Here is a 72,089-nt window from a genome sequence, read left to right as displayed (position 1 = left end):
CCAAATACTTTTATCTTAAATTTATGAAAAGTTATTACGTGAGGAATTCGAGAAGTCAGATTCTATACCGTATTCTCGCTTAATCGATTCGAGTTTTATGTGCATGACAATGAGTCCCATTTTAAAGTCAATTTGAAAGACATGAACTGCACTTGTAGGGTATTTGAAGTATCTAGTCTTCCTTATACGCATGCACTGGCTGCTGCCCATCAACGGAATTTGGTTTCTTATGACTTCTGCTCAATGTATTATTCAATTCACATGTTCAATCTATTTAACCAATTGTTTAATCATTCCATTTTCCTTGCTCACAGGTATTACACAACTGAATCTTGGTTGAATGCATATGCGGAGACATGTTATCCTATTGGTGATGAAGACAATTGGGATGTTCTCGAAATTATCAAACAACGTGTGTGTCTAAAACCACCTATTAAGGTTAAGAAAGGGCGTCCACAAACAAAGCGTAGGTCATCCAAAAGTGAGGTTAGTAAGGTCCCGAGACGATGTAGCTCATGTGCTGGACTAGGACATAATAAGGCAACATGCAAAGTAGTGATTCCTGCACCATCTACTGTAAGAGCATCATCATCTCAGCATCATGAGCCATCATCTCAGCAGTATAAGCCTTTAGCTTGAATTATCTATTGTAACTCATCTAGTTTACTATATTTTTAAGACTGTGGTGGTTTGGGATAGCTCATCTTATGTTGTTAATTGAATAGACTAAAGAGATCAAACTATAATCTCAAATTAGTGCATTTCTTAAACGCCAATCTTCAAACTAAAGTTAAAGTTACACTTTTTTTTATGTTTCTTTTCTTTATAAATAGAGGTAAAATTTCTATTACACATACACAAAATGGTTTTACATTGAAGGTTATCTTTAACTCTGAAGTGCAGGCATGGAAGGATACTCAATTTAGAATCCTTCCATACTGTACTTCATCCTTGAAGTTTCACTTACGCATACACAAAATGAAGGTTTTCACTTGAAAGTATCTTCCAATTCTTTGGTATGTTTTAGATTTAAAGTTCATGTTCATTTCTTTGGTATGTTTAAGATCTAAAGAAAACATAGGCTATCAATTCACGAGAAGGGACTTCCCATCGCCTCGATAAGGGACTTCCCATTCATCGCGATAACTATTAGTCCCATCGCGAAGTGCCATCGCAAGATGTGAAATCACTTCGCAATATGTGAAGTCCCTTCGCGAGACATGAAGTCCCTTCGCTAGACGTGAATTCCCTTCGCTAGACATGAATTCCCTTTGCTAGACGTTAAGTCCCTTCGCTAGATGTTAAGTCCCTTCGCGAGACGTGAAGTCCCTTCAAGTACAAATTATCCTATGTAATGAATACAAAATAAGCCAGAATACAAAATATACAAAATTCACTTCAAGTTCTCTCCAAAATTCACTTCAAATTCACTTTAAGTATAAAATATTAACATTACATCAACTTTACAAAATACAACAACTATGGTTCTATAATTTAATGGAATAACCTGACCGCAAACTTATTTTTCCAAAAATCCATTTCATCTCAGGTCACATTCTGTACACCTTGGTTAGCATTCAAGTATTTCATATACATTAACATGAAGAAACTACAGTCCTCGCTCTGAGTTGCTCTAGGGACTTCCCCTCTCTTAGCTGCATTGTTACCTTTCGGGTGTGGAAGTCTTTTGTATGTCATGGGCATTAAACTTATCTTAGGAAACCTTCTTTGCTCAGGAGCAGAGCTTCCCTTTACAAGCAAATATGGAATCATTTCACACAGTAGTTTCAAGTATGGATCAAGATTCTTAAAAAGATAAGAATCGCAGTCATAAACGCCAATGCACCACTATTGTAGAAGAGCAACACACAGTATCCAGTGCTTGTTAATAATGTTCACATGCACATATATATCGTATATTGATTTCCATTCAAGCATGTATCTATGTTCATCACCTCAGTAATACTCGACAAATTCTGAGATTTTATACTCTTCAGGATCTTTACGAAAAGTGTCATACTCTCGCCTAAGCTTATCTCCGAGTAAGCAATCCCCGATTGTTGCTTTATTCTTATAAGTCTTTGATATTTTGCAATCCTTTTTCTCAACAGGTGGCAGCATGCGTCGATTTCCTGCACAATGGGAAAATATTCAATATCAAAGAACCTTGTTAGAATAACATTAATGATGAATTCCACGAATTACCATATTTTGAAGCCAGGTGAACCTTGTTAGAATTCTATGAAAGATATCCTTTCCTGTTTCGCAAGTATGGAGATCCTTCTTTTCTATGGAATTGTCATCCATTTTTGTACTTCATCTAGTAGATAATCTTCAAATTTTTGAAAGGGATTGACTGTTTTTGGATCATTTGTCTTTCCCCATTTTCCCGAAGGGTTATCTTCGGCTTCCTTATCCACCTTATTCGCTCAAATGTTGATTTAGGGGAGTATTGTATACTTTGAAATCATCATCATATTCATCATTCTTCTTTTCTTCTTCTTAACCTCTTGTCACACAATTTCGTTGAGCACCATTTCATCTTCCTTCTTCTTCTTTACCTTCTCCTCATCCTCCATATTCTCCACATTCTCCTCATCCTCCACCTTCTCCTCATTCTCCTCATCTTCCTTCTCATTCTCCACCTTCTCCTCATTCTCCAAACTCTCTTCATCTTCCTTCTTCTTCTCCACATTCTCCTCATCTTCCTTCGTATTTTCCGCCTTCTCCTCATCCTCCACCATCTCCTCATCCTCCACCTTCACCTCATCCTCCTCATCTTCCATCTTCTTCTCCACATTCTCCTAATCTTCCTTCTTCTTCTCCACCTTCTCCTCATCCTTTTCCTCACCTTCACCTTCACCTCCTTCTTTTTCTCCATCTCCTCACCTTCATTCGTCTTCGTCTACAAAATGGAAAAATCTTTTGGTTAGTTACATTACTTCATCGCGAGACGTGAAGTCCTTTCTCGAAGGGTAAAATCGTATCGTGAAGGGACTTCACGTCTCGCGAAGGGACTCCCTTGTCAAATTTCAGTATCTAACCTCATTCTTCACCTCCTTCTTCTTCTTCTCATTTATCTTCTTCTTCTTCTCCTCCATATTATCTAATTTGGCTAATAATATGACCATCTTTTGGTTGGATTTGGCTAATAATTGTTCGGACATACTAATAACCAACTTTTTCGTATAAGCATGGTGAGTTTCTTGAGTTTCTTTGATGGTTATTTTCAGCTCTTTGATCTCCTCCTTTAGTTTTGTTTTCAGCTCTTTTAGCTCCTCCTTCAGCTCTATTTTTATCTCTTTCAGCTCCTCCTTCAACTCATCACATTTATATCCAACAGAAGGTGCTGAACTTGACGTCGCGGTGGGGGGACTAAGAATGTGTGTAGGTTTGGAATAATGTTTAAGGGACTACATTGTACATCATAAGAAAGCTTTCTCTTCAGATTGACTTCTTTTAGAGTAGCTTCAGCCTTTCTCTTCTTGGTGGCAGGTTTGGGAGTAGGCTCTTTAGGTTCTTCATCTTCATCTTCATCTTCACCTTTGGAACTCTTACCATCTGTAAGTCCCTCAAACAAATCATCAGCTGATTCGTCTATTTGTTCAAAGTTCACCCCACTATATAAGCTTTTCTACATTGAGTACTCTTCCATCTCAGTTAGATCCGTGGTCTGAAAGACATACTTTATCTCATGTAAGGTGTTCTTCCTGTTGGAATGATAACCTTGGGAATCGAGGATTATTAAGCTCATTCCTGTTGGCGAATTTAGAGACAAAGATTTTGATGACCTCATATGTCCGCACTTGAAATGCTAGTGCGAACCCATAAACGTTATAAGCAAAAGGATCAAAAGGATCAGTACTCAATTTCTCCTCCTTCTTGTTAAAATATAAAGAACTGAGACGTTTCATGTTCTTGTTTAGACCCTTCGGGGTGGCTCTAAAGGAGACCTTCCCCCATAGAAATCGGAGAAAAGTTTCCACGTCTTCCACCATGTGGAGGATTTTGACAAATTCAATCCTCCTTGGGTCAAATGCAAATAGGTACTAGCAAATTAGGCATACCAGCCCCATTTTCCATGCATCTTCCTTGTCAGTACATGACATAAAATGAGACTCAAACTCGTTCATTCGTATAGTCAATTTCTCTTTAAAATATTTCATCAAGAGAGGTAGACAACCTCGATATTCATCTTCTTCTTCGCTAACCATAGAAAATCTGTTAAAGTTAAGGCTTGTAACCAAGGAATACTCCTTCATACCAAATACAAGTTTCTGCCCATTGACCATGAATGTAATCTCCTTCGAGTTTGATCTTACCCTCCTAAGCAACATATGATGGACTATTGTTCTTGAGAACTACAAGCCTGGGGCTGTGAATAAATATTTGAATTGGGTATTCAAAATCCTCTCTAAAAGATCCATTGTATAGAACTTTTTAGTTATCTTCTTCAGGCAGTGGGCGCTTCTCTAAGAAATCCTACTAGCAAACTCAGGAACGGTGGTTTCATCCATCTACAAAAAGAACAACAACAAAAATTTAAAAAAAAAATACAAATACCATTGTGAAACCCTAAACATAAACCCTAAGCGAGAGGCCAATCGTGAAACCATAAATATAAACCCTAAACCCATAGCGGGAAAGGAAGGTCCATCGCGAAACCATAAACATAAAACCTTAACATAAACCATAAACAGTTTAAACCAAAAACTAAACTAACCTAATTAATGAAAACGATGAAGAAGACGAGCAAGAAGAATCGTCGAGGCAGGGAGCAGTGAAGTTAAGTAGAGGCTAGAGAGAAACGAGTCTTCGCGACGGAGTGAAGAAATGAAATGTTCATCGTGTCATGTCATTATTATAAATAGAGTATAGCGCGTGCAGAAATGCGCGCCACTTCAACTTCCCATCACGAAGGGACTTCTCATCATGAAGACTTCCCATTGCGAAGACTCTTCGACTTCCCTTTGCATGCCTCTTCGACTTCCCATCGTGCACCTCTTTGACTTCCCATCGCACTCCTTTTCGACTTCCCTTCGCGTGCCTCTTCGACTTCCCATCACGCGCCTCTTCAACTTTCCATCGCGAAATACATTTTGTCAAAATTATTTATAGGTAATCTCTCTTGTTTGACAAGGTATCAACATCAAAGTCATGGGTTTGAAGAGAATCTGTGTTAGAAAAATATATCTTATTAATATTACATGAAAACATTTAGATTCTTTAAAAAAGCCTTTGAATGAGAGATCATTGAGCTTAATGTAAAAGAAGATGGTTTGAAATCGATTCGTAAGTCCATTGAAGAAAAGTAAAGAAGAAGTTGAGTTGTTAAACAAAAGGATGACAATCCACTTCATTTTAAACCACAACATAATTGAAGTGGAATGTCATCCTTTTGTTTAATAACTCAACTTCTTATTTACTTTTCTTCAATTGACTTACGAATCGATTTCAAACCATCTTCTTTTACCTGAAACTCAACGATCGCTTCTTCAAAGGCCTTTTCTAAAGAAAATAAATGTTCTTCAAGATCCTTCCATGTAAGATTATTAAGGTTTATTTTGCTAACACAGATTCTCTTCAAACCCATGAGTGATTTTGATACATTCCTAAATGAAGTCATGATTAACTATAAAAAATAAGAAATCTTGGTCCATCACGAGACATGAAGTCCAACGTAATTATTAAGGATTATTTTGCTAACACAGATTCTCTTCAAATCCATGAGTGATGTTGATACCTTCCCAAATGAACTCATGATTAATTATAAAAAAATAAGAAATCTTGGCCCATCGCGAGACGTGAAGTCCCATCACGAACATGAATCTTCCCTAAAATAGAACTGATCTAGAGCATCTTCAAATCTTGGCCCTGAAACAGAACAGTCTCACGAAGTCCCATATGACCCGATTCCAATCGCGAGAAGACCCATTGAGAGAAGGGATGGCCCTTCGCGAAAAGCCCCATCGTGAACATGAATCTTCCTTAAAATAGAACCGATTTAGAGCATCATCTACAAATATCATCATCGACAAGATGAACAATTAATATGAACAAGATGAACAATCAATATGCACAAGATGAACAACCAATATGAACAAGATGAACAACCAATATGAACAGAATAAATAATAAGAACAACCTCATAGTTTAGGGTTTGAATATAAACATAATGGAAATAAGAACATAAATCAATTTGTTTGAGGAACAATAAGATGAACACGTGATATTAGAATGAGTTTTGGTTGTCGATCTGTATGATGTGTTGTGTTCGTTTAGGTTTCGTCGCCGTCACTGTCTAAGAGAGAACGCGGAGTAGAGAGAGAAATGAAAATAAAGAAATAAAAAAAATTGAGTATTTATATAAAGAAAATTTCCCTTTGCGTGACGATCCTCCCTATCGCGTAACGCGATGGGGGTATTTTCGTCAAAAAATATAAGGGGGTCACCAGCGCAATTAAAATTATGCGCTGATCAGCAGGTCATTTATGACCTTTTTAGGGTTATTTGGTAAAAAATTCCAACAAAATAAGTACAACCCTTTAACCAACTAGGCTAACAACACTTTATATTTTAAAATTCAGCACCAAATTTGATGAACACAGGACATTTTAACAGTATAAGTTCAAATTTTTAAATAACTAATATATATATATATAATGTTTAAAGTCAACAAGCACCACATTAATCCACGTCATCAAGATATTTTCTCTCTCCTCTCTCATACCCTCTATTTCTTAATTAAATTTTGTTTTCCATTACCATATATATTATATATATATTTCCTTACCATATATCATCAAAAAAATTATCTATAATAATATTAATTCAAGATATAAACAATTTTTTTTAATAAATGCACATACATTCATAATTTTTATATTTATTTTATTTATATATATATAATTTTTTTTGTTATAAATGCACATACCTTTAAAATTTTTGTTAGGATCGGGATGGCCGATAGGGAACCGGAGTCCGGCTAATCGGTAATCGCTTACAACACAACACACACTGGAACTAATCCGGTTAAAGACTAGAACCGTTCTTAACACTACACAGATTGTCACAGACTCCTGAACCAGGTTTAAGGGCGGAAATGTCTGTTTCAATCTGAAGCAACGTACACAATAAGGTTTAGAAGGTGTCTAGAAGGACTCAGTTTAAGAAGAGAACCGGTTCGGTTATGAACTAGTTCGGTTGAGATATTTAGGTGTTTCAGTTCGATTGAAAGTAGTAAGCCGGAAAAATAAAAGTAAAGAACACGTGACGGGATTTTTATGGATGTTCGGAGCAAACTCTCCTACGTCACCCCTTCTTCTCAAACAGTGAGAAGGATATTCACTAAGGAATATTCACCAACATAATACGATCGAGTCTTATTTACTGTTCGTCGTTCACTTTACAATACTCACATAGTATTTGTAATACACTTTTACAGATTTGTAAATACACAGAATACAAGACAATTTCGGAGATTTCAATCACTATTCAAGGTCGCGCGTAAGATTTCTTTTTCACTGTTGCACTATATGTTTTGGAGACGCTTCGACTTCCTTTTATAGTGAAAAGATGACAACAATCATCTTTTCTCTCTTTAGGAGATTGGTCGCTGGAAGCCGTTCCAGTTCAGAGAGATTGCGTGCACGCCTTGCTATTTTGGACATTTGGCAGACATGCATTAGGCCGGCCGCCTGAATCTGATGTTGCTTGCAAACTTAGATAAATAGTCATCATTGCTTTCGTTGCATGCTTCTAATCCGGATCTTTCTTCTTGTATGTTTCCAAGAGATATCATATTACGTCATCTTCAAAGATTTATCATTTGACATAGTTTTTCGTTTAGCTTTATGATCCTCGATATTTTGAGCCAGCCGGATAATGATGCTTTTGCTTTCAGTCGATTCGGTTAGAGGAGTTCAACCGGCCTTTCTTGATCATGACCGGATTTTTGAAGTAAGAGTTTCAACCGGTCTGTTGCGGTTTGAGCTGTACCTACACATGGAAGTTGAGACTGATTAAGTTCTTTGGCCGAGTTAAAATTAACTTACTTAATTTTTCTAACAATTTTATATTTATTTGTTAACTTATATATATATATATATTATTATTATTTTTCATCATTTATTTTATATAAATACATTTTATCTTTATCATACATTTTTCTCTTATTATATATATAATGTTTTCGTTATGAGTATAAATAAATTTTATGTTAATATAAAAATTAAATAATTGGTAATAAATATTAAATAAAAAATATATATACATACACAAAATAATAAAATTATTTCAACAATGATGAGTGGTCTAGCAGTTTAAGTGTCCTCATTTCATACATAAGACCAAGGTTCGATGCACATGCAAATTTATATTTTCAAAAATGTATTCTTGACTATAATATATAGTGGCACAATTTTTAAACAAATGATAAGCATCTGAAAGTGTGAAATCGGAATTAGTGGTTGGTTTGGCGATCATTTGAAAGTGTGAGGTCACAAGATGGAGGTCGGGTGGTGGATGGATTGTCGAGTGTGAAGTCGGAATAAGTGGTTGGTTTTGCGAGCATTTGAAAGTGTTAGGTTAAGAGATGGAGGTCGGGTGGTGGGTAGTTTGTGGAGTGTGATGTTAGAATTAGTAGTTGGTTTGGCGATCATTTGAAAGTGTGAGGTTAAGAGATGGAGGTCGGGTGGTGGTTAGTGGTTGGTTTGACGTTGGATAAGAGGTATGTGATCAATTATTATTGGTTGTTGATTTGTTGAAGTAGGAGTAAAAGAGAAGTTGACTAAAATTGGTGAGTAGTTTGTCGAGGGACAAAGGCATATGAAAAAGTATGAGTCACAAGATTAGGGTCAGTGAGTGGTTTGCCGAGTGGATAAATAGGCATATGAAAAGTATGAGTCACGAGAACGAGATAATGGTCAATTGGAGGGTTAGTGGTTGAGTTTGACGAGATATAAGAGGTGTGTCAGGTGCCAAAGGGATAAAATATATGATAATATTAAGTTTAAGATTAAACATAATTTTTAGAAACTAAAATTAATTTTAAATTAATTAGATTTGAATAATATTAATTTTATCTAAAATATTTATAGATAAATAATATTTTATATATATTCTTATCATGCTAGTATGTATTAATATATTATAAATAGCTACCTCCTTCGAAAGAAATGTAAAAGATTTGGAAGTTTAATAAAATAAATATTTTATTTACGTAACTACTACCTATGAACAGTAAAGTATCAAACGGTAAAATTTTGTTTGATTATTATGAAATATGGAAGATAATATTTCTTTTATGAAGGGTTTATTTGAAAAACTAAAGTTAATAACTTTTAAATTTTAATGAATATAATTAAGTTGGTTAGTTAATCACCAAAGTGGTCTCACCAAAAAGTTATATTCGTTATAAATTATGTTATTGGTTAATACAATATATATTATGAATAATTTGTTAGTCACCAAAGTAGCAAAATTAGAAGATTTATAGATATCAAATTAACCGTAAAAAGAAAGAATATTATATTTCTCTTCATTTTCAAATAGAAGACCCTTAAAAAGTTTTAAATCTTTCAATGAATATAATTAATGTGGTTTGTTAGTCACCAAAGTGACCGGACCGTAAGACTTATATATTCATTGTAAATCATGGTATTATTTTAATTTTGATATATGTAGTATGAATGATTTGTTGGTCGCCAAAATGAGCGAATTAAAAGGCTTATAGATATGAAATTAAAATAAAATCAATTACTCATGTTTATGTGATGCCAATAATGAAATGACATTAAAGTTTGTCATGATTATATTGACGTTCATATATAAAATATTATAGATCGACCAAGGTTGATAAATTATTTTATAATTATAAACATTATTGTGATAAATTAATAAACTTTATTTGGTATACTCAGTATATCTAAAGATTACAAGTATGTCTTATTAAAGTATTTTGTTGGGTCAAATTATTTTGATTAAACTAATTAAGAAAATAATTGTATTCTATGCCAACTTTATTTTGATGATATGTGATTAAAACTTAATTGTGATTAAAACTTAGTTAAGAATGAAACTAAGTTGTCTATTTGTTTTGTACAGGAGCATAAGACTATGCTAAATTAGACGTGGATTAAGAAGGCTAAATAAACGTGTTGCATAGTTAGACGTCGAAGTCTAAGAGATACGTAGTTAGACGTTGAAGTCTAACTCCATTAGACGTGGTAGTCTAATGCGAAACATAGTTAGACGTTGGCGTCTAACTCCTTTAGACAAGTCTGAAGTGATACGTATTTAGACGTTGAAGTCTAACAAATACGTAGTTAGACGTTGAAGTTTAACTCCATTAGACGTGGTAATCTAATGGAAAACGTAGTTAGACGTTGGCGTCTAACTCCTTCAGACAAATCTGAAGTGATACGTAGTTAGACATTGAAGTATAACAAATACGTAGTTAGACGTTGAAGTCTAACTCCATTAGACGTGGTAGTCTAATGGGAAACATAGTTAGACGTTAGCGTCTAACTCCTTTAGACAAATCTGAAGTGATACGTAGTTAGACGTTGAAGTCTAACAAATACGTAGTTAGACGTTGAAGTCTAACTCCATTAGATGTGGTAGTCTAATGGGAAACATAGTTAGACGTTGGCGTCTAACTCCTTCAGACAAGTCTGAAGTGATACGTAGTTAGACTTTGAAGTCTAACACATATATAGTTAGACGTTGAAGTCTAACTCCATTAGACATGGTAGTATAATGGGAAACGTGGTTAGACGTTGACGTCTAACTTCTTCAGACAAGTCTGAAGTGATACGTAGTTAGACGTCGAAGTCTAACTCCATTAGACTTGTTATTCTAATGGAACATGCAGTTAGACGTTAACGTCTAACTCCCTTAAACTTGGCAGTCTAATGGAGCACGTCTAATGCCTCACTTCAGTAGTCGTTTGAAGATAGCATACGTCTACCCACGATCATCTAGCTATCTGCTACTCTGCTCCACTCACTCTTGTGTAGTCTGACAAACCAGCTAATTGTATCAAATGAACGAACGCCACGTACACAAATTTCCTTCCAACGGTTTGTCTAGTACAAGACAATATCAGAGAGGATATTCGGTGCACTATCAGTTCGGTACGGCCACGATCCATTTGCTCAGAGTCTGTTGTACTCGTGTACTATGGGCGGCCTTCCAAAGGACTCTTGCCACGTGTACATGAAGAAGATTCGACCATTAGTGTCCTTCTACTACAAATAGATGCCCAAGGACAACAGACGAACAACTAGTGACTGGATCATTTCATCAACTGTATTCACAAGCTCACTCTTCCACTTACTAATTTCATACATCATTCAAGCTCGAGAGAAAAAGAATCAAAACACTGTCTAGCTGTGAGAATATTGTTGAGAATATTGTAAGTTGAATAGAGGTTGTTCTGTTCAACAGAGTGTTAGCTAATTTAGTAAACTGTATTTGATTCAAAATATATAGTGAAATCCTTCTAGTTGTGAAAGAAGGGGTGATGTAGGAGGATTTGCTACGAACATCCATAATCAACTCCCTGTGTTCTTACTTTCTGTCATTCATATTTCATTGGTTCAAAGCTTCAAATCCGATGAACACTTCCGTACTTGAAACCGTTTTAAGAGTTCGAAGGATTTGTGAAGAATAGAAACAGATTTTAACTTCTAACAGAGTTAAAATCGAATTGTTTGTCATAAGTTGTTATCAATAGCTAGACCTTAGTCTCTATTAGAGACACCGATCCTATCATATTTTAATTACTAATTATATGAAATTATGTTGGGAAACAATTATGTTGGTATATTGATGTATCACCCATATGAGAACATCAATATATACACCTTATGATGATATTTGAATTTGAATCAAAGTTAAGTTATTCAAAGTTAATGTGTGAGCATAAACTTTGCAGCATTTGTTCTTATTTCTCTTAATTCGCAGGCAATGATTATTATTAAGTTTAATAGACTAAATTTTTCAGAATGGAGCGAACAAAAAAATGGGACAACAAACACACTTAACCATTTAACTAAGTGCATAACTTACCGTCTGACGTGCTCGAACCCAAGAACTTAGGGTCAGTATCCATATCTTATTGCAGCTAGTCTAGAAGAGGGGATGTAAAAATGGGATAACAAATTAAGTATGTAGTCCACAAACACACTTAACCATTTAACCATGTGCAGAACTTGCCACGTGACAGACTCAAACCCATAAACTTAGGGTTAATATCCACCTCTTATTGCCGCTAGGCTAGAAAAGGGGATGGTGCAAACAAGTCCAAATTTATCTTGGGGTTTTGGATCTTGATTTAGCACTTTTAAGTGAGAAACCAACTGTTATTACTAATATAAGTAGTGTTGAGAGTATATATTTCCATAAAGCTTGGGAGAGATCTAATCGACTTAGCTTAAATTTTATGCGAATGAGCGTGGAAAATAACATCAAGTCCACAATAAAGAAAACTAAAAGTGCTAAGGAATACATGAAGTTTGTGGGATAGTGTTCTTAGTCTGATTCGAACGATAAATCAATTGGTGGGACACTAATGAGCACTTTAATCATGAATAAGTTTGAGGTTATCGTCCTATGCATGATCATATTATTGAAATGACGAATACATCACCAAGGCTAAATATCATGTGAATGGAAGTTAATGAGAATTTCCTGGAAATGTTCATTCTCAATTCCTTATCCTCAGAGTACGGTCCATTTCATAAGAACTATAATACTCTGAAAGATAAATGTAATGTTGATGAATTAAAAAGCGTACTCATTCAAGAGGAAGCGAGACTTAAGAAACTAGGAATTCATTTTGCACGTCTCATGAGTAAGGAATAAACTGAAAGAAAATCACTTAAGAAAGACTAGAAGGGAAAGAATACATTATTGATAAATGAATCTTCTGTGTAAATCCACAAGAAGGAACCAGGTAAAGATAAATAACATTTCTGCGGAAAGCAAGGGCATTATAAGAAATATTGCCTTAAACATAAAGCTTAGTTCGAAAAGAAAGGTATGTCTAAAGCTTATGTATCTTTCAAATCAAATTTAGTTGAAGTTCCTTATAATACTAGGTGGACTAATTCTGGTTGCACCACACATATTTCAAATATAATCCATAGATTTCTTATAACTCGGCCCATAAACAAAAATGAGAAACACATCTTTGTGGGAAACCATGTTAAAAGTTCTAGTTGAGGCTATTAGAACTTATCGTTTGATTTACCCACCACGGTAGCCTAGTGGTAAGAGCTGACTTAAGAGACCAAAAGGTCACGGGTTCAATTTCATTTAGAAGTGCTTTGAGTTTAAGCGGGGGGCATGGTTGTGGGGTGTCATGCTAGTTCTCTTTTAATTCCCAAAAAAACTTATCGTTTGATTTTGGACACGGGTTACCATTTAGATCTTTTTCAAATCTTTTATGGACATGGGTTTCTTGAAATTTGATATCTTTATCAAAACTTGATGGGGCTGGATACTCTTTTGAGTGTAAGAATGTATGTTTTAGTTTGTTTTAGTACAAACCTTTTTATAGGGTTGTGTATCCTTGAGAAAGGTTTATACAAATTAAAGTTAGATACCTTATTTGTTGAAACACTACTAACCGTGCATCATGATGTTAATGTTGGTACAAAACATGGATTTGTTAATGAATTGCCTGCTTCTTTGTGGTATAAACGATTAGGACATATGTCAGGAGAGGTACCAAGTTAGATTTCGTAAGATATCTAAAGAAAGAATTCAAATATTAGTATAGAATGGAATCCTAAATGATTTGGACTTTACGGATCTAGAAATTTGTGGAATTGTATTACAGGAAAACAAACAAGATACGCACTTAAGAAAACAATCACAAGAAGCACACAACTCCTTGAAATAATACACACCGATATTTGTCGGTCTTTTGATGTTTCATTTTTTAGTGGAGAAAACTATTTCATCACATTAATTGATGACTTATCACGTTATGGACATGTCTACTTGTTGCATGATAAGTCTCAATCGGTTATTACCTTTGATATTTTTATCACTGAAGTTGAAAGACGATTAAACAGAAATGTAAAAATTGTCAGATCTGATAGAGGTGGTGAATATTATGGTAAGTATAATGAAAGTGGACAATTCCCTGGTCCATTTGCTAAATTCCTAAAAATTCGTGCCATATGTGCTTAATACACAATGCCAGGAACACTATAATAGAATGGTGTTGCAGAAAGCGTAATTGTACATTATTTTTGGGGGGAAACCGGGTTAATTTCTTTTCATTAAAGAAACTCAAAAGTCGGGGAGAATCCAAAATGAGTCATGATCAAAGCTAGATAAACCTTAGCTTTGATTAAACCAAGTGAGTAGAAGATAGAAAGCATACAAAACCTACAACATTAATAGTCTGATTCAAATGAGAAATTTCATATTTGATTAAGCTTTATTGTCTTCAAACGTTGTTATTCCTTTTCTTCTATGTAATTTTCTCTTTCTTTTGTGAATATATTGTTCCTCAGAATCAGTGTTAACTTTCTCTTAATTATTTTGCCTTTAGGCAAGTGATGGGGACAATTCGAACATTTTTTTCTTCTATTTAACCCTTTTTTTCACAATTGGTGATTGGAATGTTTCATCCTCACTCTTCTCCTTTTTTATCTTTTTTCTTTCTTCTTTTTCTTGTTCCTTTTTCTTGTCTTCAAATTGAATTTCTTTAGCATCCTCTATTTCTTCAATTTCATTGCTTTCTTCCTTCTCTAATTCTTCTTTACTTTATTCCTCTACATTTTCCTCAATTTTGTCTTCTTATCACTGTCTTTGACTTCCATAATATGCTTTTCCATTCTTGAATCTTCTGTTTCATTTACATGTTTTTTCGCTTCCTAAGCTTTCATGATTTTTTGTTCTTCCTCAATTGTTTTTGCACATTTAGTACTAGCATGTTAGAAATGGTTAGGAGTATGTTAAATAATTCATCTTTACCTATATCATTGTGGATAAATACTTTTCTGACCATTGCATATCTTTTAAATAGGGTTCTTAGTAAGTCAGTTCAAAAGACACTTTTTTAACCGTAGACATGAAGGAAACCTAGTTTAAGGCATGTGCATATTTGGGCTTGCGCAACGGAAGTAAGTTTTTATAATCCACATGAAAAAAACTGGATTTAAGAACAGCTAGTGTCTTTTTCATTGGTTATCCAAAAAAAGTCTAAAGGGAATAGATTTTACTGTCCTAATTATATTACGAGAATTGTTGAAACTTGAAATGATAAGTTCATTGAGAATAATGAAATCATTAGGAGTTTAGAACCATGTAACGTGGGAATTCAAATTGTTGTTCTTGTACATGTTGAATATGTTAAAGATGGTGTTGACTATAAAGAGACATTTTTGCCTGTCTCTAAAAAGAATTCTTTTAGAATCATTATGGCGATGGTGGATTATTATGATTTGGAGCTACATCAAATGCATGTAAAAACTTTCTTTCTAAATGGGAATTTATATGATGGGTTCATGGATCATTTAGAAGGTTTTGTTGTTGAAGGAATGAAACACATGGTGTGTAAATTAAAGAAGTAAATATAGGGACTTAAAAAAGCGTCACGTCAATGGTATCTTAAGTTTAATAATATCATTACATCTTTTGGGTTTAAGGAAAACATTGTTGATCGATGTATATACCAAAAGATCAATGTGAGAAGTTTATAATGTTGATTATGTATGTTGGTTATCTTGCTTGCTACTAATGATTTTAGTTTGTTGCATCAAAATAAATATTTTCTCTCTAAAAACTATGAAATGATATATGAATGAGGCATACTATATGATTGAAATATAAATATTCTGTGACAGATCACATGGATTGTTGGGATTGTCTCAAAAAATATATATTAATAAAGTTTTTGAGATATTTAAGATGGAAAAATGCAATGCATGTGATGTTCCAATTCCGAAAAGAGATAAATTTAGTCTAATCAATGTCCCAAAAATGAATTGGAACGTACTAAAATAAAATGTATTCCTTATGTAACTATGGTTGGAAGCTTGATGTATATACTCATACTTGTACTAGAACAGACATCAGTTATACTGTAGGAATGTTGGCTAGATATCAAAATAATACAGGAACAGATCATTGGAAATCTAGAAAGAAAGTATTAAGGTATCTTCAAGGAACAAAAGAATTTATGCTCACTTATAGGAGGTCTGATCATCTCGAGGTGATTGGATACTCAAATTCAGATTTTGTCGGATGTGTTGATACGAGAAAATCCATATTTAGTTATTTGTTCCTGTTAGCTGGAGGAACAATCTCATGAAAGAGTGCGAAGCAATTTGTCATTATTGCATCCACTATAGAAGTTGAATTTGTGACATGTTTTGAGGCCACACTTCATGCTTTATGGTTGTAGAACTTTATTTATGGGCTCGGACTTATCGACACTATCGCCAAGCCTTTGAAAATTTATTATGATAATTCCGCAACAATCTTTTTTTCTAAAAACGACAAATATTCTAGAGGTGCTAAACATATGGAATTAAATTATCTATTCGTTAAGAAGAAGTTCAGAAACAAAGAGTGTTAATCGAACATATAAGCACCAAACTAATGATGATTGATCCTTTGACAAATGGATTGAACCTCAAGGCATATAATGAACATTTCGAAAGTAGGAAGATTATGAAATACTACTTATGATGTAGTATATGTTCAATTATGATGAATTTGACACTCTAAGCTCATGGTTTTGTTGTTTCTGATATAAATGTCATAAATTATGTTACTTATGTTTGTATATATACATAATGAATTATGTGAATTAAATATGATTTATTGTCTTTGACAAAGACATTATTGTTGGACCTTATGTATACCTTCATGATAGGTCTGATTATGTGAAGAGTTAGTATGTGATACATAGAAAGGAATATGTCAATAAATTAACATACAACCGCTATGATTCGTATTAGTTTCTTTGTTTAATTATGACATTATTATGTTACTATATAATTATGGATTTATATTATATTATGTGAGCATTATGATTATATTAATTACTAATGAGTAGTGGGAGAATGTAAGCCTAAAGCCCATTCAGTATTTAATATATAATAAGATAAATCGTTTATATGAGTTGGGCCATTAATGTTATGGGTTTTTTAATTAATGTCTGGCCCAATAATACTTTGATGGATGGTGTTTGATTTACTATAAAAGGAAGGTTGTTAGATTAAGTTAAAGAACGAAAAGGGGGGAAATTATTAAATTAAGATTAAAAAGGAAATCGTTGATTAAGTTGAATTATGAAAAACGTTTTAATTAATTAAAATGAATTTGGGAGAATTAAAATAGATACGACATAGTTTTGATGATGTTTTTATAAATGAATAAAACTAAGTTCAGTAAATGTTTTAATGCACAGGTAAATTTGAAGAGGCACTGGCAGTAAGGTTGCCAACAACAGACTTGATCAAGCAGCAAAGCTGAAAAAGCGCTGGCAACAGACTTGATCAAGTAGCAGAGCTGAAGAAGCGTTGACAACACACTTGATCAAGCAGCAGAGCTGTAGAAGCGCTGGCAGAAGACTTGTTTAAGAAGTAGAGATGAAGAAGCGCTGGTAGCAAACTTGTTCAAGTAGTAGAGTTAAAGAAGCGCTGGCAGCAGACTTGTTCAAGCAGCAGAGTTGAAGAGGCATTGAAAGCAGTCTTATTCCATCAACATAACAACGTTGCGTCAACAATAGTGTTGCGTCAAAAATTGTGTTGCGCTAATAGCCTAGTAGCCAACAACAGTGTTGCGTCAATAGCCGAGTAGACAACAGTAGTGTTGCAGAAACAGTAGTGTTGCGGCAACAGCTGTGTTGCGCCAACAACTGAGTTCGCTATCAGCAGACTTCTATATTAGTTTAATACGCCAAAATATACAACTGCCACGTATACGATTATCCCATTAGTCCGTGCACTACTATCCTGTACACCATGTTCTACCGAATATTCCATCAGTCCGCGCACTACAATCCTATACACCACGCACCAATGAATAATAATCGTCTAAGCACACTATCCTGTACACTAGGAATACAACAAATGTACAGTTGTCACGTATCTACGAAATAGATTTGACTGTTATACAACTTCCACGTATCTACTAAATAGATTTGACTATTTCCATGCAGAAAATATAAAAAAGGAATCAAAGGACAATGCTGAATCTCTCTGGTTCTCTCGGTTTTAAATTTAGATTGCTCTCTCTAGCTCGTTCTTCGCAAGAAAATACGTCAAGAACACACGTTACGATATACATTAAGAGATAGTGATTTCAGTGTTGTAAGTTGAACAGAATGTTGTATGTTCAACAAGAGAGTGTGATAGTTAGGAGTTCAGAACATGCAAGTGTTAAGACCTATGATCTGAGTGGGTTTGTGTAGAGGCTATACAAATCAAAGTCTTCTAGTGAAATCCTTCTGAAAACAAAAAAAGGGTGACGTAAGAGTTTTTTATCTCCGAACATCCATAAAATATAGTGTTGTCCTTTCATTGCATCATTCACTTCGTACATTTGTTGCTTCAAATCCTACAAGAATTTTCTGCACTTGAATCCGTTAAGAGCTTGTTACGATTTGTCAGAGATTAGGAAAAAAAATTCAATCCCTAACAGGATTAAAATCGCATAAAAGTGAAAAATATAACAACAATATTCAACCCCCCTTCTATTGTTTTAGTTGATCCTAACAAGTGGTATCAGAGTGAAATTTTCTATTCTTAAGCTACTATAGATATCCGAAGCATGTCTTACCTAAACAAAAATTCAATGTTCTCAAAAGAAGATTATGATGACTGGAAGATCATAATGCAAGCACACTTAGCGGCTCAAGATGATGATATGCGGTATGTCATCATTAATGGTCCCATAAAGATTCTGAAGGTTAGCACAACCACAATTACAACGGAAGGTTCTCCTGAGATGAAGGAAAAACCTAGATACGAGTGGACTGCTGAAGACAAGAGGAAGGCCACTCGATAACGTGGCCAAAGACATTCTTTACAAAACCTTGGACAAGAACATGTTTAGAAAGATCAAGTCATGTTCCACTGCCAAAGAAATTTGGGAGAAGCTGACTCAACTTTGTGAAGGAAACGACCAAACCAAAGAAAACAAGCTGATGGTTTCCACACATAAGTTCAATAGCATCTAAATGCGTCCGGGTGAGACTATGACTGAATTTGATGAAAGATTCAGCAGCATAGTCATTGAGCTCTCAACCTTGGAAAAGATATATAGCAACAAAGAAGTTGTTATCAAAGCTATGAGATCTTTGCTCAAAGAATGTGTTACGACTTGTTTCGTAAGGTGTGTTTTGGGTTCAAGAATCAAGTTCTTGATCTATAAGACCGGTGGAAATTCTACAATCAAAGGGCAGCAGAAGGTTTTCGATAGAGAATTTGGGGGGGAAGGGATAGAAGAATCAAGGGTGCGAAGAGAATTACTGTTGGTCTATACCAAACAGTCCATAATAATAATAATAGACGAATAGGGGCGAAGTCACATCTTCATCATTCTATTCATGGGTCCTTGGGGAAGAAAGATCAGCCTTATATAGGTGATGTCTTGCCCCAAAATATTCGGTTACAACAATAACTAGAAAATAACAGAATTCGGTTTGTAAAGTAGAAAAGGAAAGCAAAAAAAATAATAAAACAACAAAACAGAAATCTGGCCCATGTGCACCAAAGGACCGAGACCGGGTATCGAAAAAGGTTGCTGGAATTTATTCTAGGACCGAGGCCTTGATTTTAGACCCTAGCATTATCTCCCCCTTCGAAATTCGTCGCCCTCGACGAAAAAGACCGTGGTCTGTCGAGTCTGCCGAGCCTCTAATGCGCATGCTCAATATTTCAAAGAATTCGGTCGGACTTCAGCAAGTCCAGCAAGTGTCGGAGTCTAGGACCGCATTTCTTAGAAGCCTTCGGTCTTCCTGCTCCACGACCAGTCCTTCCTTCGGCCCAGCACGCCAAGTGCAGCAAAAGGGTCATCTTTCTTCCGGGCATACTCTAGAATGTCTTCAAATAACCAATTCCAGTCCTTTATCCAGACCAGCAACACATGCGCAACAACATAGCCATGTCTTCCGACTACCTTCCTAGCTGGTGTTCGGTTGTTGGGTTGCTGGGTGAGCCCTTTGATTATTTTTTGGAAATTTTCAGGAGCGTCTTCCAAAACAAGTGAAACCGTTTGGCATTCGTTCTTGCTGATTATTTGTACCGTGGCAGCAACATTATGATTTTCAAAGGCCTTTTCTTGCTGGCTGCCTTGTATTATGTCGACCCGCGACCGAGGGGCACCTTGCTGGACCGAGAAAGTGTGCAAGATAATGACACGTTCGTCCCTTGTCTCAAGCACCAAAGGTGGGTCATAAAAATCTAATTCTTGGACGGGTTCTTGAACGCATTCTTGGACTTCTTGATGATTAACCGGGGCCATGAACAATCTGGATTTGCACCTATGATTGGGCTCCCATTTTGTGCTCGGCCAGACCGTGTTAACAATGCATGGTTTGGGCAGCAGCAGAGGTTTGGCATTGTACAAGGGCCTGCGACCGAATCGCAGCAATAGATCTTTCTTGAATTTATGCCACGTCAATGCTTCCATATGGTTGCGATTCCGTAAATATGATTCATGCCACGTTCTTGCTTCTTTTGAGACGTGAGTGCGGATAATGTCCAGCTTTGTGGAATCATTCGTCTTGCTCTCCCTAAATACTTGCTCGGCAAATAAGAGCCAGCCCTCCAAATCAGTCCCATCAAATTCAGGAATATCAATATTTGTGAGCCGGGTTGGAGGAAGGTGGTAAGAAGCAATAACATGGGGTCGGGTGCGGGGATCTTGGCCATTATTAAACGCACCTTTTTCAATGGCTGTCAAGCTTTTTCCAGCAGCATACTTTCTGTCCATATTTTGCTGAAAGGCATTGTGCAAGGCAGCCTGTTCGGTCAACTGTTGTTGCTGGGCAGCATTCATGGAGACATATTGTTGGGTTAGCCCTTCGAGTAGGGTCTTAAGATCATCCATCTTTGCTGCTATCGGGTTTCTTTCATTTGAGAATCGTCTTGCTCTAATACCAAGAATGTTACGACTTGTTTCGTAAGGTGTGTTTTGGGTTCAAGAATCAAGTTCTTGATCTATAAGACCGGTGGAAATTCTACAATCAAAGGGCAGCGGAAGGTTTTCGATAGAGAATTTGGGGGTAAGGGATAGAAGAATCAAGGGTGCGAAGAGAATTACTGTTGGTCTATACCAAACAGTCCATAATAATAATAATAGACGAATAGGGGAGAAGTCACATCTTCATCATTCTATTCATGGGTCCTTGGGGAAGAAAGATCAGCCTTGTATAGGTGATGTCTTGCCCCAAAATATTCGGTTACAACAATAACTAGAAAATAACAGAATTCGGTTTGTAAAGTAGAAAAGGAAAGCAAAACAAAATAATAAAACAACAAAACTGAAATCTGGCCCATGTGCACCATAGGACCGAAACCGGGTGTCGAAAAAGGTTGCTGGAATTTATTCTAGAATCGAGGCCTTGATTTTAGACCCTAACAGAATGATATTAAGACGATGTCTATGAGGGAATCCAAGGACCTCAACAAGATTGAGTTGTATGATATCTTTGATGATCTGAAGGCTTACGAGTTTGAGATAAACTCAAAAAATGAGGAGGGGCCGGTCCACCTCCATCACTACTTAAGATTTCGTGACTGCTGAAGAGCCACATGCTTCGACAACTGTGAAGTCTGCTGAACAGATCAGCGACGATCCTATGTCATTATTTGTCAAGAAGTTTGGCAAATTCATGAGGAATAATCATTCTAACTCTAATTCAAACATAAACAATTATAAAAATGAGTCTAATGCTAACTTGAGATGTTTTAATTGTGACAAACTAGGTCACTTCAAGGTTGATTGAAGAAACCCCAAAAGGGGTGACAAGAAGCATTTCGATAAGAAGAACATAAAGAAATAGAAAGCTTTGCTGGCTGAAGAAAGCAAGAGAAAATGGGCTGAAAGCGACTCAGATGAAAGCTCCACAAGTGAAAGTGAGGATGAGATCGTTAATGCTTCATGGAAGACGACAATGAGGTATTTGATTTCACCTTTGACGAATTCACAAGAGATAACCTAACTACTGTACTCAATGACATGGTCATTGGTCATTGAGTACAAGAAACTGTCAAATCTTTTTAACGAAACAAATTTGAAAAACAAATCTGACAGTACAAGTTCTTCATCTCAAAACAATCAACTGAAAGATTTGAAAAACAAAATAAATGAGCTCTCATCTGAGAATGAGAAGCTCAAAAAAACAATTCAGATGTTTTCTGCTGAAAATCAAAGATTAAACTATGTAGTTAGTTCTTGGACGAAGTCTGAAAATGCTGTCAAGCATCTAATTCAGCAGAAAAGGTTTGTCGGATACAAATCCATCCTAGGATTTTCTAGGGGAAATCCAGATGTGTCCAGTAACAAGTTGAACCTAGTAAAAGGCAAGCTTAATCCCATAAGCTTTGTCAAGGAAAATTTAACTAATATTGGAAATAACCAAAGTTGTGATGACTTGACTTTGAAAGATGAAATTAAATATGTTAAGCCAACTGACCAAAAGTCAAGTTGGTTTAAGCCCAAGAAAAGAGCAGCCAGCTGGTCCGGTAAGAAAAAACTTGACATAAAGTCAAGAAGTTTTTTATCAAAAATCATCTTCTAAAGTCAAGAAATCATCAGTGGGAAGGAAGACATATGCTGAGTCTAAATCATTCGCACTATTAACAACACAAAGTGGGAGATCCATAAAAAAATAACTCAAATATGGATTCACAAGAGACTGATTAACCATGGACCCAAATGAATATAGGTACCAAAGCTGTAAATTTATATATATAGGTAAATCAGGACAACTACTTAGAAGACTCTGTTTGGTATATGGACAATGGCTGCTCCAGGCACATGACCGGCAACAGTTGGCTGCTGACAGACATAACAAAATGCATAGGACCAAAAATCACCTTCGGTGATAACAATAAAGGTAAAACCGTGGGTAAGGGTAAGATTGTTCACGGTAACTTTACTGTCAACAATGTGTTGTTAGTAGAAAATATATATTATAACTTAATTAGTATAAGTCAGATGTGTGATAATGGGTACACAGTAGATTTTAAAAATCATGTATGTCTTGTTAAAGATAAGTAGAGGAACACCCTATTGACAGGAAGTAGGGAAGGAAAATTCTATAAAATGAACTAGAAGAATAAAACATCTGATCATGTATGCATTATTGCTAAAAATGATCAAAATTGGTTGTGGCATAAAAGACTTAATCACCTAAACTTTAAAGCAATTAATAACATTTGTTCTAAGGATTTTGTAACTAGAATTCCTAAACTGAAATTTAATAAAGATAAGGTTTGTCCAGCTTGTCAAATGGGCAAACATGTCATATCAACTTTTAAAAACAAAGAAAATATTCAATCGGGTAGGTGTCTTGAATTAATTCATATGGATCTGTTTGGTCCAATTCTAGTAACTAGTTTAGGGGGAATGAGATATACTTTGGTTATAATTGATGATTACTCAAGGTTTACTTGGGTAATATTTTTAGTATCTAAGGATCAAACTGGTATTAACCTAATAAAAATCCTTAGAAGAATACAAAATAAAAAATCCTTAAGTATTATAAAAATCAGAAATGACAAAGGAACTAAATTTACAAACAAAAATTTGTCTTCTTTTCTTGAGAAATCTGGCATTAGACACGATTTGTCTAGTGCTAGAACTTCACAGCAAAATGGTGTTGTTGAAATGAGGAATAGAACACTAAAAGAAGCAGTTAGGTCAATGTTAGCTGATTCTGGTGTATCTCATAAACTTTGGATAGAAGCCATTAACACAACATGCTACACTCAAAACAAATCAATGATTAATAAGCATTTTAATAAAACACCTTATGAAATTTTCTATGGCAAAATTCCTAAAATATCATACTTTAGGATATTTGGCTATAAATGTTTTATTCATAACAAAAGAAGTTTTCTAGTGGAATCCTTCTGAAAACAAAAGAAGGGGTGACATAGGAGTTTTATCTTCGAACATCCATAAAATGTTGTGCTGTCCTTTCATTGCATCATTTATTTCGTACATCTGCTACTTCAAATCCCACAATCATTTTCCACACTTGAATTCGTTCAAGAGCTTGTTACAATTTGTCAAAGAATAAAAACAGATTTTCAATCCCTAACAGAATTAAAATCGCATAAAAATGAAAAATACAACAACAATATTCAACCCCTTTATATTGTTGTAGTCGATCCTAACAAAGGTTGAACCTCTCTCTACAATAAATGGTTTATTTCTCTCCATTAAGAAAATACTGTAAGCAGAACTCTCTAGAGCTTCTGAAAAAGGAAGAAGTAGAGAGAGAAAAACAACCTTCGATTAATAATATAAAGATCAGCACAATTATGAGTCAAGGTATGTATTATAACTTTATGATCGGTGAAAATCATATAGTTCAAACATCCTTAGCAATAATGTTATCAAACTAAAGTTTCATGTTTCCTAACATATAATGCTCGAAATGAGAGTTTGGTTAGTATATGTTGGTAATAAGAGATATATTGGTTGGCTAAAGAAGTGAGAATATTTGTAATATGATGAGATTGTTGAGTGTAAAATGAAATGATAGCTTGGTTGGGAAACAAGAGATATAATATTGGTTGGCCGAAGGGAGAAAGTTTGTAATATGATGAGATCGTTGAGTGCAAAATACTCGAAATGATAGTTCGGTTAAGGAACAATTAATATTATATTGGTCATTCGAAGTGAGAATGTTTGTAATATAATGATATAGTTGGGTGCAAAATTCTCAAAATGACGATAGTTCGGTTGGGGAATTAGGGATGTATATATTGGTTGGCCGAAATGAGAATGTTTGTAATATGATAAAATGGTTGAGTGCAAAATGCTCAAAATAATAGTTCAATTGAGAAACAATATATATAGTGGTCAGTTAAAGTGAGGATGGTAAGAGGAAATGTTTGTAATGATGAGATGGATGTGGTCCAAAATGTTTTAAATAATATTTTGATTGGGGAGTAAGAGATATGTTGGTTGGCCGAAATGAGAAGGTCAGTAATATGATATATAGTTTGGTTATAGAAACAATGGATATGTTAGTTACTCAAAGTGAGAGAGGATAAGATGTTGATAAGAGGAGACTAACTGTTAGGTGAATGATAATTATGGTATTTTATAATTTTTAATCGTGCAAACGCACGAAAATCATACTAGTATTGTTAAGCCTCGTAACTTATTATCCTATCGAATCTCATAAAACGAAGCGAGTAAACGACTTTCTCGAAAGTCGAGTGTGAGATGAGAACCCAAAATAGAACTTAATAAGATAAGATTCTCATATATTTCTCAAACAAAAAATCTAATTTAAAACTTACCAGACTTAATTCATTGCTATCATTTCCATATAACTTGGTATAACAAAACTCAACAAACTGCATCTTGAACCTTGAATCAACTATCATAGTAATGACAAACAAAATGTTATAATCTTTCCAGTATTTATCAAATTTCATAAACATCCGATTGGCTATTGATCTCAAGAAATCATCAGAACTTTGTAAGACTTGACCTAATGTCAACTAAACCCTAAAGACACAAGGAAAGTAGAGGTTGACAAATTTCATAAACATCCGATTGGCTATTGATCTCAAAAAATCATAAGAACGTTGTAAGACTTGACTTAATGTCAACTAAACCCTAAAGACACAAGGAAAGTAGAGGTTGACAGTAGGATATTTCACTCTAGAAAACAAAGATGTTGTCTCATATTATGGATACATATTAGTTAGGGTTAAGTTTTTTAATTCAAGTGAAGTGGAGGCGGAAGGAAATAAATATGGATACATATTAGGTTTATTAATTCAAGTAAACCCAGGTTGACCCGAACCCACCCCAATTTTTTTAGGTTAAATTTTGGGTCTAACCCGACCTGACTCGAACCTAAAACCCCCCAACCCTAACCCAATATTTTTCGGGTGTCGGGTTGATTGGTCGAGTTCATTTTGACACACCTATTTATTTATTTATTTATTGTATTGTTCGAGTTTATTTAAAAATAGTCTGAAATTTAATTATATTAAAATTTAATTATATTGAAATTCATTTGATAGGACATCTCTTTCAATTTATTAATTTATTTAATTAATGTGAAATGCACCTATATATATGAATTTTTAGAAAATAAATTTTTGGTTCATAATTATTTTAAAATTATATAGTAAAAAATAAGTGTTACACATTATTGATTTTACGAGTTTATAAATTATTTTGATTTTACGATTTTATAGGATTTTACATAAAAAAAATATAATTTTAAATTAAAAAACACTTATAAATGAATTTATATAATTGATTTTATAAATATGTTTTTTAATGTCATATATTTATTATTATATTTTATTAAATTTTATTTTTATTATATATTATAAATAATTATAATATATAACTAATATTTTTTTCAAATAATCTCTTATTATAATCTTGACTCTTGATTTTAATTATCTTAAACAGAAAAGAATAAGACATATTGTATTTGTGATGCGTCCACTATGAAAGTTGTCCTCTAAGTCGAACATATCTACTTTTACTCTGTGGATTAACAAAAAGATTCATTTAAAATATTGAAAAGAAGAGAGACTACTTTAATGACACAAACTAATTAACCATATTCTTGGAATTTTGTTTTGTGGTGAGTTGTGTATAGAGAATTTCTTTTTGATCACCTTTAGATATTTTCATTCCTCACGTTTCTAATTTGGAATCTTCTTGCAAGTCTATTGAGAAACTTGCCTCATGTTTAAGATAACAATATATGCCTATTCGATCTTGTATAGGTCATATAGGGGGATCTAATTAGTTTCTTTGGATATTTTGATTTCTTCATACATCAATTTTAGGATTGCATCACCCACATATATATAATATTTTGTCAATTTGATATTCGCCTATTTGAAAACACATTTTAGGTTTGATTATTGGTTTTATGTCTAACACAATTTTTTTATTTCGATGTAATATATATGAAGTTTAATCAAAATCAAATTATACCCATATTATGGTTTTAATAGGCTCATTATAGTTCATGATTATGGTTATTATATTCAAAAACTTTTCATTTAATAACATACAAAATTCTTACTATACTTCTATATTTTTTAAGGTTAAAAGCTAACATAATTCCCTACAATCATGACTTTCAAATAAAAAAAAATTCTTAACTTTTAGTCTCTTATATTTTTATAAAATGAAATTAATGATAGAAAAAAAATACACAAAATATTTGTTTTAAAATAAACTATGGTTAGAGCTTGTTTGATGTTGGGTTAATTGTAAAGATGTTTTTCAAAACTTGTTCTATATAAGTAAAGGAGTTATTAGAATGATTTTGAGCAAAATTATCAAAATAATTACACTATTTATTAATATGATTATTGTCAACTAATCAAGAACATTCCTTTTAACTATCGATTAGTGATGCACTAATCAATGACATGCTTTTTAATTGTCAATCAGTGATGCGCTAATCAAGCACATGCCTTTCAGCTAGAATATCCATTGGGTTGAGCTTAAGCTTAAGCGGGCTTAAGCCTCCTCTTTTGGGCTAGGAAGATTGGGTCATGATATATATGGATGAATTTAGCATTGCTTAGATGATTGATGTAAGGTTTAAGTGACATTTGAGATGTTAAATGATGGAGACTTTCTATTTTTTAATTCTTACTTCACTCTTTCTTTTTTATTTTATTGTAAGCTTTTGTATTCTTATTTATGAATTATTGATAAAAGTTGTATTTTGTGTTTAATAAAAATAATTTTAAAAAAATTCTTTTATTTATGAATCAAGTTCTTATAGATAAAGACCCTTGAGTTCCACCATATGTTTTAAAAATGTACATTTTATCATGTACTTATTAAATTAAAAAAAAAAAGTACGTGCTTACTTCCGGTCAAATTTTCGGTGACCGATGCTAACGTGTCAGCTTTAAGTCAATAGTGATCTAGGTGAGTCTGTAAACCCTAGTCCGTAAACTTTGATAATTCTTTTGAAATTCAAGTCGAAGACGTAACTCGTAAGTTCGTGTTACCTTATAAATTTAATGATTATTTAAATGTTTTGATGGCAGCCCTGACAATTCCAAATTTCCCTTCACCATATGTATTGTTTATATCATCTAAAATTATTACAATTGGAACTATATACGATCAAATAAGAAATTCTTTGACAGATTCTAATCAAGCTTCTTCCCTTTTATGAATAGTTTTCTGTCACCAAATTCATAATAAGTTGGTTTCTCTATTTCTTATTAGACAATAATAATTTTTTGTTTGAAACCTCAAAAATAACAGATGAACTCATGGAGTCGGATACCGACATTATTATCTGATATTTCTTCTTCATTTTTGTTGAATAACTTATTTTAAATCACTCATTATTATTGACAATCTGAATTTTTTATGATCACTAAAGGAGATGAATTTTGTGTCGTTTAGCGCTTTTAACAAACGTTCTTTTTTTGTTTAACATTCATCCTAAGCCACATTTTCCCTCAGATCTGAAACTGCAATATTTTTTGACGGCGAGAACTTTCATCTGTGAATTCTCCTCAAAAATCAATAAATCGGACTCCAAGTTGCCACATCAGTGTCAGACACCAAACCAAAAATTTGGCAAGAGGTAAACACATTTATTTATTTTATATAATTTTAACCCGGGTTAAATTTTCTATTTCATAAAAGACAATGTACTCAAATGTCTTATCCATTTTTATTTAAATGATCCTCAAATGAGACCGTCCTTATTAAACTGATGGATTATATTTGTTTAGTTGATTCTTGTTTGGAACTTCTTATCCTATTTCTTTCTTCTTTTTTTTTATAAAATGAGTGTTGTGAGTTATTTTATGAGGAAGTCCAAGTTCAATTGGTAGGAAAAAAAACTCCACATTCCGCAAGATAAACAAAATCTTTAGTGGAGACTACTAATAAAGGGGCAAAATATTAAAATTCTATAAAATTTGGACCTTATATGAAGCCAAGGAAAAAAATTCTCAAATTCAAGCTCAAATAATAATTGAGCTTTACCTTTAATCTCAAAAATCATTCCCCCCCCCCCCCAATAAGGGGAGAAATCAGTGGACGGATTATGTGTCATCATGAAATTGCTATATTTAAAACTTAAATTGAATTTTACTTCCTACATAAAAAAAATTGCTTAAAATTTGCTTAATGTCCAAATTACCCCCAATTAGTTTATTTGGAAGTTGAAACTTCATGTGTCTGTCTATGACGTCACATTTTTTTTTTTGAGTATTCCATTTAAAAGAAGAATATGTGACATTTAATTTTTTTTTTAGTGTTCCATTTAAAAGAAGAAATAATGTGACATTTATTTTTTTGAGTATTCCATTTAAAAGAAAAATATATGTAATTAAAAATATTAAAGTTTAAATAAATAATACAATTTAAAGTTCGAATCTTATATAATAAAAATCATATAAACTCTACCCAAATAGTGAAATAATAATTAGAACTTACAACAAAAGTAAAATAAATGATACAATTTAAAGTTTAAATCTTATATAATAAAAACTATATATACTCTACCCAAATAGTGAAATAATGATTAGAACTTACAAAAAAAAGGTAAATTGTTATCACATTTTATTTTTCTATAATTTTAAAATATTTATATTTCATGTTTATCTTATTCACAATAATTTAATTATATATTAAATAAAATAAATTTTACAAAATAATTTAGATCATAATTAAAAACATATTTTATTAAATAAAACAAATAAAATCATGTTATAAATTTGAATTATGATTCAATATAATTTACACCAAAGAAAAAATAAAAAAGTTTAAAATATTTAACCAAAATTGGTCCTATGGTCTAGCGGTTAGGACATTGGACTCTGAATCCAGTAACCCGCGGTAGGACCTTAATTTTTTTTCGTTTTTTGAAAGTTAAACGGAACCAGTGTTTTACAAAAATATATAACCACAAAGTGAGTTTGATTTTTATTTTCTATATAAATTATTTAAATATTGTTTGTTGTAATTACTTTAAAAAAAAAAAAAAAAACTAAATTGTTTGTTCGAATTAAATAACGCACAAAAAAATAAAGTAACGGAAGCTCATAAAATATCCTTATTTAATTTACAAAAAGTCAATGTAGCCGCTTAAGTCCGTTTTATAAAGAAAGTGTCCGTTTGGCAATTGAGAATGAAAGATAAAAATCCGACCGTTGCAAACTATCTATCCGTTACCCAACTTGGAAAAACCTCAAAATGATCAATCTCTCATGTTTGGTTCTTCCCACCCACCATTTCCATTGACATTTGATCCCCACTCCACAAAAAAAGAAAAAACAAAGTGAGTTCTAGAGAGAGAAAGTTCATCTTCTTCAAAATCCTATCACCATGGTTGCTAGAACCCCACCAAAGCTCAGAAAAATGGCTGCCGCTCCTCTCAATCCCACCCTCCTAAAAGAAACCCTACAAAAGGTACTCTCTCTGAGATTGAGATTGATAATTTAGAGTTTGAGTTTGACAATTCTGATTCGTTTTGGGTAAATTGAAGGTGGATAAATGTATGGAGAGATTGCAGGAGCTTCAATATGTAGTTGCAGGTGGAAAAAAGGTAATATCAGGTGTGAATCTAAGCCCACGTAGCACCAGAGGATATCTGAAGACAAGTCTTCGTTGCAAACAAGAATCTTTAAGGTATTATAAAATTATAATCATCTGTTCTTTCTTCAAATCAATCTTATATGATGTTTTTTACTTCTCAGGATTAAGAATGGTAATCCTAAGAAATCTCCAAACGGGAAGTTTCCAATCAATTCCGGTATTCATTCTCTTTCTCATTCTCTTGATTGAATGAATATAAACTCAAAAGTCAAAACCCAACATTCTTGAGCAATGGTTTTTACAGGGGAATGGCGGCGGATGTCTTTGCCGGCGATGCTGGTTGAAGAAACTGTTGGGGAAATTCTTCAAGCAAGCAAATTTGCTAGACAAATAGTATCAACAGTTAATTCCACCACAAACAAGATTCATCCTTCCGATGACAACAGTGATGACAACCCAAAAACCCCACCTTCCCGGAGACAGAGTCCGGCGAGGAAGAACCCAGAGAAAACCCAGCTCCGGGCAAGGAGGAAAAGAGAGAAACAAGTTGTTCTACAATCAATCCGATCAGATATCGCCGGTACTCCGACTGCCCACCTCCAACGAGCTAAATCGAGAATCAATTTCAAATCTTCTTCACCACTGCAAAGAGAGAAAGAAAATGTTAGTTATTTGGCAAACAGAGTTTCTCCAAGAAACAGGCCATGGGAGAGAAAGACTGTTCTATTTCCCAACCCATTATTCCGCTCTTCATCATCACCAACTTCACAGAAAATGAAATTTTCCAAAACAAATTCTCCAATTATCGGAAAAAACAGACAGACAACAACTACTACTACTACAACAGCGACTCCTCACAAATTCTTGATCAAGAAGACGGCTAAGATAAGAAGCCCACCACTCTCTATCTCCCCCACGAGACCTTCCATAAACATGGGTAAGAATTCTCTCAAGCCATCATCATCATCATCATCTAAATTTTCATCTGCTGCTGTTACTACCACAATGGCAAAGATAAGGAGATCAATTTCACCTTCAAGATTGGCAAACAGATTGATATCTCCACTGAAAAGCAGAAAATCATATGATGGTTTGATGATGACCAACAGTCTAAAGCAGCAACAGAAGCAGCCGTCACTGCCCACTGCTACTCCGATTCGGTTGTTCTCTATTCGGAGAGTTTAAGGTTCTTCTTTGTGATATGTGTTCTCCATGTCCAATTCATATGTGTCCCATCCCATGTCTTCTCTTCTACTTAAAGAGATTCTTCAATTTGTACTCTCTTCATTTGGGTTTTCAAGTTCCTTATTTTTACAGTGTGATAGATTCTTCAATAAATTGAATGTTATATTTTATTCTCAATGTCAGTAAATCAAATTTCTTTTATACTATGAATGAATGAATGAATGCCTTTGGCATCTGTTTGGAACTATTCTATATGATGATAATGATCTGAAAACTTTTCTTGTTTTGGCCGGCTGATTCAACCCCTTTTAAATCATAGTGTTAGATATATGATTAATTTCATATAAATTAGATAAAGTTAGTAGCCTCAAACAAGTTTCCAAATCCTTGTTTTTTGAACAATCAGTTACACACAAAATATGTGTTAATTTTAACCACCTTTTAGGGTTTATTTCATCAAGTTTGAGAGTATATGTGGGTTGGTGAACTGTCTGTGCAAGTCTTTCTAGTTATAACTATCCAATTATAACTATCTCACCTTTAACTTGCAAAATACATAAAATGATATTAACAATATTTCTTAATTAGCTTATAAACATTAATTATGAGTGATTATCAATTAGTTTACTTATTTTAATTAGTCAACTTCAAAAACTTACCAATAATCGATGAAACTGTTAGATTATGACAAATGATGTTGTGAATCCTTCCCATACAATACACAAAATATTTAAGAACAAGAATGTTTTTTTTAAGTCATATATTGAGTTAGATAAGATAATATTCTCAAACATAATTTAATTAGACATATATTAAAATTTTGTTGACATTTTTTTTTTGTCCAAATCGAGACCCTCAAAAAAAAGTTATTTTAGAATAGAACAAATATATTTCATTTAAATCACACAATTTTAAGAAGCAATGACACATCCAACAAAATTAAATTTCCCCTTAACATAGAAAAGAGGAAAGGGAAGGTAAACTACATATTTTGTAGGCATTACTTCTTTCATGTGCTGAGTGAGGAATAATACATAATCATCATCTCCTCTATTAAAAATAAAAACAAATACAAATACCCCAAATAACAACAACTATGATTATGATTATAGCCAAGGCAGCTATTTTCTTTGATTTTGTGTGCTCATCAAACTTATCATTTTATTTGGTTGGAGAAGCAAATCTTGATTTCTCTCTTGCTCTGTTCTGGACTCTATCCTTTGGTGATTGTGTTTTCACCCCTCCCATACCCGCAGCTTGTCTCATCATCTCTGTAAACCACAACATATAGAGAGTTGGTGTGAATGCAACTTCTTGTACTACAAACATTACTTATACAACTTGACCGTCAAGCAAATGAATTATATTTATTAGTTATCTTACCTCGTTTCCTCTCAAGCTCTTGATCAAGTTCCTCCTTCCATTTCTTACGTCTTTCTGAGAAGCTGACATGAGTAACAAATTTTCTCAGGAAATGTTATAAAACACGTAATAACAAAAACCATAACGAATAATGTGAATTTCAAGTCAAAAAATCACAGGACTCCTTATAAAGAGTGAGGCTATAGTTCTTTTTTCTGTTTTCTTGAGACCATGAGCCATGACTCCCCACTTCAGTCAGCATGCAATTAATGAGGATCAAACTTGATTCTTACCACTTGAAGCACCCTGGTGGGTCTAATTGACTATAGTTAATTTCATAGGAACATATTATAGGAGCTGGCATGTGGTGACTCAAATTGCTTGCATAAGGTATCTATAGCCTATATCATCAGATGTGCCACAGGCAAAGTTACAAATAGTATCAGAATGGAAAATAGTTACACAGGGGCCACCTCTTGAATCTTAAGGGGGTGATGGCGTGATGCACTGATCTATAACCTTACATATTTGGGTTGTGGTGGCACAAGTTGTTTGCCTAAAATATCTGTAGCCTATATCCTCACAGACGTTGGACAAACTTCAAAAAAAGAAAGAAAAAGAAAGCACTTATTTATTCCCCAAACTAACCTTGAACTATTTGGCTCTTGTTCAACATCACTTTTCTTAGGTGATGGAGTCTCTGCGAAAGGTTGATTACATGTACTGCTGGCATTAGAAAGGCGTCTGTCACAACTCCCAGGGCTAGCACTATTCGTACAGTCAACTGCACCAGATGGGCTTCCATTCGGAGCTCGATTTGGCGACTTACTTTTTGGAGGCAGTTTGAGGTAGCTTGGGCTACTACCCTCACCAAGTCCAATATCATGAAAGGTGGAAGAAGAAGATGAAGGATTAAAGCTGTTGTAGAACTCTTCATATAATGGAGATTGCAGTTTTTTCAGTTCTAAAGCCTGAAAAAGAAAACAATTATGAGAATTGAGAACTCATTCATGGAAACCGACATTGTAAGATGAAATCTTACCTTTTCATCAATGAAAGCCCTAATTTTAGACTCGGTAACCTCATCATCGTCCTCGGAAAGCGACAGCCCACAATGAACTGGTTCATCCATCCCTGGACTCATGTCGGTTTTACTCTTCCAATCATCAGAGGGCTCACACATTGGGTTGAAGCTCTAGTAGTATCAATAGGAAAAATAATTAAAAAAGAGAATTATATTTATTTTAAGAGAAAGCATCAACTACCTTAAAGTTGTCAGGTATCGCAAAAGAACTTAAATTTGCTTCACTCATGTTGTCATCAATCTGACACATGTCATCTTCGCTATTATTAGCTTTCCATATATGTGTAGACAGATCGTCGAATTTCGAGATTGAACAACTAATAGTACCCAAATTACAGAGATCCATAGAGTCAGATCTGCTCATTATTCACATGGAAGAAATAAATAGCTTCAGTATAATATGACATGAAATATTCAGAAGACTGAATTCATCCAACCGAAAAAAGCTTACTTAATTTCTTGATTCATCCTGCAGGAGGAAGGTGATGCAGTGGTTAAAATATCCTGGTGGAAAAAATAGAATCAACAGGATGTCATCTCTGAAGAACATATTACCCACAAACAGTATAATCTTCCTTTAACTGACTAACCATGGAACCACAATAAGGTGAAGCCTCCAAAGGTTTTTCAGTAACAAAAGGATGCTGCAGAAGATAGAAAGTTGAATGTTAGGTCAATTTTTCATTGTTTTGGGGAGTAATAAACTTAGTAATTCTGAGCCTATTTGAAAATTGGTATTTATTTATTTCTTTGAATCATAATCCGAATTATTGTGTGATTTGTTGTTTTGTTTGGTATACAAATTATTTTCTATATCATGCTTCAACTTATAGTATTTTTTTGCTTCATATGGAGTGTAGATTTTCTAGATTATGATCATATTGTTTTACGGTTCATGATCAATCGTGATTTTTCACAAACATAACAAATGTAGATTTGTTCGGATGATGATCAACATGATTTTTATTATAACAAAACAGCCCAATATGATAGGAATAGAAAACGGATAAATTTCAGTCACCTGTAGTAGTTCACCAGGAGAAGGCCTCAAGTCTGGTTCCCTGAAGACATAGAAATATTAAACACATAATGATCATGACATGCGACACTTCAAATGCCCAATGTTATTTATAAATGCTGCACAGGGTTGCATAAGAAATAGCAGAGAGATCATACAAATATTCGATTTTGTCACATAATCATTAACATGGTAAACTATATATCCTATACCACAGTTATATTCTTTTTGTTTCCTTTTGTTGTATTCATTTTGAAGAACCTCTCTTTTGATGTTGGGTGCATCATTTTTAACACAGGCACATTACGATTCAAACAAAATAAATAATAATAAATAAATCTATTATAACACAGACCTAAAATGGGCGCAGCAATTAACTCGTAATTACGTGAAACTTTCCATAGCCAAAGAAATAAAGGAAAATAGGAAGATTTATACTTTTGCAAACATTTCAGCAGAAAGTCTTTTGCTTCCTCAGAGAGGTGCTCTGGGATTGGTGGATGAGACTTTGTTGTGCCAATATAGAAGAGAGCAGCAACCTGAGATAATTAGCAATCAGGTTAAAAGTACATAGAAAGGAGAAGAATCATTAACTAAATCCTGTTTCTGGTGTTAACTAACCTCTTGGTATTGTTCACTCCATGGAGGCTTTCCAGTAGCCATCTCTATTACAGTACAGCCAACACTCCAGATATCAGCAGAGCTATGAAATTTTGTGACAATTTAAGATGATTAGTTCAATCAAGAAAATCAGGATTACCTATATCACTATTAGGAGGAGATCCATGATAGGAACATATATAGAATGGAAAACGAGTATAAGGTGTCATGTTTGTTTTGTTAGAAAATTGTGTTGGCATACAAATTCACGAACATCATTTTGTAATCCTCGCAAGTAATAGTTTATTTTTGGGGGAGAATAGTAATAGGCTGCAGTTTCTTAATGTCCTTCCACTGTGGATTCATGTAGTGTTTATATAAGAATAGTGCATAAGGAAAAATCATTCCCTACCACTAACTTGCCATTGCTGTGACTGATGGCCTTATAGAGGAGCTTATGCGGTTCGATCCATTGACGAGACAATGAAGAGTGTTGTAGGACTTAATGAATGAGGTATGTGGGTCATAACATTGGATTAAATGAAATTGTGGGTAGTTTTGTGTCTATAAAGATTGCAATGATGAGGTTTAATACAGAATTTGGTGACGGCTCAAGAGAATTTTAAAAGTACTCATCTATTGACTAAGAAGAATATACAGTTATGCTGAGCCTTACAAGCTATGACCAGTCTGACGAATCACTTCAGGAGCCATCCAGTATGGTGTACCCTTCATAGACTTGGCACCTGAAATGGTAGCCTGTGGCGGTATATGTATTAGTAGAAGGATCTAATCCAATTTATTTGAACAAGCTTAAAATAACAGAAAAAGGTATAGGCATGTATCTACCAGTTCAACGACCTGCTTGGACGCACCAAAATCTGCAAGTTTTATACGCCCCTTATTATCTACAAGGATGTTTGCCCCCTGGATATGGGGAAAAAAATGAAGCCTGTTGTTAAAATAAGAATACAAAATATAATAAAGCTTCGAAGGATCTGAAAATGCCACCTTTATGTCTCTATGCATGATCCCATTCTTGTGAAGATAATCCAATCCCAGAAGTAATTGCTTTGTGTACATTCTAATTACCTGCTTGTCAAATATGGAGGCATCAATTAGGCAATTAGCACCATTTCCAGATGAGCTTACTGATTTGACACACTTACAGCCTCTGGAAAAGATCCAAATTTACTCAGAAGTGATGAAATTGATCCTCCAGGAACAAACTCTAGCAAAATATTCAGGGTATCTTCTTCTCTCACAGTGCCCAAGTATCTCTATCAACCATCAATTCATTGTACATAGAGAATAAAGGGTACATCTGAAAACATACACCAAGCAGGACAAAGAATGTGAGACTGCACTTACTACAATATTTGGATGAGAGAGTCTCTTAAGAAGCTTGACTTCCTCCTCCAGCTCCTTCACATGAGTCTATTTACATGATACAAACAACAAAGTAAAGCCTCATCACTTCATCAATCAAATCATCAACTAAAATAGCCTTAATGTATTTTTAAATATTAAATACAAATGATATCTTAATCATTTAACCCAAATAATCCACTTCTCCATCAAACAAGATTTTCCCATAAAAATGGATTATTTCAGAAAATAAAGAAAACTTAAAAACTACATCAATTAAGCTCTAAGCCAGATACTAGGGATAGGGATATAGATAGTAGTAATTAGAGACAGGTTTTTTTAAAATAGAAAGTTTCTTTATAACATAGAAGAACATGAAAGTCACATTTTCTATGGTTGAAAATACATCAAAATGGGTACAAGCTGTGACATGTGTAGCCATGAGTTACATAAACAAAACGAAATTTGTGAACCCACAAAAAGAAAAATACGTCCATCACACGATCACTGAAAAATCTTCCTAGGCACTCATTGTTGTTAACTACAAAGTGGAGCAGAATTCTAAACAAGTTGAAGTGAACAAAAAGGATGAAATCTTGACTCGCACCTGTGCTTTCTCCTTGGAAGCAGTATTTGCTGCAATCAGGACCTAACAACAACAAAAACAAAACAAAAAAAAGGGGGGAATTGTCATGAAACGTGGATGAAGTTCAAATCAAGATCCAACCCAATCGGTCTTCAAATAAATGTTAATGAAAAATGAGATAAATTTGAAATGAAAAGAATATAATTAATTAATTAAAGATGGGAATAAACCTGTTTAACAGCAAGAAGCTCTCCCGAATCGAGGTTCATCCCCATATAAACCTGACCGAAAGCGCCACATCCAATCAATTCGCCTTTCCTCCAGCGAATGGTTGAAGGTTGTTCTTCTTCCTTCGGAGGCGGCGCTGGAGGAGAGAGCTTGGAGAAGACTCTGGATTTCCTAATGCAGGAATTGATCTTATCGACTAGGGTCCCGGGTGAAGCGTTGTTTTCTCCACTACCGCCATCTCGAAATACGAGCGATCGCCGGACTGAACCGAACATTTCTTGCATTTCGTCGTTGATAAGGAGAGGGAGTGAAAGAGCGAAAGTGAAGAAGACTGTAGTCGCAAATAGGGTGCTTTCATCAGAAGGAAGGAGAGAAACGGAGATGATAGTGGAGAGGGAAAAAAAAAGTTACAACAATTTCAAAATTGATGGCAGGAGTCGTAATTATTTGTTCATATTAGCCCCCTAATAAAATAGTTATTCATATTGTGTGGGAATTATTAGGTTAATAATGTCAAATTCTTTTATAAAATGAATAATTTATATGTTACCAACATTGTAAATTATTATTCACTTTTATATTCAAAATTTCAAGATAACGTTGAAGTTGATACAACAAAGAAAATGAGAAAAAAACATCAATAATATGTTCATAGGTGAATCTATACATATATTCATCATTCACACATTAATTAAAGGGGAAATTTGATTAAATAACCTCAAAGATGAGGTTATTTGATCTGGTGGTGACTTGTTAATTAAATTGCGTCCGTGGTCTTTTTATTTTTTTTGACGAAATTGCCCTTGTCGCGAAACGATAAGGGATTTAGCGTTTCGCGAAGTGACAATGTGTGAAATGTCCAGATTACCCTTACTATTTAATATAACCTCTCTCATTTTTTTTCATTTCTTTTTTTCTCCTCCTTCTCTCTCTTCCCGCTCTTCTCCTCATTCTCTCTAAACTCCGGCGGCGATCTCGGCGGCGACGGGTCGAAATCCACTATGAGCTTCACGACGAGCATGAGCACTGTTCCAATTGGTACATTTATTTTAAGCATGTTTATTGATGTTTGGTTTATTCGAATCACTTTTGTTTAGGTTCTGTTTTCCCTTTCGCTAAGTGCCTAGCGATTCGCGAAGGCCTTCCCGTTTCGCTAAGTGCCTAACGATTCGCGAAGGCCTTCCCGTTTCGCTAAGAGCCTAGCGATTCGCGAAGTATTAATTATCTGTTTCTAAATCAAATCATTTTTTTATTGCAGCTGAAGTTTTCATTTTCTATAATGGAGAGTGGAAACATGATGCTGATGGAATACTGTATTTTGATGCATCTTCAATCAAAACATTTGATTTACCCCAAAGTACTCGTTATGCTGAATTACTTGATATACTCTACGATAGACTTACTGTGCAGAAATCTACATACGATTTAGTGCTCCAAGTCAAGTATGATATTCCGAATATCAGAAATCCAAAACCTGTTTTTATTGATAATGATGGGGATTTGAACAAATATTTATCACGCTTGATTTTGGGTCGAACCGTGTCACCATTGTGTGTATCTGTAGTAGAGAAGTCATCATTTACTAAAGAAAAGATACCACTACTTACATACCCAACTCAAGAAAGTATACTACCACCACAACTTACTCGAAAATTTGTACCACCCGTTATACCCTCGGAATTCTTTGTTGAAAGTCAAAATGAAGCCGGGGAAAGCTCTTTGCCTCACATCCCACTTACTCAGGACTTGCATGTTAATACTGGTGAAAAAACATTAATACCTATACAACCAAGTGCAAGAAGATCATCAATGGGTACACCAACTAGTGCAAGAAAGGCATCAATGGGTACATCATCTAGTGCAAAAAGATCATCAATGGGTACACCATCTAGTGCAAGAAGATCTTCAATGGGTACACCATCGACAGACCCGACAGACACATCACTGCCAGACCCCTCATTTGCGATGGCATTAACTAGTAAAACCGTATTGGAAGTCGGTTCGTTGTTTGAAAATAAAAAAGAACTTCAACTTGCTCTATATAAATATGCGATGACCAATCATTTTGAATTCAAAATGGAGAAGTCAAGAAAACATCTTTGGGAACTGAAATGTTTGGATGAGACATGCAAGTGGAGCTTGCGGGCTGTGAAAGGTAAGTTTTCTGAGATGTTTGAGATCCGGAAATTTGAGCAACAACACTCATGCTCAGTTTTGTCGAGGCCCAAGAAAAAAATGCAAACACCAGCATGGGTTATTGGGCAGTGCGTGAAGAGCAAGTACATGGACTATCACCATAACCACTTGCCTAAGAAAATAATTGAAGACATGCAGTCAACTTATGGGATATTTTTGACTTATAATAAGGCATGGAGGGCAAGGGGAAATGCTTTAATAGCGGTAGAGGATTCCTATGGAATACTGCCATCATACCTTTACATGTTGGAGAAGTGTAATCCTGGTACCATAACTGACATCCAGAAAGACGAGCTCAGTCACTTCAAGTATATGTTCATGTCTCTAGGCCTCTCAATTAGGGGTTTCAAATCTTTTTGTCGTCCTGTATTATGTGTTGATGCTAGTTTTCTTAAGAACAAGGTGGGTGGTCAATTATTGGTGGCTATTGCATTGGATGCGAATGAGCAACTATATCTTGTCGCATTCGGCGTTGTTGATTCATAGAATAATAACTCCTGGACTTATTTTATGCAAAAACTGAGAGACGCAATTGGATTAGTTGATGATCTCGTCTTCGTATCCGACAGACACCCAAGCATCGCCAATGCCTTGTGTGCTGTTTTTCCAGAAACAGATCACGGTGCGTGCACATATCACATAAAGATGAATATTGTGGCCAAATTCAAAAGTGATAAGTGTCATGCGGAGTTTGATTCGGCTTCAAGGGAGTACACTATCCACGAATTTAATCGATTTTTTGACAAGATCAAGGTTAAAGATCACAGGATTGCTGCCTATTTGGAAGAAATTGGGTTCCAAAGATGGAATAGAGCATTTTTTCCCAGTAAACGATACAATCAACTCACAAACAATTATGCTGAGAGTTTAATAGTCAGAGCAGGGAAGCCATAAAGTATCCCATTTCAGAAATGACTGAGTATTTAAGATTCACAATACAATATTGGTTTAACGATAGAAGAGAAAAAGGGTCAAATCACGAAGAAGTTTTATCTCCAAATTATGCGAAGGTGTTAAATGAGGGATTCGAGAAGGCCAGATTCTATACAGTCCAATCGTTTAACCGATTCGAGTTTTATGTGCATGACAATCAGTCCCATTTAAAGTCAATTTGAAAGACATGAACTGCACTTGTAGAGTATTTGAAGTTTCGGGTCTTCCTTGTACGCATGCAATGGCTGTTGCCCGTAGTCGGAATTTGGTTTCTTATGACTTCTGTTCAAGGTATTATTTAGCTCACGTGTTCAATCTGTTTAACCAATTAATATGTCGTTATATTTTCCATGCACATAGGTATTACACAACTGAATGTTGGATAAATTTATATGCGGAGACATGTTATCCTCCTGGTGATGAAGAAAATTGGGATGTTCCCGAACATATCAAGCAACGTTCGTGTCTTAAACCAAATGTCAAGGTTAAGAAAGGCCGGCCACAAACAAAGCGTAGGTCATCCCAGGGTGAGGTCCGTAAGGTCCCGAGACGATGCAGCTCATGTGCTGGACTAGGACATAATAGGGCAACATGCAAAGAAGTGATGCCTGCACCATCTACTGCAAGAGCATCATCATCTAAGCAGCATGAGTCAACATCTCAATAATATGAACCTTTAGCTTGATAGATAATATGTTGTAATATATGTTGTTAATTGAATTATGGTACTGGCCAGATACTATGTTGTTAATTCAGGTGGTTTGGGATAATTCAGATACTATGTTAATTAATTCAGGTGGTATATATATGAGTACTTAGAGAAACGTTGAGTACTTACTTAGAGAAACGTTAAGTACTTACTTAGTGAAACGCTGAGTACTTATCGAAACGCTGAGTACTTAGCGAAACGCTGAGTACTTACTTGGCGAAACGCTAGGTACTTGGTGAAACGTTGGGTACTTGGCGAAACGCTGGGTACTTGGCGAAACGCTGAGTACTTACTTGGCGAAACGCTGGGTACTTACTTTGAAGTTGAATTTAGGATACCTTATTCTCTCACCTGGAGTGAGTGTGTTTGCAAATAAATGTGGAATCATGTCGCAGAACGGTTTCACATAAGGATCCAGATTCTTATAAATATAGTCATACACATCAATGCGGTTCTTTTGAAGACGTGTTACACACAAAATCCAGTGTTTCTAGTTAATGTTCACAGGCATGTACACATCGTCAATTGTTGACCATTCGGGCATATATCTATGTGGTGCCCCCATGTAATAGTCTTTGAATTCGGCGACTGGATAGTTTGCAGGATCTTTAATAAAAACATTGTGCTCTCGCCGAATTCTATCTGACAATAAGCAATCCCCTATTGCCACATGAGAATTTTTATACGTCTTGGGATATTCGGCAATCCTTTTTCGCAATAAGTGGCAGAATGCATCGATTTCCTACACAACGGGAATATACAACATACATTCAGTATATATCAAACAACATTGACTAAATATTTAGCAAAACGCTGAGTACTTAGCGAAACGCTGGGTACTTGGCGAAACGCTGAGTACTTGGCGAAACGCTGGGTATTAATGAATAATGAATTGCATGATTTGCACGACTTATAGTGTCTTCAAGCCATGTCAACCTTGTTATAACTCTAACAAACATATCCTTCCTTGCTTGGCAAGTATGTACATCCTTTGTCACATTATCGGTTTTTGGATCAACCAACCACGCTTTTACTTTATCCAGCAGCTCATCTTCAAATTTTTGAAGGTGATTCACTTTCATTGGATCATTTGTCCTTGGAAGTTTTGACAAAGAATGGTTGGTGTACGAGTCATCTTTTTTCGGCTTCCTCACTCTCCTCCCATAATTTTATTTAGGAGGAGTATTGTATAACTGAAAATCATCATTTTCATCTTCAACCTTCTTATTCTGAATTCCTTGTTGCACATCCTTCACATCCACACCCACACTCTCCTCATCCTTCACCTTCACTTTTAGATCCTTCACTTTCACTTTCAGATCATCCTCCACATCATCAACCTTAGACACATCATCCTACTTCTCATCATCCTCCACCTTTACATCATCCCCTACAGCCACATCATCCTCCACCTTTACATCATCCCCCACAACCACATCATCCTCCACCTTCTCATCATCCCCCACAGCCACATCATCCTCCACCTTCTCATCATCCCCACAGCCACATCATCCTCCATCTTAGACACATCCTCCACCTTTACATCATCCCCCACAGGCACATCATCATCCCCCTTAGTCACATCATCCACCTTTACATCATCCCCCACAGCCACATCATCCACCTTCTCATCATCCCCCATAGTCTCCTGCATCTCCTACAAAATAGCAACATTCTGGTCAGATATGTACTTAGCTAGAGATACTTAGCGAAACGCTGAGTACTTGGCGAAACGCTGAGTACTTAGCTCTTACCTATGTCTTCTCCTCCTTCTATTCAACCTTGCTCTTCTCCTCTTCGACATCCTTCTTAGAATCCTTAACCTGCAAAATAGGTACTGGTCAGATCAGATATGTACTTAGCGAAATGAAATGTAAAGTGCAAAATTCAATATCTTACCTCAGTAGTCTTCTCCTCTTCGACCTTCACATCCTTCTTAGAATCTTTCTTCTTACCCACCTTGCTCTTCTTCTTCTTTATATTCTCCTCCATATCATCTAATCTGGTTAATAATATGGACATCTTTTTGTTGGATTTATCTAACAACTGTTGGGACATACTAAAAACCATCTTCTTGAACGACTTAGGGTGAGTTTGTTGAGTTTCTTTGATTGTGATTTTCAGCTCTTTGATGAGCTCTGTTTTCAGCTCTTGCAGCTCCTCTTTCAACTCTATTTTCAGCTCCTCCTTCAGCTCATTACATTTACATCCAACCGAAGGTGTTGGAGCCCGAGGAGAAGGTGTCTGAGCCCGAGGAGGAGGTGTCTGAGCCCGAGGACTTGACATCGCAGAGGGGGGAGTAAGAATGCGGGCCGGAATCGATTCATAAGCAAGCTTCTTCTTCAAGTTGACTGCTTCTTTAAGAGTAGCTTCAGCCTTTCTCTTCCTGGTGGCAGGTTTGGGGGGATTGGGAGTACATTCTTCATGTTCACTTTCTTCATCTTCATCAAAATCATCTTTTATTACCTTCCCATCAGTAAATCCCTCAAAAAAATCATCACTTGTCTCGTCGATTTGTTCAAATTCCTCACCACTGTATAACCTCTTCTCCATGGAGGACTCTTCCATCTCAGTCACATCTATGATCTCAAGGGCAGACTTTACCTCGATCGATGTGTTTTTCCTGTTGGAATGATAGAGTAACAACCTTGGGCGTAGAGGGTTATTAATCTGATTCTTTCTGGCGAATTTAGGGATAAAGTTTTGGATGACCTCATACGTCCACACTTGAAGTGCCAGTGCGAACCCATAAATGTTATATGCAAAAGGAGCAAAAGGATCATCAACCTTCTCCTTCTTCTCAAAATATGAGCTACTCAGATGTTTCATGTTCTTGTTTAAACCCTTGAGGGTGGATCTAAAGGTGACCTTCCCCCATGGATATTGGAGGAAAGTTTCCTTGTCTTCCACCATGTGAAGTATTTTTGGAAATATCACCCTTTTTGGGTCAAATGTAAATAGGTACTGGAAAATCAGGCATACCAACCCAATCTTGAATGCATCTTCCTTGTCTTTGCATTTCAAAAAAGCTTTCTCCAACTTGCACATTTTCACACTCATGCTCCCTTTAAAATATTTCACCGAGAGAGGTGGACAACCACGCAATTTTTTTTGGTCCAACTCAGGAAAAATGCCGAAGCCTAGGCCGGTAACCAACGCATACTCCTTCATACCAAATACAAGGTTTTGCCCATTCACCATGAAAGTAATCTCCTAATCTCCTTGGAGTTTGAGTTTACCCTCCTCATCAACATATGATGTACAATAGTTCCTGAGAACTGCAAGACTGGGGCTGTGAATAATGATCTGAACTGGGTATTGTAAACACTCTCCAAAAGATCCATTTTTCTCGAACTTATTAACAATCTTCTTCAGGCTGAGGGCACTTTTCCACGAAATCCGACCAGGAAACTCAGTTTCTGTTGTTTCTGCCATCTACAAAAGGAACAACATCATCAAAAATGTAAGAACAAACACATACACCATCGCAAACCATAAGTACTTAGTGAATCAGGAGGTACTTAGCGAATCACTAGATACTTCGCGAATCGCTAGACACTTTGCGAATCGGGAGGTACCTAGCGAAACCCTAATAGCGAAACCATTAACTAAACATAAGACAGCAAAACCATACATAAACTTACTAATAAAAAACCCTAAACAAAAAATCAGAAACAAACACTAAAACTTAAAATGCAAAAACCCTTAAACTTTACATGCAAAAACCAAAATCCATAAACAAAAAACCAGAAAATGATCGGCCATCACTAGGTATTTAGCGAATTGCTAGGTACTTAGCGAATCGGGAGGTACTTAGCGAATCGGGAGGTACTTAGCGAATCGAGAGTACCTAGCGAAACCCTAATAGCGAAAAAATTTACTGAATAGAAGACAACAAAAATGGACCATACATAAACTAATAAAAACCAGAAACATACAAGAAACACTAAAACTTAACATGCAAATACCCTTAATATGCAAAAACCAAAACTCATAAACAAAAAACCAGAAAATGATCGGTAGAGAGAAGAATGAACCAACCTTTTTAATGACGAACGAGAAGAAAGAACCGAGAAGATGACGGGGGGCCTTAACAAGATTCAGTGAAGACGATGGGTTAGAGAGAGAGAGTCGGACGATTGAAATGAAATGCTCTGGATTTTTTTAAAAATATAAGGTATAGTGCGTGTGCGTACGCGCGCCTCTTCAACTTCCGTAGCGAGTTGGGAGGTACCTAGCGAAACGCGATGTACTTAGTGAATTGCGAGGTACTTAGCGAATCGCGAGGTACTTAGCGAATCGCGAGGTACTTAGTGAATCGCGAGGTAATTAGCGAATCGCAAGGTACTTAGCGAATCGCGAGGTACTTAGCGAATCACGAGGTACTTAGCGAATCGCGAGGTGAATGAGCTCCAGGTAAGAGAAGATGGTTTGAATACGATTTCGTTAGTATATTAATAACGAACAAAATCGAATTCAAACTATTCTCTTACCTGGAGCTCGTAGTACTTAGCGAATCGTGAAGTACAAATTTTTTTATTGGTTTCATAGGTAATCTATCTCGTTTGACAAGGTATCAACAACAAAGTCATGGTTTTGAAGAGAAGATGTGTTAACAAAATAAACCTTATAATTTTACATGGAAACATTTAGATTTTTCAGAAAAAGCCTTTGAAGAATCAATCATTGAGCTCCAACTAAGAGAAAATTGTTTGAAATTTATTTCTTTAGCTTAATGACTAACGAAATCAAAGTCAGCCAATCTTCTCTTATCTGGAGCTGCATACCATAAACCCTAGCTTAATAACAAATAAGAAACCACAAATATGACCAAATATGAACCAAATATGAACGAAATATGAAAAGGTTTTGAAAATGAAGAAAATGTAAACATGAACATAACTCGAATTAGGTTTAGGTTTGAAATGAACATCTTCTTCGACCTTCAAATCCTTAGAATCGGAGACTTGCATACCCTAAACCCTAGAATCGGAGACCTGCATGCAAAATAGGTTTAAAGTTAATTTATGAAGATCGTGTAAATAAAAATATAAATGGATTAGGTTAAAAATAAAGATCTTGTAAATCTGTATAAATCTGTATGAATTGAACCGCCGCCCCGCCCGCAGCCTCCATCGCCGTCGTCGCCGCCCGCCGCCGTGAAAGAGAGAACATGAGAAGAGAGAGAAAGAAAACGAAGGAAATGAAAATATTACAGTATTTATACTAAACCTAATCCACTTCACGAAACGCTAAGTCTCTTAGCGTTTCGCTACAAGGGCAATATCGTCTAAAAAAAATATACAACCACGAACGCAATTTAATTATAAAATCACCACCAGATCAAATAACCTCATCTTTGAGGTTATTTAATCAAATTTTCCAATTAAAGCAGTATTTTTTTTTATAGTTAAAATAAGAAAAAGAAAAAAATGTTACAAATCATTAGTATTTTTCTAAAAAAAATGGTTGTCCTAATGATAATTTGTTTGCCTATCACTAATTACTAAAATGAAACAAGAAATGAAGTTTTTATTTTAGGTTCCATTAGAACAATTTCTATTATTTTGGTTTATAATAGGAATGATAATTAAAATTTTGTTAGGATAGTTTTCGATCTGAATTATTTTGTTTGAGGTGGTTTTTCTCTAATTTAATCGGTAGTTGATTGGGAATAAGACGAGATGTTATTTGTGTTCATGTCTCAACCTCAAATTGACTCTACCCTAACACTAATAAATACTTAAATACTTAACTTTATCAATATATTTTTTTATATAATTTTATCAATTATTCTTTTTTTTAAATGTATAAAGAATATAATATAACGGTGGCCGACGAATCCCAGAAAACGGGTCGGGATGATAAGAAAAAAATCCTAAAACAAAAATGAGAATGGAATGGGAACGCATCCTCGGTTGGATACGTCCATTTATCATCTCTAATTTATTATAATAAATAAAATCCATAACCAAATAAATAGGCTATGTAATAAAATAAATATATAATAATAATATAAAAAAAAATGTCCTTATGACAAATGTCAAAATTGGCCTCTATTTTTACTTACAAAATTATAATGTCTAATTTAATCAGTTACCCTAAATAAAAAACACATAAAACAATTTTAACCACAATATTAAAAAAATGTAACCTAAATAAAAAAAATACATAAAACAATTTTAACCAGTCCTATTCAAAAACATTATGGAGACCAAAATTCAAAATCATTGTCATCATTGACTTAACAACATTCAAAACATTTTAAACATGGTTTCAATAACAAATAGGAATCAAGATTAACAATTTCAGGTAACAATAACAAATTTCATTCATTATCTACCCATCATTCAAATACATGGTTTCGATAACAAACAGAAATCAAGTTTCTGTGTCATGCCACAAGAAACAAACCGATATCCAGTCAGAATTAGCAAGTACAAAAGGAACATTGAATATTAAATCTGCCTACAATCACTACTACTTAAAGTAAGAATTCCTTCTCTCATTTCTCATGACTTTCGTCCTAAGTGGACTCCAAACCAAACTCTTCCTCTTAATTGCACCCATAACAGCAGGAGAACTCCCCTTTACTTGCTGCAACATCGGAGAAGGAGGAGGAACTATTGAAGTTCGCCACAACCTCTCCCGGTCCCATACAAACGACTGTCGTCCAGTTCTAACCCTCGAAACCACAGGGAGAACTGGTGTAATTATCGAGTTCGAGTCCGAGCCCGACAATGATTCTGTCCTTCTCGGTAGAAGAAGCGCAGCAGAATTTGTTTTCTGTGGGATGAATGAACTTCGTCTCGCTTGAATGGTTCTAGTCGTGGAAATTTCCGACTTATTTTCTTTGTCGACAGATGAAGACATGGGATGACGACGGACCATGGAATATGATGGTTTAGCCGATGGATGAGGAGATACTGGCAGTCGAGTTGGAATGATGTTCGTTACCCTTCTTAAAGGCTGCCTTTGTTTCAAGGGAGGAGCAAGTGGCGGTTTCCTCTCCGCCTTTGATGGTGCTGCCAAGGATCTTGATTCTTGTTTTAATCTCATTTTTCTCTCTTCTTCCAACTGGTTCTCCATGAATCGAGCCTGTTTAATTAAAACAATTTGCAGCACAATACTATTAACAAAATTATGTTTTATCTAATAACATAAAAATCAAGTAAAATTACTCCCCATTGTTATTTTTTGTTAACTCGGTTAATGGATAGATATGATTTTAGTAAGAAAAAAAATTAACTCAAGAATTATGATTAAGGAAATGATTTAAAAACTTCATGGAATTAACAGAAAACTGTCAACCCGATGCAATTTGAACTGTTTTTAAAAGTTTAGGAAACAAAACTACCCTGCTATTGAATGTTGAAACCGAGCTTTTGGTGTATGTTAAAGAAGCAGAATGAGGCACTTAAACCTCATTATTCAACACTTAATTGAATTTATTGTTTGTTACCTTTTCTTGAAAAGTTTTGCACATCTGTTCTCTAACAGAGAGCCTAAGTTGCAATGACTGGATGCTATCCTGCAATTTCTTCATTTCCTTTTCGTCATGTTTAGCTTTCTCTGCCTGCTCATCACACACATAAAGTATAATAAAGATCTGCTTCTTTTGGAAGAAATATAGTGTAATTATGTCACCTTCCGTTTACGAATGAAAAGTTTTGGAAATAATAGATCAAGTTTTTAGAACTGTGCTTACCAGTTGCTTATACTTGTGAAGATCAGAAACGTCAGCATGTTTTCGAGCAGGGCCTTGCTCGATTCCACGTACACGGCTTGCAAAGTTCAAAGAGCAGAGAGTTTCTCCCAAATCAGATGAACTTGGACTCATCTGAACAAACATTAGAGTCTTGCAATCTCCACCTGCATTTTCACTTTCAATAAGTTTACATTCAATGGATTCTAAATTGCAAAATGTTGAAAACACTTAACAAATCCTATACCAAACATACTATATCATAAGATCGAGGATGCTTACCAAGGGAGCTCTGTAGCATATGTGTAAGTTTTGAGTTCCTGAATTAACAACAAAAGAGAAGAAAAAAAGAATGAGACTTTGAAATAGAATTAACCATGTATAAGAAAGAGGGAGAAGAAACAAGCCTGTAAGGAACATGGGCTGTTTTGGATGCTAGAGCAAAGATGACATCACCAAGTGCTGAGAGGGATTTGTTTATAAATTGAGACTCCTTCAGCCTTTCTCCTTCCACTTCGATCTTCCCCACCCTTTCACTTCCAGCCAAATCTACAAGCCAAAGGTGGCTCTTTGTCTGTTGACCATTTATCAAACTCTCCCCCTTAACCGTCAATCTCAACAGGCTACAGAAAACTTAAACAATTAGTTATAATGGCTTGGGATAATATTATCATCTAGATAAACAAACAAAAAGTACCAGTGAGAACGGCTGCTAAGCTCGTTAGCATTAGTAGATCCAACGGATCTGGCTCGACTTCCTGTCTTAAGCAGCTCCCAGATTTCATCAATACTATGAACACGAGCTTCTACTAGTCCAGGAACTTCTTGTGTTCCATCCGATGACTGCTTTATATCCAATCTTCATTTGAATGACAAAAACATTTCAAATTCCAAGACAATTTTAACCTTAATAATCGAGAAAGCTAGCTGTCATGTACACATTATGGGCAAAAACATTCTTCTAAAAAAGCCATGTAGTTTTTGCTAGTATCAAATGTGGTCTATATCTGAAAATGAAATTGGGTTTTATATTTTTAGTAGAAGCAGAGATATCTTTGAGGTGCAATCCTTATATGGTCGCCCTCTCAAACTTTAGAATGTTTTCAACATTAGCATGAAAAAAAACTACATTGCATTGACCAATCAACAAGATAAATCCTCATTGCTTTCTCAAACAGAATTTGATGAATATTAGCAATCATTGAGTTGTCTTACCTTTTAGAAGGTTGATTGGAGTTCTCTTCAAGTAGGTCTCTTATCTTCTCATTGTACACTTCCAACATGCTTACATACAATTCATATCTCATCACTCCACGCCTTTCATTAGAAATCCTGAATAAATTCTCCAAGGTTCGGTAGTTAACACCTCTATTTCCTGGAATTCCTTCCATTGTAAATGTTTTACCAGTGCCAGTTTGTCCATATGCAAAAATACAGACATTATACCCATCTAGTACAGATGTAACTATTGGGGAAGTTTGAGCATAAACAGCCTCTGCATATCAAGGAAGAAACATTACTACATTAGTACAACCATCAATGAAAAAACATCATTTAGAAAATGGGATTATCACTTAGTTTACCTTGGTCATCCTCAGGCCTGAATACATGATCAAATTTGAACTGCTTTTTGGAAGAATCAGAGCAAATAATCTGAAGCTCATTCTCCCCCAAGGATTCATGATCCACTACAGAAGTGCAACCATTTTTTATTTCACCCTCATTTAACGGTCGGCATCTGCAAAACACTCTAATATTCCCTTTAAGCTCGATCACTTCATTATAGAGCCGCTTCCTCTCTAAAGACTCTTCAAGATACTTCTTCTTTAAAAGTTCACATTCTTCAACATGTTTCTTTTCCAAAACATCGTACTGTGTACCTAAGCAAAAACCAAAACAGTAACTCCCATTTCTTGAAGAAAGAATAGGAAGAAGAGTAAAAGCATACCTAGATAATTAAGTGCGCCAAACAATTCAGGACCAGGAAATGATTCAGTGACAAACCCTTTCACTTGATTGTACAGTTGCGCATGCTCACTGCTCAAATTCTAAAAAGATGAAACCAAGTCAAAATTGGCGAAGGCATGAATTGAATAACATTTATACAGAAATCATTCTCCAAAACCTACCTTAATCTTGCTCTTCAATACTTCAACTTTCGATAGTAGTGGAAGAGTTTGATCTTGGGTTGGGGAAACTTGTTCTGTCATCGTATATTCCTCCAAATCGCTGTTTTCTTCCATTTGTTCTGGAAAACAGAGACAAATAGATCGATCTCATTAAAAAGAACATAGATCAGAACTTACGATGCAGTAGTTTCTAGGGTTACATTGAACTTACATTGAAAATTGTAGTCCCGAGCTAAGCGTATAAGTTTAGAGAGCAGAAGAAATGGAGACGACAGAAAGAAGAACGGAAATGAGAAAGTCTTGATGAAAGCTTGAGAGAGATAGAGAGAGAGTCTTTGATCCTTGAAATGGTTCTTCGATACTTCGATATAGGGTTTTATCTCAGATTCAAGATTTGAATTGAAAACAGACTATGAGCAAAGCCTATATCTAACGGTTCTATCCGTAAATCTGACCAGGGAGCGTTACGTAAATTGCTATTTTTATATTTTTTTTTTGTCTAATGGTAAAATAAACATAATATTATTCCATTTTATTAGAATAAAAAATGTCATTTTTATGTTAAAAAAATATATAATTTGAATCATAAACCAAACTCATCAAATCTAAATCTAAATCATAATCTACAATTTAGAATTTGTTTTTTATAATTATATCAAAATATTTAAAATTTTAAATCTAATAATATTTGTATATGAGCATAATTAAGACAGACTATTAATTTTTTAAATATATTATTTTGTTATCAAAACTATTTTTTAATATTAAAATTGTAGGATTGATTAAAAATTGTCTATTGATAATTTTATTAATTTAAAGTGTATTAAAAAACTTTAATGCATATATTCTTATAAAAGGGAGAGCAAGCCTATTTATAATGCATATATTTAAGGCAAATTATCTGAGTTGTTCTTTAATTATTTTAATAAATTATTTTAGTCTTTAAATTAATTTTTGAAGTATATCTTTTATTCAACTTTTAAAAAGGTCACAATAATCATTCTGTTAATTTTTTTTTTTAAATATAACGTTTTAAGCTTAAAATATTATTTTTATATATTATCTTCAATAATTATTTTTTATATATATTTCATTAATTATTAAATTGCTTAAATATATATATATATTTATCATTAATTTTTATATTATATAATTATTAAATTTTTTAATTATAATTTTTTATATATATAGATAATATATATATATATATATATAAAACAATTAAATGCATATATTTTATAAAAGAAATGTGGTCACATTTCCATAAGTTATGCTTAGATTTAATTTATTTATTAAATGATATCAAAACAATTAAATACTTATATGTATTTTTTTTAATAGGGAATATCACACATAAATCATATAACTTTAATATATTTGGCTAAGTGGGTAATAAATAAAAACCAAAAATTAATAATCGAACCGAACAGATAGCTTACCAGTTTCACTTTACCGGTTTATTAGTCAATCGGTTCTAACGGTTCTGATTAACTGATTTTTTACTAGTTAAACAGTTCGGTTGAATTATTTTTTAACGGTTTTACCAATAAATCGATAATAATTTAATTATATATTTTATAATTTATATTAGTTATTTTTGTAAAATTAGATATATTATAAATAATATTTAATAATTTGTATATAATAATTATTTTATATTTTAAAATAGAATTTGTATAGAATTATTTTAAAAACAAATCTAATTTATATAGTTATTAGTTTAAAATTGAGACTTTTAAAATATATTAAATTGTTACAATAATATAATATATTATAATATATTTCTAAATATATCTATGAAATATTATTATAGAATAAAATGAAGAATAACAGTACAGTACAAACAAGGATTTTGAAAAAAATCATTTAATAAATTTAATACTTAATTTTGAAAGTCGAATTATCGGTTCACGGTTAAATCGGTTAACCGACTAGAACCAGTAGAACTAGAACTGGTAAAATTGATACCAATACTAGTTGATTAACTAGTTTGTAAAATAAGAGGTAATACCGGACTTAACAAGAATCGTTTAATTGGTTAACCGGTTGAACACCTCTATTGCTAGGCTAGTTCAACCGGTGATTAATTAGTTTATATGGTTTACGGTTTCAATTAAACTTGATTTTGTAATTTATATTAATAATCGATTAACCGACTCGTACCAATTTCGATTTTACCTTTTTCGGTCAGTTAATCGGGTTTAACCAAAAACCGGTAGGTTAAAAGTTTTTAAATTAACCAACTGATTTGTATTAAAACAATCTTCTCCATCGTCTCTCTCCTCAACAAGATCTCACAGTTCTATCGTTCATCCTTCTCGTCGACGTCTCTTTCAACCTTCGAGGACAAAGGCTCTAGATCCAGCAAAGGCGACAAGTCTAGATCTAATTTCATCGGACGAGATCTAAATCCAGTCCTTCAACTTTACTAACAAAGGAGAGGCATAAATGATTATATGTAAATATAGAGTAATAATAGGGGGCGACGCTAGGGAAACAACCCCCACCTAGCAGCCACATGGAAAAAATAAGTCACGGTGGAAAAAATTAAATAAATAAAAGAAAGCCAGCATGCGCTCTTTTTCGGTTTGATCAAATTATAGTCAGGCTATGATCAAATCATAGCATTCTCCTATCAAAAAGATCTCAAAAGTATGAGCTTTAGATTCCTCTCTCAATAAAAAAAAACCCAAATCGAAGCAGACGACGACATAGAAAATGACTACTACAGAGAAGACCACTACGAAGAAGATGACTACCGCGAACAAAACAACCACGAAGAAGACAACCACCGTGAAGAAGACGTTAACAAGTATTATTTTTAAACTAAACTATAATGTATGAACTGTAATGTTATTTTTAACTTAAACTGTAATGTATGAACTATAATGTTCTTTTACGGTGAAGTGTAACGTCTAAACTTTAATGTTATTTTTAAAACTGAAGTGTAATATCTGATAAATTAAACTGTATTGTTTGAACTGTAATGTTATTCTTAAAACTGAAGTGTAATGTTTGATAAATTGAGGTGAAATATTAGTCTAGAACATGGTCATGTTCAGGACATATTTGTGTAATTTTTGCTAACACAGTTTCTCTCTTATTATGTAGCTTCATGAATCCCGAAGTTTAAATCACGATGTTCAATCCCCAATATTGGAATGAATTTTCATTCCAAAAATGAGCTTCGTGAATATTATAACGCCTATGTCCAATTAAAGGGTTTTAGCATATCTAAGCTAGGAGCAAGGAATGGTCTGGATGACAAGAAAAAGTGGTTCTTTATTGCTTGTGCCAAAAGCGGTGCATGTTCTACAAATGAGAAAAATATTTTACAATGTAGACCTTCCACCAAGACGAACTGTAAGTCTAAGATAAACGTTGCGGTTAGAAATGAAGGTGTTGTTGAGATAAATAGTGTCTTCCATGAACATAACCATATCTTGAGCCCATAAAAGTCTAGATATCTTAGATCTTACAAGGTTTTAGATCCAATTGCGAAGAGAAGATTGGATTTAAACGACGAAGCTGAAATTACTTTGTCAAAAACTTTTTAATCACTAGTAGTTGAAGCTAGTGGATATGATAATCTAACTTTTGATGAGAGAAGCTGTAAAACTATATTTCAGAAGCTAGGCAATTGCGGTTAGGAAATGGCGATGCTAAAGCTCTATGTTAGTATTTCTACCGAATTCAAAGTAGATGTTTAATTTTTTATGTTTATGATGTGGGCGAGGAAAACTAGATAAGGAATGTGTTTTTGGACTGATGAAAGATGCAAGGGTGCTTATGAGTACTTCTCGGATGTCATCACATTTGACACAACATATTTGACAAACCACTATGATATGTATTTTGCTCCTTTTGTCGGGTAATCATCATGAGAAATCGATTTTGCTAGGATGTGGCTTAACAATATGACAGGGCACTTAAGAAGAACATAGAGAAGGAAAAAAATTTGAATTTTTAGTCTTATAATTCGACTATTCCAATTGTGAGTGGGTATTCATTGGAAAGGCAATTTCAGAGTGTATATATACTAACAAAAATTTTTAGTTGTTCTAGAATGAGATGAAAGAGTTGATGTTCTGCGATACCCCCATACTTGAATACGATGGGACAACAACTACATTTGGAGTGGTGGAGACCATATGAGATACTGATAGAGAACATTTGAGAGATATTTCAATAAAGGTACACATGTGTTTAGAGGACTCTTAAGTAGGCATATTTTGACGGTTTTGAGAAGAATGAAGGTGAATAAGTTGCCGACTAATTATATCTTGCCTCAAAAATTTGAAAAGAGTTTATTAAAGTATCAATAACATTTATGATTCTGATATAGATGACATTAAAAAATCGGTATACTTATCTTACTCCAATGATGCAAAAACTCCAACATATTACAACACAATCTAATCATAATACTTCTTATTTGGTTGAAGTGGTGAAAGAAGTGAAGGAAAAATTTATTACATATTTTACAATATAAGCACATACACCTTCTATACATAAATGATAAATATTGGAGATGTTACTTACAAGGTTAGCCATCTTTAAGTCAACAAATGATAAATGAAATAATTTCATTTTGTCTTTATTGGAATTGGCAAAACAATCTTCAAAAAAATGTGTACTCTGCAAATGAACATCATATTTAAAAGAAAAAAATCAGATAAAAAGAGCCTACTTATGTTAATGTAGAGAAGCAAATTTTCCGGATGCTGTTGGGATATTTCATACTCTTGAAATTGATCATTTGAGCCCAGACATCAATTATTCTATAGTCCACATAGCTTTCACTTTTCATTGACATCATATCTCCTTTGTTTAGCGTAAGGGTGAGCATATCTTGGGTTGACCCAAACCCCAACCCTTACCCAAACCTAAAATATTAATTTGGGTAAGTTAATTTGGGTTGGGTTAGGTTGAGTATGGGTTGGGTTTAATTTGGCTTGGGTTAGGGTTACCCAAACTAAATAAATTTAATTTAATTTTCTCTTATCAATCTAATATAAACTAACCATCTTCTAACTCCAATATATTCTCTAAATTTTTAATACGTTGATCTCCAATACATCCAAATGGAAAATAATTGAAAATTTTAAAACTCATTAATAACATATTTATTAATTATAGTCTAGCCATACAAAACTAACATATCACTATTATTCTAAAATTCTTTACTAAATTAATTTGATTATGAAAATTAACAGAATTACCATATTCAATACTTTATTTAGTATGAATGATTTAAATATTAATTAAATAATTCATATTAATCGCACCTATTATTTCTTCCACTAATTTAGCAATTAAAATATCAAATTAATTTTAAAAAAATCAAAATTTTGTTAAACGGATCTAAAAAATGTATAATAATGTCAAAGTCATATTAAACGGACCAAAAAATAAATTAAACGGACAAAAAATGTTAAATGTGTCACAAGTGTGTTAAACGGACCAAAACGTGTTAAACATATCAAAAACATGTTAAACATGTCAAAATATGTCAAACGTGCCAAAAACGTGTTAAACGTGCCAAAAACATGTTAACGTGCCAAAAACATGTCAAAAACGTGTTAAAAACAGGTCAAACAAATCAATTATTAGTTAAACGAGTTAAAAACCTGTTGAATAAGTAAAAAACATGTTAAATTAGGTCAAACAAATCAAATAATTGTTAAACTGATCAAAATGTGTTAACTTAGACAAAAACATGTTAAATCTTAAACTAGTAAAAAACGTAATAAATGTGTTATAAACTAAAATTTAGTTTGGGTTACCCAACCCCAACTCATATTATTCATTAATATGGGTTGGATAATGGGTTAACCAAATTTAATTTGGGTTGAATATGGGTTGTGTTTACCCATTTGCACACCCCTAGTTTAGCGTAAGGAGAAAAAAACTCCGGAATAAAACTTCACTGCAAAGGAGAAAAAAACACATCCTTATAAGAGTTAAAAAAACATTATAATGACTATGAAGAGTTCTAAAGATGTTACCATAAGTCCAAATCCGCAAAAATTAACTCCACGACGAATTTATCTTTTTCAGTAATTTTGACATATTGAAAGAATTTAGCATATTTATTCGAAGTTGATGCGATGTATGGAGAGCAAAGAGCTGGTTGGATCAAGTTTTTTAATCTTATTAGGCTGTGTTCTACTTGGGGCTTCTTTTGCTACTCCAACCTCTGCGGGTTGAGGTTCTATGGCAACATCCTCCAACACTTCAGGTGGTGCTTCAACTCCAACCTCAGTGGGTTGAGATTCTTCTTTTGTAACCTATGCGTTTTGAATTTCTATGGCAACAACCGCTAGGAGCCTCCAAACGAGCAACAAGACAACGAAGGACGAACTGATTTCGAGGCAACTATAGTTGTCCAAACCTTCAGTTGGAGAATCTCTTAGAGTGACCATGGCGTCGGGAAGGAGCAAGCATCTACAAGTGAGACGAAGCTCCCTGCAACTTCTTGTTTTTTCTTCTTTCCGATTCCTCAAAGTTTCAAGGTGCATTCATTTAGACCCTTGGACTTTTCAAATGTTTAAATGTGTATAGAAACTTAAATTCGAAATTAATTTAATAATTGTGAATTAAATATGCCCTCCAACCATTTGTCTTGTATAATTTAAATCCCAAACTTCCAAATTCGAATCATTTTCAAAAAATTCGAATGCATTTGATCCCTTGACTACTACTTATGTCCAATTTGACCCTTAAATTTTATATTTGTCCAATTTTGGATATAAAGTTTTATATTTTAAACTTTTTGGGAAATTCCTTAGGGCTTGTTTGGTTTAATTTACAACAAACAATCTTGTTTATTCAATTAGAGCCTCTAGATGATTTTTAAAATTTTTTTAAAAATTCAAGGATGGTGAATAATTTTATTTTTAACAATAATAATATTTTTTTTTCATAATTTTTGGGGCTCGTTTGAAAAATGGATTATTTTGAAACACTCATATCTTGAGCTCCATAGCTCGGAAAATTATGAAATTTTGGTAATAGGTTCATAAAATTACTTTTGACCTCCTTAGAAATTTGCAGAATTTTCGGAATACTTTCAGAAAAACACTCATTTTAGCGCAGTCATATCGGGTGTCTCGTAACCCTAAAAAGTTCCAAAATTGAGTGCTAAGTGTTTATAAAAAATATCTTCAACATACACAAAAACTCTCGGGTTTTTTCCAACTATTTTGAGAAAATTCTCGATTTCGATTATTACATACTTCGGGGCTCCAATTCCCCTCTTCGTACTTTATTAATCCACATCTCGATACACTAGTGAAGTCCTATTCGTACAAGGATTCAGAATTAGATCGACAAGCAAACCTCCAACAAAATATACAAAGTAATGAATTCACATTGTGGTTCACATGTGTGCCTAGGGAGGGTATGCATTCGAGGTTCCATTTCATCTATTTTAGTCTAGGAAAACCTAACAAGAGTCTAGAATCGTCTCTGAACTAAGCATATGGTATCATGTTAAATAAACTTAAGACACGATAAAACGGAAATCAAGAGAATTCTAATAGCTTGATGTCAACTTTTATCAAGATCTAATCAGAGTTAGTATTACTCCTAAATTATATACAAGGTTAGGTATACAACAACAAAAGAATTATAAATTCATAATACGAATGTGTAACGTACTTTTACAAACAAATGATCAACTACATTGGAGTAGAGACTATTCCACGGGATAGGCGCATATGACATAATTGTTGCATCCCTTTCCTCATGCATAACCAAACACCGAACCCTTAATTCGTGAATACTCAAGTTTTTTTCCTTTAGTTTCTTTTTGAACTAAACTAAAGTGGAGACTCTTAAAGTCAACCAGATTACTATATTTCATACACATACTAATCTGGAACCTATCGGGCCAATCAAAAGAAGTTTATGATATAGAACTTCACTTTGGTTTCTCATCTGAAATAGATAGGACAACATCATATATGGATAGTTTTCCTATCTACTTTTAGTGAGATTCGAGAGGAAGGTAATCCATGAGGTTTTATAGCAAAAATTTCGTAGAAGTTTTATTTTTCTAAAATGTGCACGGGTCGTTGAAACAATTTAAGTCCTTCGATGCGTCTCCTCCATGGGCAGATCACTCGAAAGGATATGTAAGACATGTGACCGACCAATTTCAGATCGCACAAACCGTTCTTAAATATGTAGCATTTGAATGGATAAATCTATCTTAGGATTATATCCTTTCATGCCCTAAATCAAAAGACGTTAGGTGGATTTAAAAATTGATAGACACATAAGAAGAGAGAAAATCTCGCGTAACAAGGAAAATATTATGGGACGTTGAGAGGGGTGAGGCGAAAATAAACGCGTATAGAAAACTGGCGACTCTTCTAGAGACTAACTAGATGCTTAGCTCAAAACATATAGTTAACCAAACTACCATAACAAAGAAAGTCGTTACACAACTCCTATCACAAGAATATTTTTTTAAAGGTACAAAACTTGTGAACACAATGTGAATCTCATATTTGTATTTTCTTCATTGCTTGTTTGCATGTGGATTAAACCCAACAAGGCTCAACGCCTTTTAAATGAAGAGGTGTGTAAACATAAGTGTTTTGGTAAACACTGTTTGCACATGAACAATCTCAAACGCCTTGTATATGTTATTGTGTGTAGTCAAAGTGTATCTAGAAGGATAGTAACTATAACAGCGGGCCCTCGAGCTCTATGGTGTATCTTCTAGAAACAAATACATGAATGATGGTTCTGATCACCCAAGTTCTCATCTCATTTTTCTTGATTATGAAAACTCTTATGTCGTAAGCTAATCATTGTGCTTCTTTTGCTACGTGTTTGTATTCTTGAAGAAATAGATGCTTTTAGGAATAAAAATGGAAGTTGTTTTCTAAAAAGAAAATCTAAATAGAACTTTTTTTTGCTAGAAAAATGATAATTTTATCTGAAGAACGTTTAGTGATGTATCTTGAAGCATTTCATGTGTATGCCAATGCATTTGCACCTTTTGGTGCAAATGTCAAGATCAAATAGGAGTTGATGGCCCACATGTAGAGTAGGTGGGATCTAGATGAGTGTTCTTACTCTATATGTTGATGGTACCATGTTATTCGAGGGATCCGTTTGAGATGCTGTAAGACTTTTTCAGATGCAATAGGTACTACACATTACAGATTACCACTAGTGGTTTCTTGATCTACAAAAGTTGGACAACACCATTTGGCATTACAGAGGATGGACTAGAGGCTTTAGGCAGCGCAAACGTGTCATGTTAGTGCCCTCGGCCCATTTCTTGTTATGTCCCTCCAATGGTGGATGACCTTCTCTTTGCCTTGTGGAAGTTGTCCATGCTATGTCAACTCGTACACAAGGACTAGCTGGTTTAGTGCTTATTAACACACTCTTTGGTCTTTAAGACTTCTCTTTGGGTTCAGTACCATACTCTGGTAGAGGATTGACCTTGGTCCTATACATTTTGTTATTGGACAAGTTGAATTTCTTGCCTCGTTATTCACTCCCCTATTCATCATTTACACATCTTTAGTTATAAAAGATAAGTTAGGTCTAATTGCATTCTTCCATTCTGGATGATTGTCCTCATCATTTTATCATTCCATGGTATCACTATGATAACATGAGGTATAATATGAGTGAAAGTCATGTGATCATTGTGTTTGGATTAGAGGAGGCTACATTATATGCTACTACCTCTCTATTTAGACAGTTCAACCTGCGTAGTTCCATTCATTGGGGAGGTGTTGTTCCTCGATGCACCGTACCTATTTTTGAATGTCTTTATCGCAATTATCCATCTTTGTGGGAGAATACATTTAAGGTTCAGTTTCCTATGCGATGGGACATTAATGTTACCAAAGCCAATGCACTTTATAGACAAGTCGTCATAGAGGAGATCGTCAATCTCATTTCAGAAGAGGAGGATAAAGTATAGATGATGGGACAGGCTCTGGCGATTAGAGTAGCTCTTTGTTTTAATTTTCTGTTTATCTCATTTTGTACTATTTAATATGTGTACGAACTCTTTGTGTACATAAATAATATCCACTTTCTGATTGTACGAACTATCTTATTTAATGTCATAATGGATTTAGAAATTAAGTGTCTATTTTTATTCTAGGACAGGATTTTCATAATTATTTATATGGGTTGCCACATAATTTATCAAGAAATTATGAGATTTCTTGTATACATGTGTTAATATTGTTTATGTTATATTCTATTATGAATGCAAGACATTAGAAGGAATAGACGTTCGTAACATAAAATTTATTTTCTAAAGAAACGAATACATACATATTGATGCTATTTAAATCCTATTAATATAAGTCATGGATCTATCTCCTCCAAATATGATATTTGTGTATTTGTAGAAGTTCCTTAGGGACGCTCTTTCTTGTGTTCACTGTAGGCTACATGACATTCTATATTTAGCACACCTGAATATATACACCAAGATGATGGCGTACATACATCAACAGTGGGATGGTCATACATGCACGTACACCATCGACCAATATCGTATTGCTCCTACCATTGAGTAGTTTCATGCCATTTTGCGCTCTTCCTCTAGGCATCTTATGTATCTCCCTCTAATGGAGGTGCATGACCTTCTTAGGATCTTTTACAAGAGAACTTTGCAGATGATGAGGATACTTCCCAAATTCTTGTGGTAGAAGCTTCTAAAGCGATTTGCTGGACATGAAGACACAAAGATCACCTTCCGGAAGATTCCAGTGGTGCTCATGGCTCATTTCTTTCTATGCCCTAAGGTAGCACATTGACCTTCCTCTCATATACTGGAAGTTTTCTTGCGTATGGAGGATGCACTGTTAGAATTATTTCCAATATTTGGGTACATATATAATTTAATAATTGTATATTAGTTGTTATCATAATAAAGATTAAAGCCCAAATAAAGTGATCTATTAAAGTATAAAGGTTATGGGCTTATTTGGACATCTATAATAAATATGGGGACATATTTGTGTAGAAGCAGAAATACCATTCATTATTTCGTTGATGGGCCGAATAATAAATGGGTATATTAGGGCTAGGTCCCCAACCCATATAGATAGCCAGCCTATTTGTTTCTCTCATCGAACAATAAGGATTTAGTTCATCTCTCAAGAACTCTCAAGAAAGCTATCGATATAGGGTTGGAAGACTTAAACCCCACCCACATCAAACATTCCGATCCAGAACGAGAAGATCCACATTCAGATTCAGGTCCAGATCCAAGAACAAGAAGAAGAGAATAACGAAGAACGGCTTAATGAACCGTTCTTCATTAAAGATCCAGGTACGTTTCCGCAATTACAGTTTATCTCGATTTATCGACATAGAGAATTAAGAATATAGATTTAAGGATTAAAGATCTAGACTATAGATTATAACAAGTGGTATCAGAGCCTCTCTATGTCGATCTATTGAGATTTAAGTTTATAAGAATTTTTAAGAATATGATTAGACATTTTTTTTGTTCTTGATCTAATTTGGCTAGTTATGTTCTTCATCTTATTTGGCTAGAACGGATAATGATAGAATGAATTAATGAATAGTAACAACAATATTTGATGTATATATTAATCTAAAATTTTGGATTAGATTAAAATAAAGAAAAGACATCAAGTATCTAAATAATTTTAGATATTCAGATTAATATATTTTGTTTAAAGAATTATGATTAAAGAATGGTTCATATTCTCTAATTAGATATAATATATGAATATTTAATTAATTAGAAAGATATAATAAAGAAGTTAAAATAAAGAACTGATCATATGTTATAAAGAAAGATATCAAATATTGAAAAGGATTTGTTAAAGAATATTTGTTAAAGCATGAGGAAGATGAACAGTTTAGAAACGATCTTTATTAAATTATATGTTATAGTAAGGAATTAAAGACTCTAGACATCTAAACGATTTTTCAGAAATCATAAAGAATAAACGGTTTTAGAATCATAAAGAATAAAGAAGATGGAAAAGTTTTATTTCAAGAATTGGATTTAATTATTAATTTGAAAATAATAATTCAAATTAATAACCTGAATTTAAGTCATAGAGAGAAATATATGGTAAAGAAGTTGAATTTTTTTTTTAAAGAATTGGTCAAATTAATATATATTTATTATTAATTAGATAATTAAAGAGATATTAATAAATATATTATATATATTTCGGTTATATATATATATTTTGAGTACGAATTAATTAAAGAAATTTGAATTTTAGAATAATAATTTATTATCATTCTAATTATATAATAATTATATAAATATATATAAGGAATTAAAAAATTCAGTTTTGGAATAATAATTAATTATTATAATTAATTTAATTATTCCTGAAATAATTGTCAATGTATTAATACATTTATATACAATTAAGAATAAAGTAAAATATATTATGGAATTCTAGAATTTTTAAAACTTTAATATATATCTATGATATAGGTTATGATTTGAGAATTAAGTAAAGAAAAATAGTTACTTATCATGTTTATAATCTTTTATAAATATTGATTACATTAAGTTTGTAATATATTTAATGAATTAGTATAAAAACGGATGTATCATCCATTTAATTTATGACTTAATTAATTTATGACTTAATTAATGTATGGAATATATTAAGAGATTAAGAAAAAGTCAATTTATATAAATATATTCAGAAATTAAGAAAAGACAAGAATAAAGAGATTATTATTTTATTAATAATAATAATTTACAATTAAAGAATAAATAAATATCAATAACTTATTTATCAAGAATTAAGTTATTTATTCAGAATTAAGGAAATCAATTAACCTAATAATTGATAAATTTAGAATTTTGAGTAATCTGTGTAATTGATTATTTAATTATTTATTATATTTGGATGAATAATCAATCATGTTATATTACACATTCAAATATATATACATATTTCGGTCTTTATGTATATATTGTGTTGATTGATATTAAGAAATAATTGAGTGATTAGTAAAATTACAATTATTTGTTTTGTGTAACACATATGGAATTTATGCAATTTTGATACATAAAACAACATTCGGATTTTCGGTGTTAATAACACATTCAAAATTTGGTACAATTTTAGGCCCACTTAAATTTGTAATTATGCGGTTGTTAATCGGCCCAAAGGAAGGTTAATAATTGGTCGGATTGCAAATTTAAATAATGTACAAATTATTAATTTATAGAACATATTTGTTTTATAAGATTAAGACGGTTGTGTTTGTAACTATGCGATTATTAATCGGACAAAAGGAAGTTTAATAATTGGTCGAGTTACACACTTAAAGTATGTACATAAGTTATTAATTTATTAAATCAATTAATTGAAGCAACATCCTACCAAAGTAGGCTCTCTTGTGAAGGTTAATATGTTTTATAAATTAAGAAGGTAGTGTGTATGTATTTCATGCGGTTATTTAATCGGCCCAAAGGAAGATAAATAATTGGTCAGAATAACATTATACACATGTGGTAATAAATATGTAACAATTATTCGGTGGGCCATGTGAATAATTGGAATATCCAAAGATAACCAATTGTTTGACAGGACTTATTGTTAATATTTGATTACTACAAAAGAGTACCGTTTGCAAGTTAATATTTAATGTCCAAAGACTAAATATTAAAGTTGCGTTTGGTATCTTATGATGAGACGTACCATTATTTTGAATTTATGTGATTATTAAAATTTTGTGAGTATGGTTGTTCATTTGTTTTGTTATCTAATCAAGTTAACACTTCTGCTTATACGGATTATTTTTTTGTCAACATCTTAAGTTCATTTTATATGATATAATTTTTAAGACATATTTAGAATTTGTTGTATTTTTAAGAATTATATCCAAAATGGTTAAAATTGCTAAGGGTATTATTAGAATAAAGATTTCATAAATAATATATGTTTTATTTTGTTTCAAAAGTAATGCATTAAAGTTAGAGTTACAATAATGTATTCTCATGCATCTAATTTGGATTTTCTTATTTACACTTAAGTTAATTGATGTGAATTGTAGTTGTCTAAAGGGAGACATAGTCTCTATATGAACTCACATCAATTGTGTGTAAGAAAAATAAAAGATTGAAACAAAAATAACATAAACAGTGTTCACTTAGCAAATACCTTAATACATAATAAAGAAATGAAGTTGTAAGAATTGCAGATATTGCACCTAAAAGAAAATTACTAAAGAAAGTGGTGCATAAAAGAATACATATTATAGTTTGTTTTGTTTGTTCTAAGAGTAATTTAACTTCAGTACTCATACACATTTAATGGTAACTTCAGTATTACTAAAGTAAATGTGTTGATGTACGGTTGAGTTAATTGTCAAAAGTCAATTGATGGTGAAAGAAACATCGGCGTGGGCATTGACAATTCATATTAAAGATGAAGAAATAAAGAATTACTTTAGATATTTTTTTTTATTTGGAAACAAACATTTATGGAATATCTTCATGTAATTGATTCATTTGGAAGGAAGAGTTAAGAATTACAACTTATATATGGAATAAAGATTCAACTAAAACAACTAGTAAATTCTTTTGGGGTTGTCTAGTTAAGGTCAGGCCTTATAGGTCTAAAGAAAATAAACTAGACTAAAGAATTTCTAGATGTTAATTATTGGATATTTTGAAAGATCTAGAGATAAATTTAGTCTCATAAGTACTTCAAGATTAGCCTTGAAAATAAATATATATACATAATACTCCTTAAACAAGAGTTTAATGTATGCTCTAGATTATATGAATCAAGAAATTAAGAATATTTATGATGTTGGACAAATACTTGAAGGATCCTGGTTTGGATCATTAAGAAAACAACCAAACAACTAATGTGATATTTTAAGAACAAAATATTGCATACTCATATAGTGAAATCGAATCGGATAGAGATCATTTGGTATATTGATTCGAATTTTGTTGGATACTAAAACAATGGAAAATTCGTGCCACATCATTTTAGTTTAAAGAATTAATTTTTGGAAGAGTGTTAAGTAGACACTCGAATTATTTCAAGTTGATGGCAGAATTTATTAGGTGTTTTGTGGTATCCAATTAAAGAATCTGACTGCAAAATTTTGTCACGAGGTTGCAAATTATGAATGATATAGAAAGACCACTAAAGTTATTACGTGACAATAATTTGCAGTTCTTTTACTTTAATAGTAATATGAGTTTGACTAAGTCGAACTATTTGGAAAATAAAGAATTCAGAATGTTTATTTATCTATTGAGCATATTTGGACAAACTCTAAAATTACGGATCCGTTCTCTAAATATTTGCTATCCGAGGTCTTTCATGAACATATTGTTCATATGGATATTACATATTTAGATGATATACAGTTTTAGTGGGAGTTTGTATTGTGATGCTTGTATAGATACAATTTGGAATTTATGTGCACATTAAAGAATTAGTTTTTAAAGAAATTAAAGATTTAGTTTTTAAAGAAAATCAAGATTTTAAAGTTATTCAGATTGATCTCTATAAGAAATAAAGGAGGACCAGTTGGTATTAGACATGTTAAAGATCACACTACATGTTAATCCACACTACACACCCATGTTTAATCTATGTCATTTGATTGTATTGACATATGTGACTATTGAGGGTTTAGTTACGAATTAATGTAACAAAAACTGCTTTAATCCTATGTTGTTATAATTGATGGACGAGATTGATATAGATGTATTTGTAATGATAACAATATTTTGAGCTCTTAAGGTTATAATATACAATTGAAGGAAATATTATATGACCGAAGTGGGAGATTGTTGGAATTATTTTCAATATTTGGGTACATATATAATTTAATAATTGTATATTAGTTGTTATCATAATAAAGATTAAAGCCCAAATAAAGTGATCTATTAAAGTATAAAGGTTATGGGCTTATTTGGACATCTATAATAAATATGGGGACATATTTGTGTAGAAGCAGAAATACCATTCATTATTTCGTTGATGGGCCGAATAATAAATGGGTATATTAGGGCTAGGTCCCCAACCCATATAGATAGCCAGCCTATTTGTTTCTCTCATCGAGCAATAAGGATTTAGTTCATCTCTCTAGAACTCTCAAGAAGGCTATCGATATAGGGTTGGAAGACTTAAACCCCACCCACATCAAACATTCCGATCCAGGTCCAGATCCAGAACGAGAAGATCCACATTCAGATTCAGAACCAGATCCAAGAACAAGAAGAAGAGAATAACGAAGAACGGCTTAATGAACCGTTCTTCATTAAAGATCCAGGTACATTTCCGCAATTACAGTTTATCTCGATTTATCGACATAAAGAATTAAGAATATAGATTTAAGGATTAAAGATCTAGACTATAGATTATAACATGCACAACACGATTTGCTAGGGTTTATCCTTGCCGAAACCATGTTTGGGATGCGTTAGACTATTCTTGACTAGACCCACATGTCTAGGAGGTGTTATCCTCTTATTCTCTATCTTTAAATGATGGAAAAGTTCAGCTTCCTTCCTTCTCCTAATGGATTTATCATGATCATTCCATGAGGCTCAAAAAGGGAGTTGTTATTACTTTACGCACTCATCCTATCGACGATGATCATCCCATTCAGTTTGTGGTCCCTTCATACCACATCTTGGACACTGCAACCTTCTTAACGGCTCGTCCCTTCATTATGTTATTTGTCTTGACAAAGGTTACCACCTATTGTACGATGTACCAAAACAAGAAGTAAATGTCTTAGCATTTCTATAGTAGGTTCGTGTCTTGAAGCTGACGAACCCATTACGATAGAGCTATACAAACTTATGGCAGGCGGTATGGAGGTTGTCACTAGTGTAGTACTAGTTTGACGTCATCATTAATGATAGGAATCTCCATTGGGCGACTTACGAGGAGATGAAAATGTTATCGAGCGATGAAGACTCCTTAATGTATGAGGATTTTGGGTTTGATGTCTATTCTCTAGCTCATGGACAAGCTACCCTTTTGGACTTGACATGTGTGACTCCTGATAGGCCTGATCACGAGGTGATTGACGATGTAGGATCATATAAGACTCTCCCTTACGATTATAACCCAAGCTCTTTAGAAGACAAGGGCTCATGAGTTCGAAGGACTCTCATGTAGAGACAGACCCGAAGGAAGATCCAAACTACGAGTTTGATCTTTAACGTCTTTAGGCATAGATTTATATTTGTATTGTTTATGTCATGCACAACATGTTGTGTGCATGAGTAATGATATACTACTTTATGATTGTATAAAAACCATCCTTTGTGATGTAACTATTTATCAATAAATATCCAATATTAGCTTTGTCTATTTCTATTTAGGACATATTTTCATTTATTTTTTTTCTATAAATGTAAAATGCTTTTAAACTAAAAAAATTGAGACAATGCACTGATATACAATTTTTCTTTCAGGAAAAACCCATATCACCTTGGTAACATGTCTCTTGAACAGAATGTTACATTTGATAAGCTCATGAAAGACGCAATAGTTGAGAGGTGTCTTTCTCATAAAAAGTGTGACTCTATAGAATTTAATACCCTTTCTGCTCAGTCCAAAGAGGAAAGAAAACCTCCAACGTAGTGGCTGTCCCTTGGGATTACAGAAAGGAAAAGGGAAATACCTCGACTATTGTGCCAACTATTCGAGCATGGGAAATTGTACCTAAAACTCGAGAAGCTAATCCAAAAATCAAGGCAAACAAATTCAAATTGATTTGGGAGGTGCTTGAGGAGAGCAAGAGTATCCCCAAGGTGAACACCAGTATTAATGCAACTAAGGCCGACAGTGAATTTAAGGATACTTTCTTGAAAGCCTTATAGTCGGATAAGCAACGAGAGGATGTTAAATCTATGCTCACTCAAAAAAAAGTAGAGAAGTTGGACGTTGTTTCTACCCCAACCTTTTGTTCCTGCTCTGTTAGCACAACTCAAAAGGATGGGTGTTAACAACCATTTGGGATTTGTTGATGTATTCAGTAGAGCATCGTCAAGCGTTGCTTTCTAAATTAAACAACAATGTTATTTTTATCGATTTAACCCTAGAGAGTTGGTAGACATGGTCATGTATGCCATTCTAGACTATACCATTTCTTTTATTGATAAATACCTACCTTCTTTGGGTCCAAGTGATGCCAAAACTTTGTATATTTTAATACGCATGGAGTGTAATTTAGTCCTCATGTCCTTAATTGATAATGGGATAGCGCTTAACATATGTCCATGACGCACATTGGTTAAGGTTGGATTTTCCCAAGATAGGTTGTTTCCTTCCGACTTATGTGTACAAGGATTCGACAGTTTGAAGCCAGAAATAATGGGAAATTTAAAACCACTATCAAGGTGACTTGAGTACTCTTTGAAGTTGAGTTCGTAATCATAGACATGAAACCATCCTACAATCTGATCTTTGGAAGGCCATGGTTGCATCAAGCGGGTGTTGTAGCGTCTACGCTACACTAGAAGTTGAGGTTTGCTCACTAGGGGAAAATTATTACCGTGGAAGGGGAAAGTTGCACAACTGTTGGTTTGGCTACTTCTGTTGTAATCTAAGAAGTAGAACTCAATGGTTTTGAAGTCAATTATACTTTTCAACTATAGTAATGTAGCCTAGCAGGAGTGAACACGCAGGAGCGACAAGTAGGACATGCCACAATCATATCTAATGATTTGTAGAGTCTAGTTTCCTCTTTATGGATCAAGTTCCTCTTGTTGCAAAATATCTCTTCCCTTTTTTAAATTCATGTAACTCAAATTAAAATATTTTCATTTATTTAAATGTAATATTAAATTTGTTTTCTCCACATGAATTTACTTGATAGGCTATTGATATATACGCCTCTAAGTTAAAATCAAAAAGATTAAAATTGAATTCGTTTTCAAAATTCCCTTGTCTAAACTAGGGACATTTTTAACAAATCTTTGCAACCACTTGTACATAAATATCCATCTATATAATTTATAGCCACATCCTACAAAATGATTGAAGAAAAATCGACTAGATGGGGCTTGATCCCATTGTCCAAGATTATCAATAATCTTCTATATTAGTTTCCCATTTACATATAGCACATTTGTATTTTTGAATATACTGAAGTTTTTTGTTATTGTTGAAGCTCCACATCTCCACAATGTTACTATCAAAGAACATTAAATCAAATTAACACAATTCAAGTGAGAAAAATAATCTATGTATGCATACAATTTATTATACAAAGAAACTTGTTTAATTAGTGACAAAATACACTTGAAGTTGAAGCTTCTCTATAATGGTTTCCTCAAGAATGCATGTTTATTTAATTAATAATATATTAAACTAAAAAGTATAAAAAAATATGTTTAAAATATAATATATTATGATACATTTAAAATAATATATAAAAGTAGAAGTAATAAATGTAGGGTGCTATAATAATAATAATAATAATTAATTTGAATTTGCCTGGTTTACTGGGTTGAGAGTTGTGGTTAATTTGGATATATATGTGAGAGTAATGGATACTTGGGTCAGATCGTGGGTTGAACCGCCCATAAATTTGAAAAGGTTAAAAATAAAATAAAAAATAATATATGTATGTTTCAAACTAGCAACCTAACAAAATAATTACAACCCTTTAACCAACTAAGCTAATAAGACTTTATATTATTTAACACAAAATTTGATGAACGTGCGACATTTCTACCAATATAAGTTTAATTTTAACTAACTAATATATATATATATATATAATAATAATGCTTAATTTGAATTTGTTTGATTTTCTGAGTCGATAGTTGTGGTTAATTTAGATATATATGAGAGTAAATGGATACTTGGTCGGATCGTGGGTTGACCCACCAATAAACTTAAAACGGTTAAAAATAAAAATTTTACATGTATGTTTCAAACTTGCAACATAATAAAAGAGTACAACCGTTTAACCAAGTGTGATTAGGTGTGATTTTCTGAGGGATAATAGTTCGGTAACAAATGAGAGTGGTTAAAAAATATGAATCAAATATTTGATTGACCAAAGTGTGAGATCACAAGGTTAAATGTCGATTGAGATTGGTAGTTTATTTTCCTATGGATAAGAGACATGTGAAAATGTTATTGGGATGTGGTTTACTAATGGATAAGAGGTGGGTAACAAAAGATTGTGATGTCACAAGATTAGATTTCGATTGAGA

General features: G+C 33.6%; 3 protein-coding genes across 3 annotated transcripts; 1 reads left to right on the top strand and 2 right to left on the bottom strand.

Annotated features, from left to right (window-relative positions):
• Nucleotides 1-30,344: 30,344 nt before the first annotated feature.
• LOC124919594 (microtubule-binding protein TANGLED) lies at nt 30,345-32,139 on the top strand. Its single transcript, XM_047459863.1, has 4 exons — nt 30,345-30,651; nt 30,728-30,870; nt 30,939-30,994; nt 31,082-32,139. The coding sequence occupies exons 1-4, from the start codon at nt 30,568-30,570 to the stop codon at nt 31,960-31,962; spliced, it is 1,164 nt and encodes a 387-aa protein (XP_047315819.1). The 5' UTR covers nt 30,345-30,567; the 3' UTR covers nt 31,963-32,139.
• Nucleotides 32,140-32,898: 759 nt separating this feature from the next.
• On the bottom strand, nt 32,899-38,590 carry LOC124919593 (mitogen-activated protein kinase kinase kinase NPK1-like). Its single transcript, XM_047459862.1, has 17 exons — nt 38,211-38,590; nt 38,002-38,043; nt 37,398-37,463; nt 37,196-37,306; nt 37,038-37,118; nt 36,876-36,953; nt 36,703-36,785; nt 36,048-36,129; nt 35,865-35,965; nt 35,430-35,469; nt 34,999-35,052; nt 34,860-34,912; nt 34,590-34,764; nt 34,367-34,519; nt 33,973-34,295; nt 33,346-33,407; nt 32,899-33,233 (listed from the first exon to the last, which is right to left on the bottom strand). Exons 1-17 carry the CDS (start codon nt 38,490-38,492, stop codon nt 33,124-33,126), a joined length of 1,896 nt encoding a protein of 631 aa, XP_047315818.1. The 5' UTR covers nt 38,493-38,590; the 3' UTR covers nt 32,899-33,123.
• A 9,762-nt stretch (nt 38,591-48,352) lies between these two features.
• Nucleotides 48,353-52,264, bottom strand: LOC124920355 (kinesin-like protein KIN-14S). The gene is made up of 11 exons (XM_047460868.1): nt 52,092-52,264; nt 51,881-51,999; nt 51,700-51,799; nt 51,335-51,631; nt 50,967-51,246; nt 50,449-50,610; nt 50,159-50,374; nt 50,034-50,071; nt 49,755-49,918; nt 49,509-49,622; nt 48,353-49,144 (listed from the first exon to the last, which is right to left on the bottom strand). The coding sequence occupies exons 2-11, from the start codon at nt 51,992-51,994 to the stop codon at nt 48,527-48,529; spliced, it is 2,103 nt and encodes a 700-aa protein (XP_047316824.1). The 5' UTR covers nt 51,995-51,999; nt 52,092-52,264; the 3' UTR covers nt 48,353-48,526.
• Nucleotides 52,265-72,089: the final 19,825 nt, after the last annotated feature.

This window comes from Impatiens glandulifera, chromosome 1 (genome assembly GCF_907164915.1).
Source record: "Impatiens glandulifera chromosome 1, dImpGla2.1, whole genome shotgun sequence".
In the NCBI taxonomy this organism is placed as follows: domain Eukaryota; kingdom Viridiplantae; phylum Streptophyta; class Magnoliopsida; order Ericales; family Balsaminaceae; genus Impatiens; species Impatiens glandulifera.
This window is presented reverse-complemented; position numbering and strand designations above follow the sequence as displayed.

Excerpts from the sequence above, each read along its gene's own strand:
- LOC124919594 (XM_047459863.1), top strand. The coding sequence starts at position 30,568 with ATGGTTGCTAGAACCCCACCAAAGCTCAGAAAAATGGCTGCCGCTCCT. Across the intron at positions 30,871-30,938 it reads TGCAAACAAGAATCTTTAAG|GATTAAGAATGGTAATCCTA; the intron begins GTATTATAAAAT and ends TTTACTTCTCAG. Across the intron at positions 30,995-31,081 it reads GAAGTTTCCAATCAATTCCG|GGGAATGGCGGCGGATGTCT; the intron begins GTATTCATTCTC and ends TGGTTTTTACAG.
- LOC124920355 (XM_047460868.1), bottom strand. The coding sequence starts at position 51,994 with ATGGAAGAAAACAGCGATTTGGAGGAATATACGATGACAGAACAAGTT. Across the intron at positions 51,800-51,880 it reads TATTGAAGAGCAAGATTAAG|AATTTGAGCAGTGAGCATGC; the intron begins GTAGGTTTTGGA and ends TCATCTTTTTAG. Across the intron at positions 50,375-50,448 it reads CTTAGCAGCCGTTCTCACTG|CCTGTTGAGATTGACGGTTA; the intron begins GTACTTTTTGTT and ends AGTTTTCTGTAG.
- LOC124919593 (XM_047459862.1), bottom strand. The coding sequence starts at position 38,492 with ATGCAAGAAATGTTCGGTTCAGTCCGGCGATCGCTCGTATTTCGAGAT. Across the intron at positions 35,470-35,864 it reads CTGCTGAAATGTTTGCAAAA|GGAACCAGACTTGAGGCCTT; the intron begins GTATAAATCTTC and ends CTATGTCTTCAG. Across the intron at positions 34,913-34,998 it reads CACCTTATTGTGGTTCCATG|GATATTTTAACCACTGCATC; the intron begins GTTAGTCAGTTA and ends TTTTTCCACCAG.